The sequence below is a fragment of the Melozone crissalis genome, unplaced genomic scaffold (assembly GCF_028551555.1).
Source record: "Melozone crissalis strain CALT ecotype California unplaced genomic scaffold, PUWL_Pcris_2 ptg000016l_1, whole genome shotgun sequence".
NCBI classification, from domain to species: domain Eukaryota; kingdom Metazoa; phylum Chordata; class Aves; order Passeriformes; family Passerellidae; genus Melozone; species Melozone crissalis.
In genome coordinates this window covers 43,017,732-43,088,684 of record NW_026535794.1, presented here as the reverse complement: position 1 = coordinate 43,088,684, position 70,953 = coordinate 43,017,732, and the positions used below count along the sequence as shown (strand labels likewise).

The following is a 70,953-nucleotide window of genomic DNA, read 5'->3' as shown; positions in this document are numbered from 1 at the left end:
AGTAGCAGGGATGCTACTTATGGGATCTGGGGCTGTGCTGGTGGGCTTAGCACTACCCAGCTCAGGTACAAGGTAGCCACAGTCCTATGGATTTCAGGAGTCCTCCTCAGGAAACTGGTTTACAATGCACTTGCTTCTTAGGTCTGCTTTTTAAATCTGATTTTTGCATGGTGTATGTCATTAAAAAGCAGGGGAAGGAGGGGGGAAATAAATTTTTTTAAATATCATAATGTTTGTTTCAAGGCCTGCTAGATTTACCTTACTGGTTTGGCCACTGATCACCTGAGTCTGTCTGCCACAGCAGCCATCCCAGTCTGTTTCTGATGTCAAATTCCTCAGCTGTCAGGCGTGCATTTTAAAGGGTTATTTGTGGGGAGAGGCAATCCAGAGGGACCAGCCGGAGAGCTCGGCCTGTCAGTCAAGGTTTGCGGTGCCGCTGCACTGACAGGAATCATTTTGACAGAAAATTGCATATAAATGGAATCATTTCAAAATTAAGGAAGGGAGATGAAAGCAAAGGCTTCTGAAATGAGGTGCCACTGATGAGTGGTGATGCAGGGCTCAGCCTCCAGAGCCCTGCAGATCCCTTCCCTGGCACTCGCTCTCTCTTCGGACAGGCCATCCTTGTGCCAAGGCCAACAGTGGGTTATTGCTAATTACTTCATATTGCTAATTGTATCAGAAGTGTTAGGTTATTATCTGCCCCCAGGGAACTGGCCTCAAGGAAAGTGGTTTGGGATGTTCAACAGTGTCCAGGACAGGCAGGGGTCCTTGAGGTTGGTGGTGGCAGCAAGGAGAGGATACAGGGCTTGGTTTCTGCACCCCTTCCTCATGCCCAAGGATGGCATAGAATGGGGTGTGCTGATGCCCAAAAGCAGGCACACTGCTTTGGTGTGTAACATTCAAACCACTTTTTGTCTTAGCTATAGTTTTGAGTAGCAGTGGAAGGGGTAGGGAGATGTACCATATTAAAATAAGATGCACTCAGTGAAGGCCCTAGGGCACTGGGACTGGCACAAGAGCACACAAGAGCTCTGAGTTACACCCACTGTGTTGCAGCACCTTGTGAAATGTCACTGTGGACTGTGCACGGTCAGTGAGCGAGAATGGGGCTTGAGGACACAGGAGCCTCCTCTTGCATCTGCCACTACCCTCCTGTGCTGCCTTGGTCAAGTGACTTCACCCAGTTTCCCTCAGCTTCATCCTCTTGTCTTTTTAGACCACCATATCTTCATTATAGCTCACAAAAGCCTGTACTGTGCCTCTATCAGATTTCTTAAAAATACAAGTATCAGTAAAGAACAATGCTGATCAATCTGGTTTGTTTTATGGTTTCCTGGAGGAGGCAGTTGCACATGTCAGGGAGCTGGAAAGCCCCCACACCTGAGACAGAGGGTGTCCTCCTGTCCCAAGCTGGGCTGGTTGGGGCTGAAGCTGCAGAGGGGCTGCAGTAGTTGGCCATGGTGAGGCACTGATGGGTTTTGCTTGGCCACAGCCCAGAGCTGGAAGGGGAAAGTTTTATGAAAAAGAAATGCTTTGCAGCCTGGCAGCTGCGTGTGCATCTTGCCTGGCCATGGAGGGCTCCTGAAACACACTGCTTTCCAAAGCAGTGCCTCCAGAGCCTCTTCTCCCAGGGGCCTGAGGAAAAGGCTCCTGGGATTCACCCTGCACCCGGTGCTGGAGCTGCACTGGGCATGGCAGGGCTCAGCAAGCTGCAGTCTGCACTGCTGGGGTGCTGAGGGTCCTCTTCCCTGTGCCCCTCTCCTGGCTGCCTGCAGGCACCAGGTGCCCCAGAAAAACAGGTGCCTGAGCACCCTAAAAATGGTCTTAATGCATTAATGCCTTTTAATAAATAAATATAATAATGAATAAGAAGATAATAAATCTTCTCCCAGGTCTGTGTCCACTCCAGGCACTGATGTGGCATGGCTTTTTGCTGGACCATTCTTGAAAGGCAAAGAAAAAGACCTGCAAAGAGCATTTTCTTGGGCACTCATGTGCAGACCTGTGGTTTGCTTTCCTGGCTCTGGGGTTCCTGTGGCCCCTGGGGCTCTACAGGTCCCTCTACTTGGCTGGCACTGGGGTCACTGGGAACAAACGGGATGGGAGGAGCACGTGGATCTTCATCTCCTTCTGGCTCAAATTTGCCCTCGGTATTGAGAAAAAAAAGCCAGCAAAAAAGCAGCAAGAAGGGCTTTTATTGTGAAAAAGAGACTTTTCAAATGCCTGTTCCCCCCTTCCCAGCCTCTCCACTCCCCTCCTCGCAGGGAGGTGGGTCTGGGATGAGGCAGAGTTTGAAAACTCACAGCTGAAGTTTGAAGGGTGTCCTCCCGCCCAGGGGGAGTGGTGACAGGAGCCCAGCAATGCGGGGCTGGCAGCAGGGACTGCGGGCAGCCCGGAGGGGCACCCCTGGGTGACAGCCCCCGCCTGGGATTGATGGCCTGGGGAGAGGAAGCAAGCTCATTAGTTGCTGGATAATTTTATTTTATTTTTTTAATTTTTTAAAAAAATTGTTGTGTCCTGTGTGGCTTCCTGGCGTGGTATGGAAGTGGCACAGGGGGCCAGCACCCGGCTCAGGAGGTGACCGTGTGCCTGTCACCCAGGGAAGCACATGAGGAGGAGCGCGTCGGCTGCTGCTGCTGCGAGACATGGTAGGATTTAGGGGTCTCCTTGCTGAGCTGATGGTGGGGAGCAGCGCTGGGTTTGCCCCTCGGGATGTGAGGTACAGCAGCGTACCCTGGATGTCTCTGGTGCCGGGCAGCTCGGAGGGTCAGAGCAGGGTGAGCCAAGCCAGGCGGGGAAGCGCTGCAGCACTGCTGTCCTTAAAAGCGTTGGGATGGACCGGGCAGATTGCAGGAATGCTCCAGGGATGGGCAGAGCAGATTGTCAGGATGCCCATGAGGGCAGTGCCTGGGGCTGCTGTAGCTGAAGCCCTGCTGTCAGCCAGGGAGGTGATTTCAGTCCCCCAGCCAAAACCCTCCTCTTTTAGGTGGCCAGGTGGCACCGCTTCAGGCAGCATGGGGAGCAGCACCGAGAGCAGACAGAGAGCACCACAAGCCACTCTGTGCTTTCTGCTTGGTCCTGACAAAGCACAGCACTTCCATCCAAAAGCCACAAAATCGGCCAATTTGGCATGGGAAAACTTCACCTCCCTCCCAAGAAATGCTGTGCTTCCCCAACATCAGAAGGTTTATCCACATCTATGGTATGTTCCAAACCTTAGGGCGGTGTTCCATGTCATCTAGTTTTAGTGCTCAGTTTGGAACCTCCCTTGGCAGACCCATCTGAGCAAGCACACATCAGCTGAGCTGGGATGGTCCCTCATGCCCCATTACCTCTGCCCCACCAGGGAGCTTGCACTGGGGGAGCCTCATGCAAACTCATGCCAGGGAGTTTGCACTGGGCAGGGACTCTATTCCTGCTTCACTACCTCAGCCCTTGCCAAGCTTGTGTTGGGCAGGGATTGCAAACCTGTGATGGATGAGCTAAGGAGATGCCTGGTGCTGGTGCTGCTGCCAGAAACTGGTCATTTGTGTCACTGAGGCACTTTTATGTCCTCGAGAGTGTGCTGATGAGTCAGAGCATCTCTGGGGACAATGCTGCTGTGCCAGCCTTCACCGGAGTGTGTTTGTGTACAGAGAACACTAGTGCCATGCTTTACACTTTCCATCCTACAGTTTGCATAGGCTGCTTTGGGTTTATCTAATTAATGAACTTCAGCAGCAGGAAAAAATTACAAGGCTGAGGCTCGTGTCACCCATTTTGGGTTTGGAGATAGCTCCTCCCTGTGAAAGGGAAAAGCAAGGCAACTCTCCATGCCAGCTTTTTGTCTGTGCTAACATTTTTCTGTACAAGCCTTCACTATGAAGCCTTTCAAAGCCTGTACAGCCTTTCACAAAGCAAGTACTTGGTGTGGTCTCCCATGTCAGAGTGGGGTATTCACTTTTTGCCAGGATTTCCATTTTGCCTTGGCAAAGGAAGGTCTGCTTCTGCAGTCCTTTCCCCTTTGTGAGCCCCTGCATTGACTGCTTTGATTTTACCTGTAATCTGGGTTTGCTCTGGGCACCTGTAGGTAGGGCAGTGGGGGTCATGAGGAATAAATCCTATGCCTCCAGCTGATCTTCTCGCTGCTTCATTTGCAGCAAAACCCCAAACAAAATGCTCGAGATGGTTTTTGACTCCTTTCAGAATCGCCAGGAGGGTGCCCCCTTGCAGAAAGCCGGAGGGATGGCAGCTGTGAGCTCTGTGTTGGTATGGAGAGCACGCCTGCTCTTGTTGGATCTCACACCCGACCTGCCGCAGAGAGAGGGCTGGGGGATGACTGCACTACAGAAACATCTTCTTTCTTCTGCCTTCAAAATCTGCCAGAGAGTAGTTTCCAGTTGCTGTCGTTTGCCTAGTATGAGGCACTCTAAATACAAGGGGCTGATTACACTGTGTTAATCCTCTGGCATAGATTCCAAATGCCTCAATTACCCCTTCTTTTCCAATGCTCAATAACTCCACTCCACCTGCAGCTACTTACCCTGAAGGAAAAGCCCCTTTTCTGTGAGCCTGGCTGCACCAGTGCTCATACCACGTTTGCTCTGCTTGCTCACCCCATGGGTTTTGCTAGGAGAAGAAGCAGGCTGGGGGTGGCTGCCAGCAGCCTTTGCCCAGGATGGGGTCTGCAGGACACAGGATCATTCAGAGCCAAGTGGCAAGCAGCTTTCTTCCCCTTTTTTTCTCTTTTAACTGTAATGGCTTAACAGGAGGAAAATAGGGTTGCCTTTCTGCAGCTGAGGCCGGGCCTGGTGTGAACAATTCTGTTTTGAAGAAAGCCCACAGGGCTGAAAGGCCCCGCTGTCCTCCTCCTTCTCCCTCCCCTTTGGAATCCCACGAATGCACTCTCCTGCTCTCCAGGAAGGGGAAAAACCTGACAGTCAGCTCAGGGAAACCCAACTGTCTGACTTGGGCAACCTCCACTGAAACTCCAACCAGGGAATCCAGTGCTACTCCTTGCCAACACCCCAAAGAGGGTTTTGTGAGCCCCCACTGGGCACCAAGCAGGCATTCCCTGGTACTGGTCCACCAGTTAGAAACGAAAACTGAAAATAAATGGATCAAAATCCCTCCTCCCCAAAATATAGGAAAAACATGACCCCCGATAAAATAAATAAAACCGAACCAAATGCCAAAATGTGTGAGAGCTTTAGCAGCATTACAGGCAGCCACAAGCAGGATTGGCAAACTCATCAAGAGGAGGACGAAATAAAATGTGATTTTATTGTAATATATTCCTCCCCATACTAAATACAGCCCAGAACACATTGCAAGAGGGACGTGGCTTTCCAGCACCTCTGCTCTTTGCCTCTGTTATGTGCAGAGGAGCTGCAGCAGCAGAGCCCCTCTGGGGATGCCAAACCAGAGCTGGTGAGCAGCCCAGAGGTGCAGCAAGAGAAGGTACTGGGGTGAGGGGAGTTGTGAGGAAGGGGGTCCATGGCTCCCAGATTCCAGTTCTTATGTCCCTGGGTTTGGACATGCCAAAGGAGTCAGCTCCTAAGTATGGTCTGTGGCTGGAACCTGCAGAGGAGCAGGACTGTCAGCTCCAGAATAGGAACAAAGCACATTCTGCCTGCCCAGAAGAAACTCAGGGTTGGAGGCAATTTGTGTGTGGGACTTGCAGGGAAGGAGTCCAGCCCACGGGCCAGGGGCTGCTGCCCTCCTCCAGAGCATCCCCGTGCAAGCCCTCAGAAACAAAGACAAGACTGTTCGAAATGAGCGGGGCATGAGGCACAGATGTTGCACAAAGGCAAGCCACATCTGTTTCACTGGGGAAGGGGCCCCCTGCTTGCTGCTTCAGCAGGCAGATGGGAAAGCTGCTCTGAAAACTTACAGAGCTGAGTGCAGCAGGCTGCCCGGGAAACTGGGACGAGGGGAGGGGGAAAGGGAAACCTGGCAGGAGCCTGCTCCACGGCAGTGGTGGAGGGAGGGAGCAACAGCCTCCCAAAACTGCTGCTTTCCCTCCTTGACGTCCCTGCCAGGAATTTCTAGGTTGTGCTTCTCTCATGTAAGTGTGAGGGTTAGAGGAATGAGCAGAGGGAGAGGAGGGAAGATGAGGAGGACCTGCCTTGTCCCCCAAGGATAGTAGGGCAGTCGTGCATTCAGGGCTGCCCAGGCCCTCACTGTCCCCTGTGAACATGGGATGTTGTTTCAGGTCCTCAGTGATCTGGATGATTTGGGTGCAGGTTGATGTCACTTTTAGTGGTGAAAAGGGAGATGTTTGCACATGCAAATGACAGCAGACCTGTGCATCTCAGTGATGTGTTCTGAAAGACTTCCATCAATCTCCTGGGAGATGTGTCTCCAAGAAGTAGAAGATCCAGCTAGGTGCAAGAGTCTGCAGTAAAATCCATGACTCTGAACTTCAATAGGAGAAAGATAAGGCATCTGAAAGCTTTTAGTTTGCTTACTTAACCAGAAGTGTGGCATCCTGGAGACTGTTTATTTCTGTGGTGCTTTGTGGTGACTTCTGGGATTAAACCAGAGTGGTCCTGAGCTGCACTGGACATAGCACCAGGATGACAAACTCCCCATCCATCCCCCACAGAGCTGAGTATTAACTCTCTGCAAGCTGAGATTTACACAGTGGGAGCGAGGAGAATTATGAATCTTTCCTTTTGCTTAGTGAAAATCACATGTTTTGGGGGTAAGTACAGTGTCATCACAGGTCAGGCAAGTCCCTGCTGGTACCCTGCTGAGCTTTAGTCCACACCAGGTGCAGGACAAGGTGTGTGTCCTCTCTGGGTCCCCCCAAGCAGCAGCCCTGACCTTGAGGGCATCAGCTGCGCCCCATGGTGTGGTGTCCTCCAGCCAGGTGCTGGCCATATTGCCTTCAAGGTGTGTCCTTTGTCTTCTGCTTCAGGTCTTCCTTCTTCAGGGATACTGAGCAGGACATTTGGGATGCTGGGAGTCTTGCCACTCTTGTGAGCTGCTCCTGGAGAGGGCAAGGAGTTTACAAGCCTGTGTTTCTGCTGTACTTCTTTGGTGCATAACTCAATTGGGAGCAGACAGTGCAATGGGAGCACTGTTAAACAGAGCAGTTTGCAGCTATGACTGAAGATTTTGTTCAAAATGGTTCTTTGGATGAAGGATGTGTGAGAAGGGGCTGTGCTTAGCCTATGGCTGTGCAGAGAAGAACCTCCAGGGCAAGGAGCCTCCCAAAAACTGGAAATAGTCACTCTGGGTGGGAGGTTTAGAGCAGAAAACAGGACATTTCATCCTGGGAAGCAAAAAGCTCGAGGAGCTGATGCAGGGCCTGGAGCCAAGGACACGCCAGGTTATTACTAGAGAGAGGCTGTGGAGCTTGAAGGTTTCCAGGTTTTTGTAATTTGCTGCTCCAAGGCCATAGTGATAACTGGGAAGAGCTGTGAAGGCAACATTATTTGAGAAGTTAAAGGTGGTGTGTTGGCACCATCCCTTTGAAGTCAGTGCTCAGACTGAACAGGGCCAACACTGTTTGATCCATTTAAGCTGCTGCCATAGCTGCCCTCTGCCAGTGCAAAGCACACTTGTCTTGCACTTAGGCTATAAATAATCCCAGAAACTTTGCAGGCTGTCCAAAATTTAGCAAAGTACAGCATGCTTTAAGGTTTCATCCCAGGCAATTTAACTCGGTCATTTTCTGGTTTGGTTTTGGACATGTTGGTGGGGAGGTTTGTGTGTCAGCTCTGAGGACTTTGCTGACTCTGCAGGGAGGGAAGGACCCAGCACCATGTGGTGATGTGTCACATTTCCATCTCCCCAGCTTCAGCTGACCCAATGTTTGCTGTGACTGTTTCACAGGCTTTTATGGGAGCAGTTCCCTTTCCCACCCTCTCAGTGCCTGGCTTGAGCTTCCCAAGCCACTTGTGTGGAAGTGGGGCTGGAGAAGCACCTAAGCACCTTGAGCAGACAGGCATGGCTCACCTGCCACATCCCTGTTCTGGAGCCAAGCAGGATGGTCTTCAGGGTGTCTGCAGAAATGCAGTGGGGTCATGGTTCTCCCCCCTGGAAGGGCATTTTTGAGGGAAAAAACCTTCATCTCTGGGGGAAAAAACCCCAGACACAAAGCTGGTGTGGGTCTGCTAGGAATTGCAGCCACTTTGATGGATCAAGAGGCCAGATGAAGGGCTGTCTTATTTTTCATGCCCCATGGCCATGTGGGTGCAGGCGAGTGTTGGTGGTGGAGCTGGTCCCCATGTGCTGGGGAGCACAGCAGACCTGCCCTCCTGGGGAGCCAGAGCTGCCTTTGGGACTGGCAATCATCATTTAATAGCAGTCTTTAAATTCCCACTCTGCCAGCCATCCATCTTCCCTGAGCAGGATAAAATAGGAAGGCATTTATGCACTTGAATGATGGGCCACGAACGCTGCCAAGCATTTCCTTCTGCTCAGAGTTGCCCAGAGTCACTCCGAGGATGAAGAGGTTTTGTCTCCTTCCCTGTCCTCTGCATGCTTATAGGTCTCCATCCCACATGCAGTGCACTTAACAAACAAACCAAAACCTCCTGCACAATGTGCAGAGGAAGAGGCTGATCCAGTCCCAGCTCTGATTGACGTGCCTGCTCTCCCATTGCGCCGGGAGCTGCAGCGAGCCCCATGTGCGGGTGCAAGGCTCTGGAGACATTCCCAGAGGTGGGGGGCAGTTCCCATTTGTTTTTCAGGCAGTCTTTGTTGAGGCTGGTCATGGCAGGCTGCACCTCCTGCTGCCCAGGCGGTTTTGCGGTTCATTGGGCGGGCAGCGAGCGCGGGGCTGGGAGGGTGAGCAGAGCCCTGTGTGCTGCACCCCCTGTGCAGGGTGCACCCCGCTCAGGGTGCGCCCAGAGAAATGCACGGGCCTGCCTTTAACCTGCTCATCAGCAAAGTCCTCTGAGCTTGGGAGTCTAGGGCAGGCGGGTGGCCAAGGGTGACGTGGCCATGGCTGAGCCACCCTGGCTCCTTTGGGCACCTCTTTGGGACAGTGGGATTTACTGCTGGAGGCATCTTGCAGCGCCAGTGCAGGGGCAGGAGGACTCTTTTGAATGCCAGAGGGAAGCAGGAATCAATCCAGTTTTCAACAGCCACGTATTTCCATGTCGTCTTTCTAGTCTCAGGGCTGTTTCTTACATTCTTGGATAATGAAGTTTGGGGTTTGTTTTTCTTTTCTTTCGAGCTCAACAAAGCCAATTTGATGCACTTTGAAAAGAAATTGAAAACAGGCTTCTCTGCTTCAAATTCTGCCAAGGTTCAAGCGTCCTGGGAATACAATGTCAAGGATAACCCTCCCCCACCTCACCCCCAACTAGACTTAGAAAGTTTTATCTCCTAGCATCAAAGCTGCACAGCTCTCCACTGTGCCTTTAGAGCCTGGGCTGTGCTGTGTGTCCCTCTGATGAGTGAGAATATATATTATTTACTTATTGGCATCCTGGAACAAGTAGTACCTCTCTTAAGCCTTTTTATGGATTTTGCCTGCTGGGAAAAGGACCTAATTTCTGGCAAAGACATGCTGTACTGTCAGTATGTCAGCCTGGCAAAGCAGAGCTGTACGTATGGTTTGCATTTCAGGTTGAATCGAAGCCACAGCTTAAACTGCAGCATTTTTTTACAGCATGGGCTCAGAGAAAGACTCTTTGGAAAAGTATTTACCCAGGGCTTGTAAATACAGTATTATTTCTGCAATGTTTTATCACCCAGGTTATTATGAAATTTGCAATATCAGCCACCAGAAATAACAGAGAGATTGTACTTGCCCCTTTTTTGTTTCTTTTTGTTGTTGATGTGGCAGGGAAACCCTGAACAGCGCTGGGGAAGGGAGCTTGTGCTGGACCTTGCCCAACTTCACAGCCCAGGCTTTCGAGTTCAGGGTGGGAAAGCAGTGGGGCTCTAACTTGTGATGCCCAAACCCAAGCACACTGACAAGGAAGACAAAGTGGGTTTGGACAATAATGATTCCTCAACCACTTGGACTGTAAACTGACTTGACATTAAAAACCCAGCAATCGTTGCCATCCATTTGGCATACTCTGTTCTCTGGCTGTGGGTTAAAAAGGGTTTTTCCTGCAGTGCTTTGAAGGTTCTCCATGTGGCTCCCACATGCATTCCTCCCCCAGGATACTGGAAGTTTTGGCAGACAGGCTTTTTAGATACCCAGAGATGGTATAAGCAACCAGAGGGTTATTATCAGCTGGATAACAAAAACAATCCCCCTGAAAATCCTCTGTGCTGAAGAAAAGGGTCACGGGGGTTTTGGTGAGAGTGGGATGGGGTGTGTCTTTCCAGAAGGGTGGGACAGGGGAGGTGCTGGGAAAACATGCCCAAGAAAGCACAGATTGGGAAGGGACTTGGCTCGATGCAGATGGGAATACTGAGATTTACAGTTAGCCCTATCCTTTGGGATTGATGCCATAGATATCACTGCTGTTAATTCAGCATACTTTGAGGCCGGAGGAACAGACTGTGAGGCACTTACAGTGATGATTAGAAAGGAGTGTGGATATCAGGATACTAGCATCAGCCCTTTATATGCCACAGAGTTATTTTACTATGCTTAAACTAGGATTTAGACATTGCACTTCCCCTACTCTTGCTCAGGAGGCCAGACGTGGATTGCAGGTGTTTGGGAAAGAATGTGTGTCTGCACTCTGCAGAATTTGCTTGAAATCCAGGGCATGAACGTTTTGAGTAGCTGAGCTTGGGTGTTGCCTGTGTCACTTGGCATTGGCTGTGATTCCACAGCAAATATTTATCCCATCCAAGTGGGAGAGAGCTGGGATCACAACCAGCCTTGACAGAAGCCCTGCTGCCCCTCAGGGTGCTTAGGGGTGCTCAGACTCATCCCCTCCCCAGAGAGGCACCTAGGACAATGATGTAGCCATGTAGTTTAATGCCTGGGACAGTTAATGCCAAGCCTTGAATAACCCTGATGGTGATCTAGGACAGGACATCCCTCTCTGGACAGTCTCACCCTGGACTAGGTCCTTTCCACTCTGGGAAGAGATAAAGCAGAGGCCCAAGCCTGGCAGGTCCCAAACCAGGCAGCCCCTGGTTCCCGTCAGGGGCTGCTGCAAACCCTGTCTGAAAAAGAGCATTCAGCCCAGCAGATATATTTTGCTGCACTACATTGTGTTTCTGGGAGAGAAGCAATTAAGTGGGAGCTATAAAGCTGAATCACTCCAAGTGCACCATCAATAGCTCTTATAAACTGCATTAAATCTGCTTAGTCCTTGAAAGGGAGGCATAGAAGGAACTGGGGCTGGGGCCAGTGAGACGGTGGCTCCTCTTACCCACCTCAGCTGATGCAGTGTCTTTGCAAGGGATGTGGCTCCTCACCAGGGGCTGCCTGAAGCACTCTCCCCAAGCTGAGGATATGAAACCTGATGGATTTTAGGTCAGTGCTGTGTCAGCTCATGAGCTCATGCACTGGGGTTGCCTGGGGCAGCTGCTCACGGGGCAGGAGCTGTGCTGGTGGTGGGTCCCTGTGGTCAGTGGGAGCCTGTGGTCCTAAAAGGCCCACAGCTGGAAATGCTGTTGCTTGCCCAGCTGCTTTCTGGAAGTAATTCTGGCTGCTGGCTCTCACCTCCCCAGCTTTTTAGCTCTTTTTTTCAAGCTTTTCCTCTTATAAACAGTCTCTTATCCCTTCTTTGGCAATATATTGTCCTGCTGTGTCTGCCATGGATATGCTTGTGCTTCCAAAATAAATAATTGGAAAAAAATGTATCCACTTGACCATTGCCTTTACTTCCAATGTGGGTTTGAGCTGCTTGGAAATGCCTGTTGGAAAGAAGAGATGCCTTGGAAAGAAGAGAAATGGTGCCAAGGTGTTTTCTGTGGCTCCTGCCTCCTGAAGTGTGTGAGGCTGCCCAAACCCAAGTGAATGAGGCATGGGTGCAGTGTGGTCCAGGGACTGGATTGGCTTGGAGAATGTCTGCCATCTGCCAGGGATGGGGCCTCCACAGCTTATCTGAGCAAGCTGTTCCAATGCCTCAACACTCTCATAGTTAAGAATTTTTTCCTAATATCTAATCTAAACCTCTCTTTCAGTTTAAAGTCCTTTTCCCTTGTCCTGTCACTCACTTGTAAAAAATTCCTCTCCAGCTCTCTTGTGGGCCCCTTTAGGCACAGGAAGGTGCTGTAAATTCTCCCCAGAGCCTTCTCTTCTCTAATCTGAATAATCCCACTTCTCTCAGCCTGTCTTCACAGAAGAAGTGTTCCAAACTCCTCCAGGAGTTTGCACCCTTTTGTTTAAAACGAAGCCAGTCACAGGTCCCGACTGACACTTGGAGCTGCCCTGCTTTTGCTGCATACAGCGATGGGCAGAGCTCCAGAGGCCTTATCTCAGCACACATTGAGATATCCAAGTTATGGGTTCAGTGGGCAACCAGAATAGGAACCAGTGACAGTGCCCAGAGTAAGGTCTGAAAAATAAAACCTCTTAGGAACTGGAAAATGTTCACATCTAGACAGGAATTTGCTGTAGTTTGGTCTTCTTTTTTTTTTTTTTTTTCTTTCTTTTAATTTCTTAATTCTTGATAGCGAAATATTTGACCATGAAAAATTCATTGCCCATAAGGTCATCCTGTACCTCAAAGCTTTAGATATGGCAACCTCTGGGTGAGGAGTGAGCCCTTGCTCTGATTTGCTTCTGAAGGGATTGCAGCTAATTTCTGGCACAAATCACAGCACCAGCCATAACCCTGCTGCCACAGTGGAATACCTCTTGCAGGGACCACACAAGCAGAGGGGCTGCTTCCCTAGAGCAAGCCCTGCTGAGGGCTCTGCCTGCAGTGACTCTCCAGCATCATTCTGTCCCCTTTGTGTCCCCGCAGGCCCAGCGACCCTGGCGAAGGACGGCGATGAAGCCCCCGGCCCCAGCAGCTGTCGGGGCGCTGCTGGCCCTGGCCCTGCTGGCTCTCACCCACCTGCCCCCGGCCCCGGAGCACTCCCTGCTCCCGCTGCCGGCCTCGGCACCCCCAGCGCCCCCGAGGGAGGCGGCCGCCCCCCTATCTGCAGGACAGGCCCACAGAAGAGGGCTCCCCGTGCCCCGCACTCGCCTGCAGCAGGAGCAGGCCCCCGGCAGGGGCAGGAGGCGGCGGGGGCTGGAGAGGGACGTTCCCCACATTCCCCCTTGGCTCTCTGCCGACGACCTCCAGAAGATGTGGCTGCTGTCCAGCGGGCAGGTGGTCTCCAAATCCCGCGTTCCTGCCCACGGGCAGATCATGCGAGTGAGGCTGCGTGCCGAGGGGGATGTCTTGCCAGCCAGCCCGGAAGGAGACTGCCAGGATGGGCGCTGTGGGCTCATCAAGCGCCCCGGGGACCTATACGAGGTGCTGGCCTTCCACCTGGACAGGGTGCTGGGGCTGAACCGCAGCCTGCCCGCCGTGGCCCGGCGCTTCAGCAGCCGCCTCCTGCCCTACAGCTACACCGACGGCGCCCTACGGCCCATCATCTGGTGGGCTCCTGACCTGCAGCACCTGCAGGATGCCAACAACGACCAGAACTCCTGTGCCCTGGGATGGCTGCAGTACCAGGAGATGCTGCAGCCCCACAGAGCGATGCCGGTGGCCAGAGACACTCCCTGCTCCAGCATCCCACGCCGCGAGTGGAGCCGCCTGGCCCTCTTTGACTTTCTTCTCCAGGTAGGGCTGTGGTGGTTGAGGCCACCTGTCCCATCAGCTGTGGCACCCAAGTTCCCCTGCACCTCTATTGTCTGACCATGGTTATTACAGCGACCTGAGTGGGTCGCTGGGGGTGAGAGAAAGACGAGAATCTTGTTTCTTGATCAGAAGGCTGGATTTATTGATATATGATATATAATACATTATAACTATACTAAATAGAATAAGGAGAGAAGTTGCAGAGCTGCTAAGCTAAGAATCGAAAGAAAGAATCTGTAACAAAGTTGTGTCCAGGGTCTCTGTCCCCAGCTTGCTCCTGTGATTGGCCCTTAATTACAAACATGGGAACATGAACCAATCACAGGTGCATCCTATTGCATTTCACAGCAGCTGATAACAATTGTTTACATTGTCTTCTGGGGCCTCTGCCTCCCAGAAGACGCAGAAATCTGAAAGAAAGGATTTCTGTGAAAAAATGTCTGCGACACATGGTCTCCTGCTCTGTGGGGTCACATCAGGTGTGGTTTCTTGGGGTGTATTTTCACTCTTGGGGAGCAGCAGAACTTTGTGCAGAAGCACTTTGGCCTGAGTATGGCCCATGTTTGGCACTTGCCAGGCAGGTTGTGGTGAGTCTGTCCTCACGTGGGTGAGGTTTCTGCTTTTTATTTTGTGCTGACAGAGGCTTGGAACATTCCTAGAGACATCCCTAGGGCATCCCTAGGGATGAGCTGCACGTCTGTCACCAGCCCCATCACATCCAAACTCAGGGATGTGCTGCTGGCATTGGAAATAAGGAGCCATGCCTTGGACAGCACTGCCTTCCTCCTCCTCGGCATTAATAGCACTTAATCTTCTGTCTGGAAAATCATACCCTGCCTCTACGAGGGATTACAACAGTATCCCAGAGAGTTATCAGGTCTTGGAGGGCAGCTGTGAGGAGGCAAAAGTGATTTCTGTGGAGAAAAAGAAAGCCTGTTTTGGCACCTGGGGGCTGTTTATCAGACAAGAGAAAACTGCCTGAAAGGACAAGTATTAATACAAATAAAAAAGGGAAGAAAGAAAAAAACCTCAAACTACTAAAATATGTTTTTCTTACTCTCTCTTTTTTTACAACTATGCTGGCAGAGGTGGAGCTGTTCTGGCTGGACTTGAAAATATTTCAGCTGAAACAACCAGAGAAATGAGAAGATTAACCAACTCCCTTCCCTTCCAAAATACCACTGAGTGCAGTGGAAAGGCTGAGACTGCAGGAGAAAGTATCTAGTTCTAAGGGGGGTTCCTCCTCAAGGGCTGAAGCAGTGCAATGATAAATTCAAGGGCAATCCACAGGTTCTCCTCAATAATTCTAAAGGAATCCTCCCATGCAGAACAAGTCACATAAAGGTAAAGAGGATATTATAGAAGTGGAGTAGCATCTTTCAGAAATGGCATTAGCAACTCCCACCCTTGCTGGGGAAGGAGAAGTTGGGTGAGTTTTGAGTCCTGTTGTACATTGGCATTGAAATCTTGGTAGTTTTCTTCAATTTCTCTTAAATTTTGGCTTCTTCTATGTTAATTTCTCTTGGTATTTGCCATAAGGGAACCGCCCATTTTGTGCAAAGTTTTAGTGGGGTCAAAATGCCAGGCCTGGTGGTAAAGGGGCAGCTGCTGATGGCTTTGTCCTGCACTTAAAGATGGCCAAAACCAAATCAACTCTGCAGCCACATCCCTGCCCTGGGACACCCACTTCCCAGCCAGGGGGAGAGAAATAAAATTTTCCCTAGGCGATGCCATCCCAGGCTGAATCATAACTGGAAAAACCTATCAGATGCAAGGGGATGCCCCAGGATGGGCATAAGAGGGGCTGAAGGTGAGCTTCTGGTAATGTTTGAGCTTGGATGGGAGAAGGTGTGGCTCCTGTGTACTAACAATAATACTCCTTGTGTACTAGCAATAATACCAAAATTCCCAAGAATTCGAGCTGTTTAGGCTTCGGAAAGAAGAAATTAATACCAGAAAATCAGGGGAGGGCCAGGGGAGGGAGAGCTTGTCAGCATGTCAGGACACTCTCAGCATCTCCACAGCCATCTGGTCCCTCTCCTGGGGCTCCACTTGGACACCAGATCTGGCTCCACCTCACACCCCTGCAGGTTCAGCACCAACCCACCCTGGTTTCACAGGTGCTCGTGGGTGGGTGAGGGGAGTGCTGAGCCTATTTAATGTGTCTCTAAGTTCTCTCAGGTTGTCTTCACCTTCTGTGCAGCCTGCAAAACAACATAGCAGGTGAGAGAAGCTGTGTGCTGAGCTCTTGAGCAGGCAGACCGAGGAGATGCGAGGAGGAAATGTGATATTTCTTCTGTTTCCATGTGTTTTGTGACAAGAGGCTCGAGCACTTTTTCACTGGAGTGTCTCCCAATGGAGGAATACTGACCTGAGTTCTTCATTAAATCTCAGAAAACAGAGAGGTTTAAGAGGCTCCAGTGTGGGACTAATCCTTCTCAAAGGGTTATGAATGGAATGGCCACGGAGATCAAATTTGTGTTTCCCTGCAGCATTTTCTCCAGTGCTTGGTCAGTGTTTGGGTTCAGACTGAGCTCTGTGGCAAAGCACAGCCTGTAATTGGTAACTTCTGCTAATTACCAGGGCAAAGGGAATAGGCAGCCTCTGTGGCTTCTGTCTTGTTGTCACCTGCAGAACCCTTCTGGATCACCTGAGACCTGCTCCAGCCCTCCCCGTGGCTCCAGGAGCCTCTCTGCACCCCGAGCCCTGCCTCCTGGGCTGGCACCAGCAATGCCAAGCAAATCAGCGAGTCGGGCATTTTCACGCTGCAACCAGAAAATAGATTTATTTTGTACTTTATACATATTTTCATATATTTCATATATATTCCATATATTTCATATATATACATGGGGTTTTTTTGTAAACAGGCCTTGAGATCAGGAGGAGGTGAGGCAGCTCCCCTACAGGGTCATGTCAACACACAGCTATGGGGAGGTGTGTTGACAGCCAAGGTCCTGTCTGCCCCACAAATCACCACAGAGGATGTACCAGCTGCTTCTGACAAAGCTGAGGAAGCTCCATAAATACTGAGGCCAGGTCTGGCAGAGATTTATGTCTTTTAAAAGCCCTTCATTCCTCCAAGGGTGTGGTTAAACACTGGAAGTTGTCAAGCAGCTCCACGGTTTCTGCAGGGAACCGGGATGGGAAGCAGGAGGTTTGACAGCCTGGGCAACATGGAGCCTTAGCAGCACCTGCAAATGATTAAACACAAATGTAGCTGAAACAAGTCACTGTGGCCCAACTTAAATGTCAGGCATGCTCTGCATATTCACAGACTGCTTTTTCCCTTGCCAATACTTTTCCATTCATCTTTCCATTGAGAGCTGCTCAGGTTACCGTAGGGATGGATGAAAGGTTGCATATGTGACAGGAACCAGATGAAACCTTCATACAGAGCACCAGTACTGCGAAAAATAAATTATTTCTGAGGTTTCAGACTCTAGGTTTCCTTGGGTGCCTTGTTGTTTTTTTTATTCATTCATCATCATGTATGTCTTCCCTTCATTTCAGCTGGAAGCACAACCCCTTCAGTCTGTGCAGATACAGAATGTGGAGGTACCAGGTGTCTGAGCTCCATCAGAAAAGCCTGTCACCATCACCTTTGTCATCCCCTTCTTCATGCCAAAGGGGTTTTGCATGTGTGCTTCCACTCCTCTCACTCACCACTGTGTGCAGCTTTTCCATTGCACGTCTCCTGGGGATCCCTAGAAATGTTTCATTTTCCTCTCTACAAGAACAGCTCACAACAGGACCTCTCCATCCCAGGCACATGTCCCTGTTAAGGTCCCCCAATTTCTCCTGCAGGTCCATGACCGCCTGGACCGCTACTGCTGTGGCTTTCAGCCTGATCCCTCTGAGCCCTGCGTGGAGGAGATGCTCCATGAGAAGTGCCGGAATCCAGCAGAGCTGGTCCTGGTCCACATCCTGGTATGTCTCCCTGCTGTCCAAGGGCTGCTCTGGGGCTAACACCTCTGGGGAGGTGCCTGGGAGGCAGTTGCAGGGCTGAGGTGGTAGCAAAGGGAATGTAGGTCCCATGGTGATGCTGGGTCCCTGCTGGGAGGTATGCAGAGATATGGAGGGACACAGACATTGGCATCTGCATTCTCCCAAATACTCTCAGGCTTTCTTACTGCATTAAAAAGCAGCCTAAACCCCCACACTGGTGACTCTGCACTGGGTGAACTCCTTGCCATCCTGCTGGCAGGTCCGGAGGAGCGCGCCATCCCGCCTGGTGTTCATTGACAACGCGGGCAGGCCGCAGCACCCTGAGGAGAAGCTCAACTTCAGGCTCCTGCAAGGCATAGGCAGGTAGGAATGTGCATGAGCTGAGCAAGGGCTGAGCTGGCACACAGGGGATGTCCAGCAGCCGTGTGTGTGCTCGCCTTCTTGCTGCTTCTGGCCTTCCTAACGGGGCATCCCTGTGAATGGGGATGGATGTTCTGGATGTCCCCAGAACAGGGTGGGTGGCTGGGCTCTCAAAAACATCCCACGTGCCCCTGCCCTGAAACTAACTCTTTATTCTGCTCTGGGTGACTGATGGCAGGCTCCAAAGCCTATTTCCCCTCTATAATTGGCAGCTGCACAAAAATAATGAATAATCAGGTATTTCAGCATTTCTTGCGCCATTGCCCATGAGGCATTTTGGCATGCTGGAGGCCTCTTGATTTGGAATTTGTTTGGGTCTGTGTCTGATGGAGCTATCCTGCATGCTCACCAGTTTTAAGCAGAAAGCTCCTCATCCTGTGTGAGCATTTCCTCTTGAAGCATCATTACTCCAGTGCCCTTCCTCTTGAAGCATCATTACTCCAGTGCCCCGCTGCTCAGCCTTCCCTGGATAACCCCTTCCTTCCCTGTCTCTGCTCCTCCCTGCAGCTTCCCAGCGGCAGCAGTGGCCAGGCTGCGGTCGGGCAGGTTGCAGAGCCTGCTGCTGCAGTCCCTGCGCCTGGACCGGGAGCTCTGGGAGAGCCAGGGGGGCGCCGAGGGGCTCAGACCCCTGCTCCAGACCATTGACAGGCGGGCACAGATCCTGCTGCGCCACATCCAGGAGCACAACCTGACGGTGTTCGAGGACTCGCTGCGCTGAGCCGCCCCCCGGCTGGCTCACGGTGTCCCTGCACATCCCAGCAGCCATGGATGTCCCTCCTGCCCTCGGCATGGACGTTATGAGGCTCCACGCTGGTGCTTGGCTCTCCACAAGGTGTTTCCCCTCACCTGGAGAAGCAGATGGAACCACAGGGAGTAGGAAAGATGGGGAGGAGATGTCTCCTAAGACAAGCCATGACTGCTTGAGAAAGGCAACAATCATCAAGTTATGGTCTCAGCATGGACTTTCGAAGGGAGAGCACATCCATGAGGTTTTTTGGGTGCCTTTACTCACACACAGAGAAACACACAAACAGCAGCTATGGAAACTGGAGTCTTGGACGGTTGAACAGCTGACAGGGACCCTGGAAAGAGTTAAAGAAGCTTCCTTCCTAATGGAGGAAGTCACTGGCAGCCTTTCCATGGCTTTTTGATGATGCCTTCGCTATTTCCAAAACATCCTGGACAGAGAGGCAGGGGGAAAGCAGAGGGGAGCTTTCTAAGTGGATTAAAAAAGGCAAGACACTAGAGCACAGCTCTGCCTTTCCCCCTGCAGAAGAGGTGATGTGTGCCTGGAAGTGAGTGTGAGCCACTGCCTGGAGCTGGGATTAGGCAGGACCTTGAAGCTCAGCAGCACTGGGCAGCAGCTGCCCTCACACAGCCCATGGTACCATCCCCAGTGAGAGCCACGTGCTGTGTGCCATGAGCCATGGTCCATGCCCGTGCCCTGGTGGGCCTGGGCTGCTGCCAATGCTCTCAGTGTTGGATTTGAAGATTTAAATCTCTCCTTTACTCTTTGCCTTCCCTGTCAGGGGATTAAAGGCAAAACTACCCCACTTCTGAAATGCACTCCTGGCTGCTCTCCTGGGCACGACTGCATGTAACTCTTCCCCAGGCTTGCAGAAATATGTTTTAACAAAAATGCCAAGCTATTTTAGCAGAAGGCAGTCAAGTGCAAAATGGTTTCTGAGCACGCTGGCACCTCCGGCAGAGCCCACCCTGTTCCTGTCACCCCTCAGGCTCTTTCCCAGCAGCCCATTCTGATGAAGCACAGCAGCATCCCAGCTAGGTAGGTCCTCAAGTGTCAGGGCTGAGAGATAATTCAAAACCAAAATGAACAGGAGGAAAAGAGATGCAGGGATGGGCTCCACTATTCCCCGCAGTGTGTTTCCCAGCTGAGGCATGCAGTCAGTGTTTGCCTGCAGCAGTCAGTTCCTGGCCTGTGGGTTTATGGTTTGCCACCAGAAGGCTTTTTAAAGGCCTCCATTTCTCCAGTGTAACAGGCAGAGCATCCATTGCTTCAGACACTCCCAATTTACTTCTGCCTTTGGAAAGTCTCAGTGAGACTGGCATTGGCACCCAGTTGCCCCATGGTACAGCTGCCCCATTGAAATAGCTTTGGAGAACATGGCCACCCATGCAGTGGGAGAGGAAAAGCTGGCTGTGGATACCTTCCCTGCTCCATCCTTCTCAGCACTATGTCAGTTTTAGAGTTTGCTTTAACACTCGTGCTGATAAGCACAGGCAATTGCCTTTTTTCCCCTTTTCCCCCTTGCTGAAGAGAGGGTGAAGCGAGACGTGGGTGACATGAATCAACAAGCAAGCACAAGTGCTCTCAGGAAGCATCAGCACTCAGCATCACAGGCACAGCAGCATCCAAAGTGCCATCAGCTTGTTCCTGGAGTCCTGCCCTCCAATTAGCCAGGGAGGGCCTTTCCCCCAGCACTCTCTCCACCCCGTGAATTATCACCCTATTTGCTGTGCCATGAGATGGATGACAGTCATGGAAACCCTGCTAAAGCCTGAATCATGAGGATTTATTACTGGGAGGTGAGCTTAGCTTGTGAACTTGAAAGAGAGCAAAATAACTCATCCTGGGTCCTATGAAAAGCCATACTCAGGCATGGCTGTGTAGGAATAAAGGATTCTAAATGTAACAAAATTAAATCAAAAAAATATGCTGGGAAAAAACGTGAGGTAACAAGAGCATTAGCGTAGAGTTTTAAGCAGAAGGCATAAGTTATGATGTACAGCATCAGTCAGAGTCTTGCTTTATCTCATTGAAGTGAGAAATTTCATCAAAGGAGAGGTTTTCATCCCATGTAAACCAAGTTCTCAGCGAGAATCAAGAGACAGGTGAGGCTCTGTGCAGTGGCCAAAGCTGTGGACATTGCTGAGCTGGACCAGCAGCTTTTGCCTTGCCTCTGGTTGCATCTGCTCTACCTTAACATTGCACAAGGTAGTGGGGTTTATTTGCATTTCTTTAGTTGTAATGTGAGTTTGCTGGCTAAACACATGTGGGAACATCTGTAAGCAGTTATACATGTGAATAAAAATCTCTTGTGATTTAACAAAGAGCCATGTATGGATAAATGAGAGAAGCAAAAGCCAAGATCTTGCTGAGACTGATCATTAATTTTCTTTAATTAGTTCATTTTTTCCATGGGCTTGCCTATGTAACCAGCACAGGCTCTGAACTGCAGTCATGGCTGTTCAGAGGGATCCTGTGCCCTGCTTGTGCCAGCCTTTACCCTGTCGTGTTGGGTTTGGTTTGCTCCAGCTATCAGTGTGTTGTATCTCCTATGACAAACTTACTGTTATGGTTGTAACTACTTTATAGTTGGAAATATTCGTGTGGGGCCATGCTTGACAAACTAGATTTCATCCGAGCAGGGATGCTGTTTTACCAAGTTTTACTGCACGCCATCACAGATCGTGTTGGGGTGCGGTCACAAAAAACGGTGATCCAAGCTGGCTGCAGATTGGCTTTGTCTTTAAGAAGGCAGCAGCAGCTAAGCAAGGGAAAAACCAGTGGAGAGACAAGAGCTCCTTGACAGGGGGTATCCCTGCAGCACCCTCCTGCTCACCCTTGGCACCTTGGAATGTGCTTGGAACAGCATTTGGGAGCATGGGCACACACCTCCACGGAGCTCCAGTGGGAGGGAACTGCTTCATCCCGCAGTGATCCGAGCAACACGAGCCTGTTCCACAGCTCTCTGCTGTGCACAGCCTTTCAGCTGGCAGGAAACAGGGCTGGGGCTGGGAAGGCAGGGCCAGATTGGCTCCAGCCTGCCGAGAACACACACTCACACGTGCAAACACCCACTGTGTCACTGCTCCTGTGCAGCCTGAGCTTCACCCCCAAAGCTGGTGATCCCTGGCACCCTCAGCAGCCTGCTCCAGTGCTTTGCTGGCCTCACCCTCCATAAACGAAATACCATTTGCTGATTTGCTGCACTTAAGGGCCACTTCTTGAGTGGGACACTAGTAGTCTTTTCTGCAGCCCCATGTGGACCTCACAGAGCAGCCCCAGCACTCACTGAACCCAGCCAGTGGCCAGGGGTGACACCAGTGGGGTGGCACTTGGAAGTGAGGTGTCGAGCCACCCTTGTGCTTCCTTCTCCTTAAGGGTGGGTTGTCACAGGTGGCACTCAGAGACCCCACAGGGATGTTCTGCAAAACCCACCCAAGCATCCCCATGCTGCACAGGGGAAGCATGGGCTGACTGCTGCCTGAGAGGCACGAGCTAGCAAGTAAATCCAAATTCATGGTTAAATCTCTGTATATAAAAATAATCTGGCTTTTAGAAAGCAATTTATTTATTCTTTCAGTACTTACTTAAATATTTATGCGAAAAAGGAGGAAAAAAGTCTGCTCTGACATAGGATTATTGTTGTAGCCACAGTCTTTGAGATTAATGGAAGTAAATTAGCCTGATGTTTTATTTACATCCAGAAAAGCAATAGATAAACTCTCCTTGTGATGGATTTTCTTCATTAGCTGGGCGAACGCCTAAGGTACAGCTCTTGACATTGTTTCTTCCACACAGTTAGACAAACAGTTTATCAAAAGAGTATAAAATTGTCAGGAAAAGGAGCAGATTAATGGCCAGTAAAGTGAAGATCATTGAATTTATGATATAAGTAGCAGTATCACTGGAGCTCAAGAAATGGCTTATTAGATAGGCACCATGTACACACACAGGGAGGTGCTGAGCCCCCCCGGATCTGCCACATTGTCGGCAGCTGCTTCCCAAATCCCAGCGGGGTGGTGTCCACACTGAAGCTTCACCTCCCTCCTCCTTCTCTCCCTGTAGGTTTGGGTTTATTCTGTAGCTCTCTCACACAATATCCTCTCAATTAAAACCCCCTAAGATTTCAGAAATGATAGCTTTTTCTTCATATCTGTGCTGATGCAACCATTTCCGCAACTTATTTTGGAAATTTTGGCTGCTTTTTACACCATGGATAATCGTGCCAATATCAGCAACAATGATGTACAGGTCTTATGATTATTTGTAAAAAATCCCCCAGCATTAGCAGCTTATGGATCCCATATGGCTCCTGCAGCAATTACCGCTGCAAGGATAATTACCTGCCAGATAAGGCAAATGGAAGAAAGGAGACAGGGAATGTGGGAGAAACTAAACATTCCCAGGGATGGCAGAGGGGCTGTGCTTGTGGGTTCCTGAGGTCTCTCTGCTCTGCTAGACACGGGCTCAGGTTTCCAAGCATCAGAAGAGGGGTTTTGGGTACACTGATGACTAAAAACCATGAATTTAGCTGGTGCCATGAATCTTGGTGTCCGAGTGCTGTCTCCAGCAGGTGGCATTGGCTCGACAGGCTGTCTTTTCCCAGGGCTTGCCAAGAGAGTCTTACAAGTTTCATCTCTGGACTGGCAGATTTCAGGCTGCTAAAGCATCATTAAGTCCCTAATTCCTTTGCAGCCTAATCTGCCCAGCTGTACTTTATATCTCTTCACCAGCACCACCTTTTCTCCCCCCATTTCTCTCTTTCCTACAAAAATCTAGATGTAGGGAAGCAGAGAGTTGTGTTGCCAGCAAGACAGAGCAAGTGGCTGCTTGAAGAACAAAATGCCACAGCACCCTGGGCTCTTCCCACCCTAGTGTGCACCCAAATGTGGGCCCAGGTGCACAGGAGCCACAGGATTTTTGGATTGAAGATCCCCAATGGTGGTAAAGTCAAGGAGATTTTCCCTACAGTTATGTTGGATAGCTGCTGTTTTGGTAGCATTGTCTCTGTTCCAGAGAACTCGTAAAGTTCAGGGCATTTTGAATGGGCCCTGCAGCTGCCCCTGGGATGGATTTTAAAGGGATACATCTCCTAGAGCTGTGTGCATCCAACTGGCAGACGACACAAATCCAGCCATGCTCTGGGGCTTTGGAATCCACTGGTTTGTAAGCAAGGCAAGCCAAAGATGGGAACAGCCTTTCCCAACAGGAGTAGTTTTCTACCCCCAGACTATCACCATGGCATCCTTGGGAATTTCCCTGGGTTTTTGCTTCACTCCTGATTGAAGGACCTGCCTCACATTTCCTCCTCTTCTGAGCTGAGCCAGTTTTTATTCCCTTGGGTCACACCCAGCATCCCTAGAGATGCTGACTCCATGGTGCTGCTGGCCAGGCTCTCTGCTTGAGCACGTGTGGTACTCCCTCTTCCAGTCCAGCTTTTTGAGTGAATTTTGCTCCCTTGGATTTAATGTCTGGCTGTATCTAAGCAGGAATGCCATTTTTATTGAGGATGAGGTGAGTGGATGGAGTGGTGCAGGGTACACTGTAAATGTTGCTGTATTTTTGCATGTATTTGTTTTTAATTTCCCATTCTGGGCATCTGGGAAAGCTTGGAGTAAGCAAAGCGTGTTACATCCCAGGGCTCTTTATGTACATAAACAATTGGAGGTTTATTGCCTTGACCTTCCCTCAAACAAGTTCTTGGCTCCTCTGAGTTAAGTCTTGGGCAAAAAAAGGGATCTAATAAGCTGAGCTGCAGATTTGGGCTTCTAGGATGCACATTTAGGTGCCAACAAGATACCAGGAGGCTGAGATTTGCCACAACTGGGACAAATCTTTTTAATGGCTTTTGTTCAGTTCACCAGGGTCTGCCAGCTCTCCTCCTTGCCAACAGTAAATAGTCTGGAAGCAGGGAATTGGTGATTATATTAAATTTAAGGCAATTCAGCATGGTTTTACTTGATTTGGTGTGGGGGAGAGGTGGCACAACATCTATGCACAGAATGGACAGGTTAGGTCAGACACTTTATTGTCTGAGCATGAAACATGGCATCACATGGGAAGAGCCATAATTAGGTGTTCAGGAAGAGCTCATCCTGCCCATTTTAGTAAAGGTGTGAGCTAAGAGGGCAGAGATCAAAGGCTTCCACCGAAGGCCAGAGCAATTTGCTGAGGAGCTTAACTGGAGGGCTAAGTGCCTGTGCAGGGGCATCAAATCAGCTGCAGCTCTTCCTTGCCTTTAGTTTTACTCCTCTTCCAGAAACAGGAAACAACCAACGCAGGGGAGGCATCTCTACGTCAGCTTGGCCTTTTCAAGCCTTTTCAGGCCTGATCACAGTTCAAGAAGTGGGGGGAAAAAAAGTTCCAAAAAGGCACAGCCGTGCTTCTGTGGGGACAGCCCCTGGGTGGGCAATGTGGCTTCACATCCTGGGGCTCCACTCCAGCCTGGCCCCAGGCTGTGCACAGGGAAAACCTGCTCAGTCCTTCCCTGCCTCTCCCTCCTGGTGATGCTTTTGCATCACTCACCCTTCTAAAAGATCTCATCTTCCTGAGGCATTTTGATTGCTCTAGGTAGACACTGCCTTCTTTGCCTGCAGCATTATCCCTTCCCTGCCCCTGCCTGCTGGAGCTGCCTCTTGCACGCCCCACAAAGCAGCCAGGCACTGCCCTCTCTTTTAATTGCTTTTGCCCACCTCCTTACAGTAGCTTTAGGGGATGTGGGGCAGGGGCAGGGCTTGGAAATAAGGAACATTTGGATGCAGAGAGGCAGGGGAAGGAGGGTAAGCAGGTACCTTGCTGCCTTGGTGGGAGCAGATGTGTCAGTGCAGGCACCTGCATGGATATGGACAATAATTTCTCTGTCTTTGCAGAGCCATGGCCTTGAAGTTTGCCTCTTTTATTCTGTAGGGACCACTGACTGCAGAAAACAGATGCCATCTGTCCACCGTGCCTTGTAAATCAGATTTTAATCATCTCAGGAAGAGCTCTGTCTCCAGCTGAGTGCTGCAAACCAGGTCTGCAGGAGTTACTCTGCAAAATTTACATTTCTGAGATAGGTTAGTGATTAGGGCTCCAGCTTCATACCAGGGAGGCTGAAATCCAATTTCTTCCCCTCTCACAGATTTCCTGGCTGTGGGTGGAAAATAGCATAGGCCATGGCTGAATTGATCAGGAAAGTGCAGGTTGGTTTCTCACCTCCCAGCTGACCTCCCTCCCCAGCACGCTGACTCTGCAGCATATCTGCATCCAGAGTGGGCACAGAGGCTCCCACAATGAAGGACACCCCTGAGTCAGGACCAAGAGAGGCACCTCCAAGATCCAGTTTTGCTCCATGAAAACTGAAGGTACAGACTGCAGAGGTGCTGGTGTTGGAGCTGCTGTCTCCTCCAGCAGTGCCTGATTCCCAGCTTGTCTTGTGGATAACATGTTTGTTCCAAGGACTGCTGCACTAAGTTGCAGTAGGCAGTGGGGGAGAGAGCCAGGGAGGGAAATGGCACAAGATCTGACTCTGTCTGGTCTTGTACAGCCCTTACACAGGTCTGTAAGGCAAACTGTGTGTTCCTACAACAATAAAAGTGCACTGCTGAGGATGGCCACAAGCACAGGTGAACTGTCCTTGTCCCTTTTTACAAATCATTATATATTGCAAAATCATTGCAGGTATTACAGGCAGGCTGCAAAGCAACCTCTTTGTGAGTAAAGAATCAATAATTTGTTTTCTTTTTCCTTATATGAAAACAATACCATAAAATCGTGTTGGTTTATTATAAAGGCAATAATCTCTGAGCACAAATGGCAAGGCTGATCACAGCCTGTCCTTGGGGAGATACAGCTCTTTTGTGCACAGCTACTGGGGACTTATTTTACAAAAAAGAGCTTAGCAAACCTCTAAAAACATGGTTATTTATTGGTTGGCATTGCCAAGTTCTGACCCTGAGGAACTCGCAGGGGCAGAGCAAACAGAGCCCATTGTTACCTGCTGGAAGCTTTGAAAGAAATCTCTGCCTCTTCTCCTCCATCCTCAAAAAGGAGATTTGCCAGGCAGGATGGCTCCTCACAGCTGTCCCAGGTCACTCACCTCTGCCATTTTACACAGAAGAAGTGCATCCCCCCAGGCTGTGTATCACCACATCACAAGAGGGTGGTTACAGCAGTCAGAGCCTGGGACGAGTCAAGTCCTGTCAGCTCAGCAAACCCCAAATCTAATGGTTATAATGATGCCACCGTTAATTTTTGAATGTCATGCCATTAGAGTTTAAGCTCTTGCAAGGTTGCAGGAGAAGAAGGGTGCCTCCTGTCAGCATTTTCTGACATGGGGCAGAAGCAAACCTGCATCCTTGCTTCACACGAATTGGGGCAGCCATCATTCATTTTGCACAAAATCTCTTTTCCCCCCACCTCTGCAGTGCAGTGGAGATTGCAGCTGGGCCACCATTGATGAACTGGATGGGGTGAGGGCACAAAGGCAGCATGGCTTGTGTGGAAACCATTTAATGGGGAATCAGTAAAGGAAATGCCCCCTTGTCCCCCACCTTCCTGCCCCTCACACACCCTCAGGGACTTGTTCTGTATGAAATCTCCATGGAGGAACTTTGGCTGGAGCTCTCCAAAGGTTTGGGCATGAGGCTGGTGTGAGGTGTCTGATGAGCAAATTCTGGAACTAAGGGCATCAAAGCTTATTTGTAAAAATGGGCTAATAAGGGGTAGTGTGGTACCCAGCTAATGGGAGAGCCCAGGCTCCACTGCATAAGCCCCCCCACAGTGCTGGGATTAATTTTAATCAGCACTTAGAGAGGAAGAGAAAATATTCCCCATCTTTTTTCATTAAAGATTAAATAATTCATTCAGCCAACACCCTAATGAGGCACCAACAGACATGCAATGAATAAATATTTTAAAAACAGTTAACTTAAACATTAAAAGCCACCCCCATCTCTGTTGTGTAGGTAGTGTTTGGGGAACTAGGCTGGAGTGGGGAGGAGGTGGAACAGCCCCTTTCCAGAAGAGCAAAGGAGACTGCAGATTAAACCAATTCTTGAGCTGCTTTCTAATGAGCCTGCTGCAGCTTTTCCAGGTGAATCAAATAAATGAAAATCCTTGGGCAAAACAAATATTTCCATTCAAGTCCTGTTGTCTTCCTATTCCCTAATCTTCCCTCCAAATCCTTATTCCTGACCCAGATGCTCAGCCCAGTCTCAGTTATGAGGATGCTGGGACTGAGGGATCACACCTATTTCCAGGTGAGACTGTGTTGTCTGGAGGATGTTGGAACCATCACCTTACTGGTGTTCATCACCTCCCTGGAGCCCAGGGAACCCTCACCAAGGCTGGCTTTGTGCTACATTCCCCCAAGAGATCCTGAACTTCTGGTTCTTCTCACAAGCACCATGATATTTCTCCTTTCTTTCTTCCTCTGCAGAGGAAGAGAATTTAAATATTAAATCCCGCTGAGAAATTAAAAAATCATAGGTCCCTTGAGACACAAATACAGCTAAACCCAACTGCACGAGCAGGGAAACAGATTTTCTACATGTTGGGGGAAGTTAGGCAGGTAGGAAAATATTTCTCAGCTGAACACTCTCCCTCTGGTTTGGATTAATAGCTGGGGTCCAACTTCACTACTCCCATAACAAATAAATCTTAAAAAGTAACTAGCCCGAGAGAAGAAGTAACTGCTGGACGTCTTTCCAATGCTGTATTTTGTTCCTCTGTAAAGCATTCCTCTTTTAAAAGCTCTCTGGCTCTTCACAGCTTATTTTCCTTGGATTTTATAGAGATGTTGGCACCAAACACATGCACACAACTAAACTTCCAGGTGGCAACATACACAGAATACATGTGGCAAAAAGTCCAAGGCAAGACGTTCCCAGCAGAACAATGTTTGATTTACTGCTTGTGAATTATCCATGAGGAGATCCAGACTTTTTTTTTTTACCTATTCAGCTACCAGTCAAAATTATTTGACACTCTGCAAGATCCCTCCACCAGTGTCCATAGCCCCTCTGCAACGTCTCTGTCACAGGCTTCTCCTGCCCAAGGGGATGGAGGTTTGCATGGGGTTTTCCCCATGGTTTTGGAATCTTCTCCAGCTGCAGAGAGCACCCTGCACTGAGATTAGGTTGCCATTGTGCTGGAGCACTGGGGGAAGTTATTAAACAAGAGCTCAATGTATCATTTGTACTTCTCTTAAACTAATAAACGATAGATGTTCCCTTCACAGGTAAGGGAACAGCTAATAAAACACTCACAAGCTCTGTCTTTCGACCCCAATAAAATCCCAGCCAGATGCCAAAGAAATCCTTAAACCCAATCATTGAACTTGACGTTGAAATGTCAGCCCCAAACGTGAGAGGAATATGTCCATTTCCTCAATGTGCCTGGGAAGAGCCAGGGTTTGAAGGGCTTCATCCTTCACTTTTGCTATCAGGTAGAACAAAACATTTCACCTAAAACCTGGTAGTCATAAATCAGGTCTTTGAATGCCTGCAGAGAAGTCCTCAAGCAGTTCTCAGCTCCAGGTGTGGAATGAGTTTGGACAGACTTTTATCTCCATTTTTAGCAAAACAGAGCAAAACAGGTTATACTCCACAATTTTTTTTTGCAGTCTCCTCAAAGAAAACCCTTAATCGGGTGTCTTTTTTTATTCATTGCACTGTCTCTGAGGATGGGAGGAAAGTAGGATACTAAAGGGGAACATAAGTGGCAGCACTGAGACAACCGTCTTGCATGGCAGAGGTCCTCTCTCTGGGTAGAGAGCTTGAAACAACTCTGATAAATGATGGAGAGCAAGGCCAGGAGACCTGGTTCTCCATGGTCCTTTGACTTGGCCAAGAAACAGTGGAAGAGGACAGGGAAGCTGCTACCAAATACAGAGAAGCTTTAATCCCACTTTTGCAGAGTCCAAGAGCAAACTTCTGAGGTGGGAGGTGACACACCAGTCCCATCTAGACCTGGCAAAGCCTGGCCTTGCACCATTGGTGCAAGCCCACTTGGTCCTTTCTCTGGCTTGCTGCTCCTCTGCTGGCACCAGGGGAGTGGCTGATGGGAGCTGGCAGGAGCCTGGGCACGTGTTTGAAAGCCAGAGAGAAATGAGAAAGATGTGGCATTAATTAGGATGGCTCAGGACCAGCTGGAACTGTCGGAGTGAGTTAACTGAGGAGAAAATGGCCCACAGCTCAGGGACAGGGTGACCTGGTGGGCTTGGCAGGGGACACCAGATGAAAACCACCACCATGTGCCAACCCCCTGCTCTTTCCCAGCCTCGGCCCTGGAGCATCACCCTGGTGTCACCACGGATGCAGCTGGGATATTGGGAAAACAGAGTGAGCCCACTGTCAGCAGCATTTTCTTTTGAAGCCTGCCCTCACATGTGGGATCCCACTCTGGCAGAGTTTGAGCTGCCCTGTTAGCTAAACTGGGAAATTATTTACCCCAAGCCACACCTCCAATTGAACAATGGCAACTTGGTCTTGGTGATGCCTGGTCTCAAGCAACTAAATCAAGGTCAGTGAAGTAGTTTGGAGCCTCATTGCTTGGTGTGCTGTAGGGCCATGGCTTACAGCAGGCAGCATGTTGAAATTAACACTCTACATTGAGGTCTGAAATATTTGGAGCTCTTGGCAGCTGGAGAGCTGGGCTGGGGTAGCAGCAGGTGCCCAGCAGGTGGGTGTAGAGGTACCAGTGTGGTTATTTAAATGCTTTAAATGGAAACAGACAAAACATTTTAAAATAAATTGCACTGGGATTATGCTTATTGTTGCCACTGCTTCAAGCTGCAGGTTTGCAATCAGTTTGCATTTATGGATAGTTTACATTTTTAAAGCGTTTCAAAACACTCCAGCCTAAAAACATGCATTTCCAGTCTGTTTGGATTCCGTGCAGAGGAACAGGTTTCCCTGTGAGTCAGGCAGCTTCAGAGTTAAACAATAAATGGATCCCTTTTACAGTGACAGTCAGCCTTCCCCTGCTGCTGTATCTCTGTGCAAAGGCAGGCAGGCTCCCAGGGCAGTGCAGGTGGCTGCAGCCCCCACTGGGGCAGAGAGCCCCAGCAAAGGAGGCTGTGCCTGCAGTGCTGCACATGGAGCTCCACGTTGGTCCCTTTCCTGGGAAGCCGTGACATTCAAGGGCCTGATTTTTGTTTATTCTGCTGCAACCTGTGTGGTTGTTTACATGAAAGCAAAGGGTATGAAAAAAGCTATCAGAGCAGAACAGGGATAAAAAAGGGAAAAGCTCCATGCACTGACGGCACCTGGCTGTGTTCAGGCATGTCTGCTTGCTCCTGAAGCTGTTGATCACCTAATGGTGTCGGGACCCAGGACATTCCTCTGGCTATTCCCTGGAGGACTCGAGACCCTGGCAGGGGGCTCAGAGACCTTGGCACGGAGTCAAAAACACCTGTGCCTTTGATTTTAACCCATGGAAACAATTACGAACTTTGTGAGAAGATTTACAAGCCACAAGAGTTTGAGTAGAATGGTAGTTAATTTGTCACAGGGTGAAAAAGTAGAATTTTGGGGTTTTAGAACGAGGGTTCAAGAGGCAAGATGGAGGAATCTGAGTGTGTCCTGTCCTTCCTCTTGCTTCTTCTTAGCCTCCATCTTCTGCTGTGATGGTGGCACTTTTGGATTGGTTTAGAGTAGAGACGAACTGCCTAACATAGGTGATAGGTATTGGAAAATAATTGTAAATAAAGCACACGAAGTTTGTAGTATAAAAGGTTAATACTACCCCAAGGGCAGTCACTGTGCCCCAACCCAACCTGCTGGACAGATCTCAGCAGGTCAGAGAAAGAATGTAATAGATAAGAAGAAATAAACAACCTTGAAAAGCAGAACCAACAAATCTTGACTTCTTTGGTTGCAGAGCTAGGAAAAAAAAGACTTTCTAATACCTTGGGGGTCATCTCAACCACAGAAACCTGAGATAATGGTGATCTGACCTTCCTACAAATCATGGGGATTTGCTGTAAGATACTCTTTAATTCCACCAAGCAGAGAGGGTTTCCAGGCAAATGGCTTGTCTGGCCTGGAGCAGCACAAAGATGCACTACTGCTCCACATAGGTCATTTTGTGGGTCTTGGCTTCCCCTGAAATGTTACTGCCTTGAAACAGAGCTGAGAAAGCAGAGCCAAAACTCTTGCCTGGAACTGTGCAGCCTATTTGTGTGTGATGCTTACCTAGGTGGCTCTCACCTGAGCTACTGGTGAGGATGCATCAAACTGGAAAAGGTGTACTCTGCTGGTCAGAGTTTTCCCAAACACGGGCTGTAAGAAATACGGGTTGTTTTGTTTTTTTTCCTGAGGAGAACACTCAGATTAGGTCCTTGCTCAGAAAGGTGATGACACCTAAAAGGGAAATGTGCAATATAGAGAATGAAGCTAATTGCTCTTTGGTAGTTTTCTTCCTGCCTACCAGCTTTGCAGCACAGTTTTTGGGAGGAAATGGCTGCCCTGAGACTTCCACTGCAAATTCTGCACTGTAGAAAGGCACTATCAGGTCAGCCCCACCAATTTCTCAGCCCTTCCTCTAGCCTGGGAAAAGGAAAATGGCATAAATTAACCACTGTCTAATCATAACTCCCTCTCTAGACCCTAATCAATTGTTGAAAATTGTGTCAAAACCAGTTTTGAGAAGAAAGATAGCTCTGGAATTTCCATATTTCATCAAAAATTCTCCCTAATAGAATTTTGTTGTTTTGTTTTGCTTGGTTTGGTTTTGTCTGTTTGGTTTTGGGGTGGGGTTTTGGTTTTTTTTTTTTTTTTGGTTTTTTTTTTTTGTTTGTTTGGTTTTTTTTGTGGAGGAAGGAGAAGTTGTCAGAGAAACAAAATGTTTCTCACAAAAGCAGCTGGGATATGCAACTGTGGTGTTTGGCCCTTTGGAGCTGCAGCAGCCATGTCTCTTTGTCGGCCTTCTCCAAGGACAAGCATATTCCAGGCATCAGCAATAATCAGAGGATGTTCTACAGAGTCACCCCCTGCCCAAAATTTAGCAAGTGAGAGGTGGGAAAAGAGCAAGAACCCAAAGCATCTGAAGCTCTCACTCCCAGACAGCTGAATCCCATTCTTCCCCCTAAGCAAACAGCATTTCTAATCGCTCCTCTGAAGCACTATCACCATCCTGAGGAAGGAATTTGGAGGAAGAAGAAAGGAAAGAGATTTTTCACAGCTGTCTGGCTCTGAAACTGACAAGTATTAATGTGTGGAGGAAAGCACCTTTCTCTGTCAGAGGGAAAGAGATGAAAAAGAATGCTTATGAAAGATGGAGGGCAGCACTCATCTTCCATTGTCCTGCAGAAGCACTGCTGCCAGGGGCTGGAGACACACAGGTGTTTGCTCATGGAGCTCTCCCCCTGCTCCCCTCTGCATAAAGCCCAGCTCAAATTTTTCATCTTCTAATGGCAAAACAGAAGACAGAATCTAGAGAAGAGCAAATAAAAAAGACAAAGTAATGGAGAATTATATAAATCCTTGAAACAGAGGAGCAGGATTGGGGTGAGGACTTGTACAAACAGCAAATCTTGGAGTCCCGTGCTAAAACAAAAGGCTTTGATCTACAGTCCTCTGCTGGTGTCTCACCTAAAAAATAGAGGAGATCTTCCAGTAATTCACTCCAGATTGCTCCCCCACATGCCACCTCCCTCACCTCCATGTTTCTTGGAGTGAGAATCCCATGAAAACCAGACACATTTCACAAACACCTCAGCCAGATGGCCACCAGTGCCTGTACCCCTCTAGGCAGCTTGAGCAGCAGCCTGAGGCAGTGTCTCCTCACCCAGGTCTGTCACACCTCGCCAAACACACAAGCAGACCTGCCCCTGGGGCTGGCAGGTGGGGAAAGGCAGTACCCAGCTCTGGCTGGGGTGAAATCACCCCAAAGCAGGAGATCCATGGGAGCCCAGGGAGCAGCTGCTGCCCCAGTACCTATTTGTGGACAGCCACAGGGCCCTGGCAGGTTTTTGTCAGGCAGACTGAAGAAGCAGGAGGAATTGACTCATCACAAAAGCATCACACTGCTAGCAACATCCACGGGATAACACTGCTGGAAACCCACAGTGGGAAAACAGCAATGCTGCTGGGCTTGGAATGCCTGCAGACTGTCCCACCTCCATCCACACGCTGGCTGGCTATTGCTAGAAGCCAGGATAACACTAAAGCAAGGAGAGACAAAGGAGCAGGGAGTCCCTAGGGCAGGGAACAGAGATGTTACCCTGAGTGGATCTGTCGCGGATGCTGCATTATGCATCCAGGGACACCAGAAGGGAAATCAGGCAATTGGAGCGAGCTGTTTGAATGCACACCCAGCAAAGGGAAACTCAATGAAATTTTAAAGGCAGCACGTTTGAAAATGGCAGGACTAAGCAGCATTTAGAGGTGGAGACCGTTGCCAAGTTATTTCGAGCAAACAGGAGGCTATTCCATGCATCTGTCTGAACGTGCCAACAATTAATTTAGTAATCAGCGTGTTCTGAAGGGACGACTTGAGAGGGTGACAAGCAGGGCTAGGCCCTCAATCAGTGTAAATTCAGCATGGCTCTCTGTGCTGCAGCCAGCCCCATGCCAGCAGAGGGGTTGGCTGAAAGCCCCTCGGGAGGGACACGCTGGGGGACGTGACTGCTCTTACATAAGGACGGTGATGTGCCTCACACACGTGCAGATGGTGATGCTTCTCATACCACCCACAGCACAGATGGACTGTCAGTCATCACATGAAAGCCATTCCAAGAGTGTGCCTACCCCAAGTCCAGCAGGGGAAAATTAAGTGCTCTTTTATCACTAAACCAATCCTACCTTACACCAGCATAGACAGCAGAAGCAAAAATATGACAGAAATAAGTCTGCTATTTATACAGCTCAGCAGAGGAGATACAGCAATAAAGATGCTGAAGTCACTGTTTTGTTCAATGCAAATTAAATGATGGTGTGCTTATAGAGCTCCTTTCACCCAGGGGTCCCAGAGAGCAACAACCTCCTTGCTGTGGAGTTGGACCAACCCCTGCACTGAGGAAGCTAAATCTTGTGTCAGGGCCCTTGCCAGTCCTGCAGCAAATGTGCCTCTGCCTCAGAGCCATCTACACCAACAGCCTACAGGGTGTTGAAATTAATCATATCCTGAGTGTCTTCACTTAATTTGGGTCCTGTGAGGTGTTGGTGTCTTGGGACAAGAGACATCCACAGATCCCAGAGCGCTGGACATGCAAAGCCCTAAGAGATGGAGGCAAAAAAGTGGCTTGAAATGGAAGAAAGAATAAAAATTTTAAAAATCAACAGACAGCTTTAACAAATAATCCTGTCATACATTTACCTTGAGTAATGTATTTAGCTCTTAGAGACTGAGGTGATAAAACCAAAAAAGGAACATTGCAAAGTCCCAAGTTACTGCTCTTAAGAGTTATCATTTCCTTAAGAAAAGGATCTGTCAGAAAGGAATCAGGGGAGGGGAGAAGAAGGAGACAGAAACATCTCAGTTCAAACTCTGCAGACTCAAGTATTTTGATGAACTATCTCCAGTCACCTTCTGGAGCTGTAAAACCCACCCTGGGTGACCAGCCTGGGCTGCAACCAGCCCATGGAGGCATTACCAGCAACCTGCAGCTCCTGCTGCAACACCTCACGGGTCCAAGCCCTCCATTCAGCTCCTCTCCATGCTCACACATGCCAGTAAGAGCCTCCCACATTCACTGGCTGGTGCTTGCACTTGGGCTATTGAGAAGGAGATATGAAACTGCAGCCAGAGGAAACCCTCCTGGGTGATCCATCTCTGCAAGCACGGACAAGGCCAGCAGCAGCGAGTTCAAGACCAGCACCCTGCACTGCCCCCAAAGGGTACTGGATTTCATCCCAGCTACAATTTAATTTTAATCTACTATTTAATCCCAGCTCTTCTTCCAGGACAGCATGGACAGAAAGCACCAGAGAGCATAATGTATTCCCTTTGGGAGCAGAACCAAATGATGCAGCAGTAGAAGTTCCAAGTCTCTTGCACAAAGCAACTTGTCAAAAGGAGCCACACAAACTCACTCAATCCACGAAAGGTGCCACAAAAAAAACAGACTAATCCTGCCTTCCTGCACATGAGAGAGATGCAGCCTCAGCCCCTGTGCACAGAGAGCCTGCATTCACTACAGGACAGAACTTTAAATGATGCCAGGCAAACATTCCTTCTGATCCATCAAGAAGTGGCATTGACAGAGAGGAGCAAGGGAAACAAGGAGCCCATGGGACAGGGGAGGCCTTGGCCTAAGAAATGGAATGGGCCTGCAAAGCGCTGATGGCAAAGTTATTAAAAGAAAGAAAATTTACTCTGGAAAGCTGCCAGCACTCCAGAGCAGTTCTTGAGGTAGTATAAATCAGCATAACATTACAGTGCCCAATTTATGACAGCTACAGGCTGCACCAAGGGCTCTCACTGCTGTGTGCTCTGGCAGAGGAGAAATTCAGGTACAGCAGTGGTGCCAGCACAGACACTTACACACTGGGCAGGTGTTGGAGGCAAATGGCCACATCACCAGCACAACTTCAGCTATTTGAGAATTTGAAAAGAAAAAAGCCCTTTTTTTTTTTTTTCCCCACCTCATAACGTACTCTCAGCACTGATGAGGACGACAGAACCTGAGTGCACATTTTTGGACAGCACATTTGATTATCTTCTGGAAAAAATGAGTCTCTCTCTGAACACGAGAGATTGCTTCATGCCAGAGTAAAGAGCACAGAAACCCACATATATGATACTTCATTGCTCTGTAGCCAATTTTGTTGATTAGTCATTAGGATACGAGAAGAAAATAGTTAATGTGCTGTAACCAATCTGCAAATGTTATAAAATCCGCAATCATATGGAACTAATTTTAAGTGAAATGGGATGATCTACAAATTACAGGCATAGGATTACTACAAAAGGCACAGAGAAAGGCAGGCAGGAAGGCAACAAGCAGATCAATATCCTGCTGAGGATGAACAATGGTTAGGAGAACACACACTCAAAGAAAATTATTTTGAGAGCTGATACAAAATGAATGCTGCCTAAATTTCAGATGTCTGCAGACTCATTCACTACCAAATAGGATACCAACAATACCATCTTTGCAAGAGCCAGCAGGATGGCCACTGGCCACAGGGCTTCAGTTTGAATGGATGTGGGGATGCAGGACTGCTGCAAAACCCTTTTGTGAGCAGGAGCTCATCTGCCAGCAAGCTCCTGGGGAGCCACAGGTCCTGGAGGCCTCCCTGAACAGCTTGCTTTCACTGCCAGCTTTTAGGAAATTTTTCTCACCTCAGCTCTGACATATATGGTATGGAATGTGCAGCCACATGGAGACTTTGGGGCACAGCTCGAGTACTCACTTCAGCAAGAAGCCCACTTTCTCCCAAGGAAACAACAATGGGAATATTCCTGTGCCCCTTTAAAGTATCAAGGCAAAAACCATTAGTTGGCAAGGTTACAATTGCAAAGCAAATGCAGACTTTGGGACTCATGTTCTGTTTCTTCCCCTCCATTAAATCATAAACATGATGAAAACAAAGCAAGACATAATGAAAATGAATTTACAGAAGCAGCACTTGCCCAAAGGTCCAATGTTGTGCTGTGTTTTGCTCATTTTTCAATCCTTCTGTTTCTTGTCCAAATTCATACATCCATTTGTACTCCCCCTCTCCTTAGAACCCATATTTATAATCCTGCCTTGAGATGCTCATCTATCAATCCAGAAAGCAAGACATTTATCCTATTCTACAAATGTTCATCCAGACCTTGGGAGGAAGGTGTGGACTGGGAGGGAAAGGAGAAGAAAGCACTTTTCCTTTTGCTTCAACACTGGTTATAAACTATAGAGGATGCTAATATTTGTCAGGGAAACATCTCACACTCCTGCCCCTTTCCTTTTCCCCTCCTCAAGAACTGCACTTGTGACTCAGAGCCATTTTTCAAAGACAGTGCCATTCAGGGTCTCCAGCTAAAGCAGATGTGAGCAGGATCAGGTCCAAAGTAGTCAGTGTGTTACCCTGGCAATGAAGCCAGATTCTGATCTCAGGGAAAATGAATTTAAGTCTAAACTAAACTACTCCCCCCCTGGAGTAACAGAGGTGCGAGTGTCATCAGCCTGATCCCTGCCACGTTCTGTGGCCAGCCCAATTCCCTGGCACACCTACCTGTTTCCTGCCTGACTCTGCTTACTTCCACCAACATCCAGGAACACCTGTGCACTAAAAGATTCCCTTTGCCACCACCTGCCTATTCCCCAGCAAAGCATGTACCTATTAGTAGTTATTATCAACCAATTATTCTGATTAAACACACACACACAAAAAAAGGATTTTCTTGAGCAGATTGCTGTAAATGCAATCTCTTCCCTATCAGCTCTCCCAAATCACCCCACTCCTTTCTCACACACCTGTAGGTAACTCACAAAATGAAAGCTCCTAAAACACAGTAAATTATTTCATCTACTCCATCCCTTCTACCCCTTACCTGTTACTACAACCTTTTGCAATAGGGGTGCATTAAAATCTGATTTTAAGCACGAAGCTGTAGTCTGTAGTCATTGTCTTCAGTCAAATATAAACAGAGGAAGCTACAGATACACATTTTATCACAATGGACAAATCTATCACAGTAATGCTTTTGACAAATAATAAAAGGCAAAAAAGCATTGAGGAGATTTACAGCAGTTTAATGAAGGCTCTCGTACAAAATCTTGAACTCAAAGTTACAGTCAAGAGTTACAGAAAAATAAAACTCACAGTGAAAAAGCAGATGAGAATTGCCCACTTAGCCATGGAATTAGCTGCGCTTTAACGCTGTGCTTAAATAGTCACCACACAATAGGAACAAATTTAAATCACGACCAAGGTACACACAATTCACTTCCATTCTGTTTTCAATTACATGTATTCAGCATGTAATTTAACCTCCGGAAGTTACTCTGAAGAACACAGAGGTTTATCTTTGTTTTTTTTTTTTCCCAAACACTCACTGGAAATAAATACCATTGTAAGAATACATGTGGAGTGCAATAAAATGGACACTTAGGCACTGGTACAGTCTAGTCCTCTTCAGCCCTATACAAACTACAAGATGAGAAGTTTTAAACCACAGATGGAGTGGAGAGCAGGTTAGAGCTGTACAGGTAGTGCAGTGGGTTATGTACTACACAAGAGCACATCTGCAAAAGGTCCCAGAAGGTTTTTGTTGAAGATGCAGCGTATCCACACCAGGTATATTGTGAAGGGCTTAATGTTTTCTGAGAAGGTGTGATTTTGATGGGACAATATATAAGGCATGTAAGTGTTTTCCCCTTGCTCTTGTATCCACACTTCGTATTTTACTTCTCTGACCTTGAGATACCTCAGATTCCAGGGGATCTGCCAGGACACAGCAAGTTTAGCTTCACTCGTGCCCTGCACAGAGGCCTGGCACTTGGCATCCCTCACTTTGCCGGGGTAGAGACTACCAGTCCACTTCTGCTTCCTGGGTCCGGGCTTGGACTTCACAGTCTGCCTAATGACGTGTATGAGGGACGGGATGTTGACCTTGGTGTCCTGGTAGGCACGGAACAGCCACTCAGGGTTGCGGCAGCAGAGGTGCCGCGGCACCTCCGTGCTCTTAATGATGCGCTCCTGCTCAGCCTTGTCCAGGTGAGCGATCCCGCCCTGATCCCAGGGCCTGTCCGGGTAGGTCACCGTGTCCTCCCTGGCGGTGTTCTGCCAGGCAATGTAGTGCAGGTCCATGCCAGGAAGGGTTGCCAGGGTTTTGTAGGGGGTGTAGTGCTCGGGGTTGATGGCATATGGGAAGAGCTCCACCACGGTGGCTCCTCTTGGCAGGAACAGCGACATGACTAATTGGGCGCCGTGCATGCTGACCAGCATGGACGCATTGCTGATCAACCGCACGATGTCAGAAAACGAATGCTCCTCCAGAGAGACGGAAATGGTTTTCATCTGAAACTCCTGAGCAAGAGCCAGGATTAGTTCTGCCTCATTTAGGATAAGTCTGTTGATTGTCCGACTGAACACTACGATGTACTCCTCACTGGAGCTTTCCTCCAAGCTGATGTTCAGTTTCTGCATCATGAATTTGGTGAACTGCCTGATCTCGTTACCAGAAACCAAGATGTTAGCCTTCGGCCCTTGTGGCTGGACAAATCCGTACTGGTACCAGGTGGTGATTTTGGATAGTCCCACATAGGACTTGGTAAAGCAGAGGAGCCTGCCCAGAGTTTTAAGCTCCTCCCTGAGGAGCGGCTGCTTGTTACTCAGTAACTTGTAGAGGTCAAAGTGAACACCTTCACTCCACCCTTCCATGAAGAAGAGTCGTGCCTCCAGATCTAAGTCGGAGAACTGCTGCATGGTGTAATAGATGGGGAGGAGGTCGTCATGAAAGACGTGCATCAGGTTGTCCGGGTTGAACCTGTTGGCAATCAGCGCCACGTCAGGCACGAAGACCGGCTTTGGCATAAACTTCAGCGCAGCAGCTGGCAGCTCCACAAAGTTGAAGTACTGGGTGTTGTGATCTTCCACAGAGGAGAGGTCGAGCAGAGCCGGCTGGAACCTGCGGGAGCCCAGGTTGGGCAGCATGACTGAGGAGTTGCTGTGGAAGTAGACGAACTCCTCAGCCTCGGTGGAGTAGCAGAGGGACTCGAAGCGGCAGATGCGGTCGGTGTGCATCCTGCCAGTGCACACCATCCTGGTACCGTTCTCCACCAGGGCCTGCAGAGCTGCATGGTAGTCAACCTGAGCCTCAGAGAGCTCCTGAGACTGGCGCATGAGGAGCAGCTCCTCCTCCACCATGGCGGCATGATCGCACAGTTTGATGTACTTCCACAGCACGGCAGCGAGGATGCACACGAGCAGGGCATTGAACACAGCTGCTATGTTCATTCTGTACTCAGATCCTAGCAGGATGGCAGGTGGGGAATGCAATGGAGAGGGAACACATCATTAACACTCTTGGACATGGTGAGGGCAAAGACCTGGGGAAAATAAAACAAGAGAGGAACCTATTAACATCAGGTTTACAGCTCCACCATAAATCATATTCTATGGACTATTCAAGAGAGTTTAAGCTTCTTTCAGTAATTTTTCCCCTTCCAGGGAAAGAGGGAAAAGAAAAAAGTGACAAAGCTCTCCCCAAAACTGTAAAAAAATATAAAGCAAACAGAACTGTGAGCTGCTCTACAGGAAGGCTCCTCTCTCATTTTCATTTCTATGCTTTTGAAGAAGAAAATGTACAAGACTTTAAGGATGAGCTCTATGAAGATCTACTAGAAAGAAAAGTACATTCTCTGTGACTGTGGATCACTCTTCCTTTTGCAGACCACTCCCACAGTGAGAGGAAATAGAGCAGCGCAGTCACCTGCAGAGGACTCAGCCCCAGCTCCTCCTCCCGCTCTGTGTGGCTGAGAGCACTCAGGGTGCCCTCACCTGCACTGTAGCAATAGCTCCAGGAGTACCGCCAGCACAGATTTCGCTACACTCCAGTGTGCAATGTGAACTAGTGAACATCACATTCAATTTCATTTTATCCAGGGCTGGGGGAAGGACTTGCAGGTCTATGGACTGCCCTGAGGGAGAATCCCAAGTCACTGGGGTGTTGCTCTGGCTGCAGTCCAGGATCAAAGGCTAGGAACTGCCATTGTCTTCCAAAAGAAATATTGGCATGGAAGAGAGGAGAGCTCTGCTCTTTATGAGAGGAACTGATGTGTCATTAAAGCAATCAGACCTTCATTTAGTGAGAGTCTGGCCTGCACAGCACAGTCAGCCCTTATACAAATGATAAGCTAATGCATTTGAAGGGTTTCACTGTTGGCATTTTCCCACTCCAACCTGAGAACCTTTTCTGTGGTGCTCCAAAGCCTCTCTGATTCTTTTTCTGTTCGAGCTTGCCACTGTTTTCCTTCTATGCAGAAACACTACTGGCTTGTATCAGACTATTGATTATAACTTCAACTGTGAACTTCAATTGAGGTATTGATTCACCTACAGAATTTATGGGCTTCAATTTTCATTATGCATCAAGATTCACTGCTAGTCAGGCTGTAAATAATTGCATCCATGACTCATGGGGAACTTCAGGAAGGGAAATTTCTGATTAGTATTTACCTCACTAGATTGTTTCTAGCTGCCATTTTTAAAGCTAGCAATTTTCAATTTCTTTTGGTGCAAGTTTACTGTGACAGATAAAAAGAAATGTCTCAAGCACATGTTCTGACATCCCAAGCATCCTTTAGCATTTTAACCAAGAGACAGTTCCTACCTGGCAATGTAGAGGAAGTTAGCCAGGCATACTTGGGACCAAAGCAAACACCTCCTCTACTGCCAAAGGAGTCCCTTTGAAAAGAGCTACTGCAACTTAAAAGATTGATCCTGCAACTTGGAATTGAATGGAGAATCATGGAACTCAATGAAGGGATTCCTACACCTCATGAGATCCCAACAGCCTGGGGGATCCATCTTAGGAAGAACTGAAGGAACTGAGAGTCTGAATAATGCCAAAGAAACGAGTGCTAGCTGTAAGCCACACAAACTCAAGAGGTGATCTCTGGGGATCTGAGCAACAAATTCACTTCCATTTCTAGCTACTCAAATGGAAGAGAAATGAAGTCCACCTCCTTTGGCAAGTGGTCTGAAAACGCACTTCATTTAGAAACTCCCTAAAAGCAAGCAGCAAATTAAAGATGTGTTTTGATTTCAGCCATGGAAGAAAAGGAAAGGGACCTAGAGTGATCATCTGATTATCAGGGCAGGATCAATTCTCCATAAACCAAGCTCCAAAGATGCTTCTCCATCTCATTCTTAGTACTCATCTCTTCAGCCAGCCTCTGTTGAGAGAGGCATGAAGGACTGTGATAAACTCTTTTCTAACACTTAGCCTTTGTTTCCACCACAGCAATTTTATCTGGGTCTCGTCCCAGGTGCCACAGATAGCCTGCACAGAAAAATGATGCCTGTCACATCACATCTCAATCTGTCCACCCCATCAGGGGTGACTGCTGCTCCTCATGGCTGTGCAACTCTCAATCATGGCTATTCCATGGACAGCCTGGAATAGAAACCCACTGGGGACAGCAGTACATCACTCAGGTTCTGCTAATGCAATCAAATCAGTTTTCAGGAAGAGAAAATTTTGATGCGAACAGATCCTGAATTATTTTATTGGTACTAACTTTCAAAGCTTTATTTTATTTCTTCACTGTCTTTGAAAAATGTCTAATGGTATCCTAAATCTAATGGCTACCCAATTCTGTACAAAACCTCTCCAGTACAAACCTCTCATCTTGTGAGCACAGCTTTAAGTGACTTCAATGGCATCAGCAAGGAAAGGATTAAGCCCCAGCAGCCATGTGCAAAGCCTGATAATCAGTTCATGGAGGAAACCTTTAACAAGCAGGTACTCTCCTGCAAGCACACCCTTAAAGGAAGGCCAGCCTGCAGGCATTATGAAATTTAACTTCTGTGGGTCAGAAGAACAAAGCACACACAAGTTCAATGGAGTTGATGCAGGTTGCAACAACTTGGCAGAGGAGGGAAAACCACATGGCTTCTTTATTACTCCATTATGGCAAGGTGAGTGTATATGTGTTGATGTTTCAGAGCCATGAGAAGCCCACAGTCCATAAAAACACCACTGATGCCACCTGCATTTTATGGGCATTTTGGTGGTGGGGAGCTCTGCTGACCTTTACAAATCCTTGAGCCAAACAGGTCTCCTTCAAAAAGGCCTGTTCAAATGTTTCACCCCTCACTGATTTGTTCTCTCCCCTCCAGCCCCAAGGGAAGGGCATAAGAGGCACTTCAGAGATGTGGCCTGATGGACGCAGCCAATGTTCAGAGGTTAGCAATTTTCATTTCAGACTCTGCCACAGCCATACCTGCTAAATGGCTAGGAATGAACAACTCAGCTTTTTAGCAAAAATCACCTGCAAGGCCCTCTTCTACCTCTTCCCTCTTGCAGCTCTTTCACTCCCCTGCACTTAGCTGAAGAGAATGTATGTGCTTTAGCTAACCAGGTGTCAGGAATATATGTTAAATGTTAGCAGTGCTAAAGTAATCCATCTTCATTTCTGGTCCTCGTTGCCAGTTCCTAAATCCTGGTTCATGCTGCCTGGGAGAAAGCTGCTTTTGATGGAAGTGAACAACGGGATGTGGACACGAAGGGGTGTTGCAGGCAGAAATGAAAGGAGAATTTCACAGGTACTCAGAGAACTGTCTTAATTCTTTGCCTGTTTTCCCACATTTTATCATGCACTTTTTTTTCAATCTGACACCTTCAGTGAAAACAGACCCTCAGGAACTATAATTTTGGTTCCTCAGGGAACGATGGAGCATAAATAGGAACAAACACTGCTTGCTTTTACATACCCAAGAGAGGCTGCACCTAGGGAGTAAAGGCAAGCAACCACTCTGCATGTCCCCTGGTTCCTCAGTCCCCCAAGCTGAGATCAGTCATAAAGTGCTGTCAGCAGCAATAGACCTGGGATAAGAAACTTTCCCAGGAGGCAGTGGGTAACACTGAAAAAGGTGAAAGCATTTAGTTTTCCACCTGAAGAGAGCTGCTTCACAATAAAAGAAACTTTCATTACTACATCTCCCTCACTAAATGGGTCTAGAGCTGCCACTCCCACAGTGTCATCAGAGAACATCTTAAGAACTGAAAGGCACTTGCAGAAGTGGCAGGCCAGGCATACTCCTACTTTTCTTAAGAGCAGAGTGCTCTGTGCTGCTTCTTTGTACATAAAGGGCAGCCCCTAGGCCAGTCACCCCCCGAGCTGCCCACAGACTCCCTCCTCCCCGTCCCTACCACATTCATCCACCCTCTTGCTTCCCAGTGACACTAGGATACCAGGGCTCTGCTCCACGTGAGGAATATGCCCCAGTTACCAAAGAAATCGATTGGACTGACATTTTTTCACTCTCTGCTTTGAAATGCTAAAGCACCATCCTTCAGCACCAGGAGACACAGCAAGTGATAGAGCAGAGCCAAGGCAGAAGAGACGTGCATGCAAAAGCTGCACAGAGCTTCTCACTGCCAAGCTGCCACAGGGCAATGGTGTCCCACAGGAGGAGATGGGATGTGCCACTGAGGACTCCGAGAGGAGTGGGCTGCAGGGGGGCAGCAGGAGTGAGACAGGGAGGTAGAAGAGGCAGATTTCCCTGGCAGTGATGCTGACAGGGCAGGAGGCAGCAGTCTTAGAGCCAGACAAGGGGAGTTCAACAAAAGCACCCGTGTGGGGGCAGCTCCAGACTGTGCAGTGGAATTAAGAGCATATCCTGAGGCTTGCAGCTCAGCCACAATGGATGCTGCTCCAGCAGCTAAGAGCCTGTGGGAGGCACTCTATTTTTGGTCAGATCATCTTTACTCTTTTTCCAAGAGTTCACAGGCATGAAGAGCTTACCCCATTTTCTTCCTCCACCCCCATTCACTTAGCAAAAGCATCACAGTTTCATTCTCACAGCTCAGCTACTTCTCCTCTAACTAGCACTGGCTGCTGGTGAGCAGGTGAAGTCTTCAGGAATATTCATCTGGTTTGTTCAGCAGGCACTTCTGGCAGAGCCCTCCAGTGTCTTGCAGATCCATAACAGTCTCATGCAAGTTTGGACACAGCAGCACCTTCTGCCTGTTAGCTACAGGTTCTCTGATGTATTAAACATCCTCAGGAAGTGGTAAGGACACAGGAAGCATAGATGGAGACACTGTTCTCCATCTCCTGTTAACATGCCTAGGAGATCAGAGTGGGCGGGATGAGAGAGGAATTTCCACTAATAGGCAGTTGGCATGAAGAACTGTTTGGATTCATTTAGGAGATGAGCTCTGTTGTTCTTTTTTTAATTGTGAAGCTACAGTAGGATGAATCACTAAAGCTATTAATATGATGGACAGTGTTCCAAATCTGCTCTCCATTTTAAAAACTGCAATCTAGGTAAGAAATAGGGAGAAAAGCTACAAAGTCCACATAAAAAAATCCCAACTACAAAAAAGACAAGCATACACTACTAAGACCCCAAAGAGAAAAAACCAAGAGCTTGATTGGGAGAACAAGGGTGAATAGGGTGACCAGCACACCTAAGGAGGGGTCACCAATTCCTGCAGGTAGTAACAAAATGAGAATTTAGGCCTTGATGAACTTTTGTTACCAACTTTTGTTACCAACTGCCCAACATTTTCCAGGCCAAAGTTCAGCTTCCCATATCTACAGCAGGCTAAAAAGCCTCATCAAATGGAAATCCAAAAAGCATGAAGGAGAGACATTTCCAGAGAGCATCACCCCTCTGTGCACAGAGGAAATGCCTCCTCATGGAGGCCAACTTGGCCTTGGCCCAGCTCCTGTGCACAGCCTGCCAGTGGTGGCAGGGTGTCCAAACAGAACCATCTCCATGGTTCCCAGAAATGCAGCACAACTGGAAGTGGAGACAGGGGCTGCTCTTGCCACAGGACAGCAAAGGAGTCAGGGCAGAGTTGCAGGAAATGGGCTTCTTGTCAGGGGGGAAGACCATGGGAGGGGCAGGAGCAGATATTCCCTCCCCAAGGACATTTTCCCCATCAGCACTCCCGACCCCTGGATCCATCCCTTGCTAGACTGGCTTTCCAGGACCAGTACAGGAAAAGAAAAGGATGCAAACACGGCATTTTGCACTCCCCCTGCAAAATGTCTTCTGTCCTTTCTCCCACCCCTGATGCAAGAGGCTTAGCTAAGGATTCAGTGTATGCAACACATGCAGTTTTAAATACCTACTTCATTCATCCTCAGAGCAGAAGTTGCTAGAAGGCAACTTTCCCAATTGGAAAGAGGGGGAGTTGGGATTTGGCAGCCAAGAATTTGCCTTTATTCTCATCTCTGTCACAGATTCCCACAGAACTACAAGCAAGTCAATCCCCACAGCCCAAAAAGCTGTTATCATCTTATTCACTCTATTTATTTAATGAGATACATATATCTTTCACAGTACATAGCACATTAGAGAAAGGATGGTACACTGAATGATTGATATACTGGAACATTTTCTTTGTAAAAAGCAGCCAACTGTAGAAGTGCTGACTTTTTAAACAGGAAAAGAGCAGATTCTTGTAGAGGGAGTAAGCCCAGCAGTTAAAGATAAAAATATCATTATTGAAGCCTGATACAAAGAGGGGACATGAAAAACAAGAATATCTTGACTATGTAGTCTCAAGAAGAATTTTAAAAATAGAGCTTTATTTAGGGGGAAAAAAATCAAAATATAACAATATCTTTTAAAAACCCTTGTCTTATAAAAACCTTATCTATAGATAGTTGTGATCAAAATTAGGTCTATCTTCAGTTTTTATGGTTCAAAATAAGTGAAGAATAGAAAGCAAAACTGTAAATCTTTCATACAAGACTACAACCAAGGAGACTGAGGTTCTGTGCAATGGTCCCTACTGCAAAAGTACCTTCCATATGAACAGCCTGGTGGCTACAGGACACCTCCCATCTGCACTTATGGATAGAAAACCTAAGTTTTCTTCCCTTTAAATTCCAAGTCTGTGAGAGCTGGGACAGGAAGAGATCCAACCTGACTTTCACAATGATTAGCAGCCATTGATTTAATATTTGTTGATACTCCTGTATGGATCTACAAAATAACAGGTTAAAAAAAATTCCAACACTAAGCAGTCAATGCATAGAAGCAAGCCACAAAGCTGAGCTAAAAGTATTAATCTAAAAAAATACTTCTTGGGCTTTTAAGATCTGCACTTCCAAGTTCTCCATCCATAATGGACTATGAAATTCTTTCCCCATACAAATACCCAGATCTCAAGAAAATTCCCTTAAAAAAGATGCACTTTTGATAATCAAGCTGGAGGCGAGAGATGTAAGGAAAATGAGCTAAAAAGGTGAAGAAAAAGGAAAAAAAAAAGGTATTTCTCTCAGTCCCTCAAGTCTTGTTCACCTTCTGAGAGCCCCAAGCCTAAAGATGAAAACCCAAGTTCCTCAGAATAACCATGGCCAGACAGAGGTGAAAGCTTAACAGGCAGAGTTCACTCCAGTTGATTTCTGTTGACCTGAGCATCCCATTGAAACCTATCTGGTTACACTGTCATTAACAGCCATGTCACTTGAGTAAAAAAATCCCTCTTCTGGCCCGGTCTCTTGCTTTTAGTCTGTAAACAAGATACCTCTGTCAGAACAAAAAGTGTCAAGAGAGCAGCAGGTTTATCTTACTTCAGTGGTCTGCTAAAGCAAAGACCGAGCGGGGGTGGCTGAAGGGAAAATTTACGAATGCTGCAAAACTGAATGAGAAAGAATATGATGTGAAATCCCAAAGTACTGAACAAGACGATCTTCAGGCACTCCAGCTGTGCCTCTGGGCTTTAGCTGCCATTTGTTACTCTGTATTTTATGTGTCCTTTCCTTTTATGTATCCTTTCCTACTCTGCCTGTGTTGTCCAGCAGGCAGAGTACCCGTGTTATTCGGGTACTGGGACTGTGCTTAGCAGCACCCACAGCCTGAGCTCTCCCTGCTCTCCATCAGCACGGTGCCCAGGACCGCTCCTGGAGGCTGCAAATCCTAAGCGGGAGCCAAAATTGTTCGGGGCACAGCACAGCCAATAAGAACAGTGGCAATCCCTCCTTGGTTACCATAAGCTCCACATTAGTATGTTTTAGGGGAAGGTAAAAAAAAAAACGTAATCCCACAGCAGCACGTGTCAGGCAAGAAATACATTTCTGCAAACCTATAGGATTTAGAACATATCAGAGATGTTTTCCCCATGAGACTTTTGTTTAAAATGATAAAGCAAACCCATAGTCAAACAAAGAGGGACTACAGAGACGTGGGATTACAAATGAACTACTGACTGCCTCCCCACATGTGCACACACACAGAGGAGGGATTCAGTGTGAACTTGCATGGAAGGGGGGAGCGAGGAGATGCCATGGAAAACATGCCAACCTCCCCCCCTCCTCAGTACACTGCAACAGGACTGCCAACAAAACTGGATTCAGAGCCGTATGTGATCAGCACAGCAAACACAGCACAGTTACAATGACACCCAGCAAAGAAATACAGGAATTCAGAGCATCTGCAGCCTTTTAAGTCTTGGAAGTACTGTCACTGGTAGATCAGCGTTTCAGCACATGCACGCATACCTGGTGATGCTAAATAACAGGAAATGCTAGCCGGTGCCTCTCTTTCACAGGAGAAAGAAAAAAGAAGACACCTTAAAGCTATGCTTTGCAGGGGAACGAGCACTCTCCAGTCCTCTTCTTTCCTCACCAGCACAAAGAAAAAGCAAAAATCCCACCTAGGAGCTGTCGGCACTGTAACCCGCGCACCATCGGCAGCCCGAGGTACCTTTCTCCGGCAGGTCTGAGCATGCTCGGTGTGCCGGCGGTGTCCTGTCGCTCCAGCTGGCTCACCTCAATTTGTTAGCCTCCCAGAGGTCAGCCTTGCATGCAGGATGATTTGCTGCAGTATTCCTGCAAATCCCCGACGGGCGGCCACACTGACACAAACACCAGCGTGCTGCTCCACGGAGCTGAGCGGGTCTGGGGAGGGGGGACACACCACACGCATTTTAGAAATGCTGCTTTTGAGCATCATTAACGCCACTGCCACTCCGAACACTTCACACAAAAGAAGAAAACAATAGGAGAGAAAGGAAAAAAATGCCCCTTGCTTGAAGACGTGAAAGCCTTTTGTCGTGCTTTCTAGTAATTCCCTTGGCACCAGGAAAGCAATTTCCCAGCTGTGACGGTCAGCAAATGGCTTAGAATTGAACAGGGCTGTGATTGCCCTCCTTCAGAGAGCCAGGGAACAGTATTTTCATACTAAAGTTATTTTTTATGGTAGAAACAAGTGATTCTTAAGCACAAAGGCACAGAAATTATCCAGGAGCTTGTAAGAGAATCTCCTAGCGCACACAAGCTCACGGAGGTGAGTGCCTTACGCAAACCACATTGAACCTGTGGGGGCTGAGCAGCTTCATGGAGATGGCAAACCAGATAGAACTGACTGGGAACACTTCCAGTTCTTATCCCACAATGGGATCCACATGCAGATCATAGGCTCCTGGCATGCAGTCACACCATTAAACACAGGAGTGAGACCCCAGCCCTGCAGGGACACTCCTGCAGGCAGATCACAAGCAAACACAGGAGGCTCTGCAAACCTGTTGATTGTATACTTGCAGGACACATCTTGTTAAATATCTGTCTGTGAGGATTTTCCCTTAGGACCTAACAGGTAAAATAAGAAGGATGAAGAAGAAGAAAAGTTCTCTAACACCTCCTCCCACATGCTCAAGGTGCACTTCAAACTACAGCGAGAGCCTCTGCCTGTCCTGAGAGGATCTCAGAGACACTGCTCAGTCACATCTGCCTGGGGGAAATAAATAATAGAAAAGAGCAAAGAGAAGCGAGCCCATCCAGTGCCCTCAGCCTGTCCTATTGGGACTAAGGAAATCCAAAGTCACCCTTCTCTTTTTAAGACCATCTCATTGTCCCACTGCGCCTCTGAATACAAAGATGTGCAGAACAAGTCTGATATTTTTCCTCTGAATTTTGTAACTCTAAGAGTGGAGTTAGATTTGGAGCTGACTTCACTTGAGAAAATACATCTTGACTTTGTGCTTTCTGCACTTCAGAAAGCTCCACAGCCCGACCCACCTCCCACTGATGCTAACGGGAGCCTTTCCACTGACCCCACAGATCCTGGCTAGTGACTTTATCTGTAGGAACCCCGATAACCCAGATACACCATGTTGGTCTCTCTCTCTCTTAGAAAAGCTTTTATTTTACTGGAGAAGAAAGGACAACATATACAGACTGGTCTTTTATGAATAAACTTATTCTCTACCCCTGGAATAAGTTATATGAAAAGATTTCTTAGGTACAATTTATCACAATGCATAGGGTTAGAGAGTTTAACCCCAGCTCTGAAGAGGGTCCTGTTTGTCAATCTGCCACACCACAAAGTACAAAACTCCATCATTAAGGGGTGGGGGAGGAACCATAATCAAATAATTCCAGCAACTGTGAAATAATAACTGTCCATTACTATTGCACCATAAGGCACTAAGAGTGGCAGTCCCAAGCTCTTCACAGTCAGCACCTACTACAAGCTGGTAAGGTTTGAATAGGAGATCTTGGCTCAGAACTAAGAATTTGATGAATATTTAATACCCCTCATAAAGTTGCAACCTTCAAAAACAGCACCACATTTTAGAACTCCTAAAAAGCAGTACAGCACAAACAAAACTCATCAAGCTAGCAAGAAAGTCTGAATAGATCCCTCTTGGTTTAGGGCTGACAAAGAGCAGGTAAATCATTATTTACTGAATCTTTTCAGTGCACACATATGTTGCAAGGGTGCCTGCATCACTCTGAGTCACAGCATTTATTATTTATAGTCCCAGAAGGACTCTCTATAAGAAATTATTCCTCTTGCAGTGCTTTTGAACCAAAAGTGCATTTCAGTTTGAGAGCACACACACAAAAAAATTATGCCTGAACTAACAAAAAAAGTCTTTGTACTGACAAATACAAAAAGGACACAAAGGAAGCATTTGGTTTCTGGACACCAAGATTGGGACTTCACACAGAGAGGATATTTTGATTCTGTAGAAGCTAAAATTAAAACTCATGCCAAAAGGACCAGGACTTCAGCCAAATATTGAAAATTCCTAAGAGAGAATATACTTTGACATGGTAAAAGGTATTTTTCAGAAGAATATCTCAGAGGCCAAACCACCCTTTGCTCAAGTGCTTCAAGAATGACATGATCCCAGGCTTAAGAGATGTAGGATGCAAGTTTTACATAAATATTAGGTTTAAAAAGGTTGAAGTATGATCAAACATATTTTACATGCACGCACACACACACACACAGAGGTTACATGTCTTGACATCAACCAGACAAATTCATAGATATTTATTCTCCTCTGCAGATGTAAGCATGTTTTATACATATAAAACATATACTTGCCTGCTATCTGAACTTGTCATATGCTAAACTACTCAGTCTAATAAACCCCTCCATCCCCATTAGGAACCACCCTGGCAGCATTGCAGGGACACACTGGCCTGCTCCTGCAGCTGTATGCAGTGTGTGGGGGGAAGAAAGGTGTGGGAGAGTCACCTGCCAGTTCCCAAGGCAGGAGATGGCTTTGGTGGCTGCTCTGACTCAAGTTAGGTGCCACTTGTGCTCTTCCAAGTTCCCATTTGGCCATCAGTAATGGCAGGCCAGCAGGGTGACAGAGATAAATCAATTCCCTCTCCTACAGCTTTGCCAACTGTGCACCTGCAAATGTAATTAGTGCCAGTGTCTGCAAGGGAATCTGAGATAATTCATGCTCATAAGAGCAGTTTGGTAAGTCAGTGATGTTCAGCAAGACTGACATGAGAAACCAAGGGTAAAACATTGCCTGTGAGATCCCTGGGTACAACCTCACCCTGGTGCTTCCCACAGTTGCTATTTGTTATCTGGTTTTGCCCAGGCAGCAGGAAGATCATCCGCCCTCTCTCAGATGACACTTCAATATTCAGCCACAACCTCACCTGAAGACACACATGTCCCATTTTACAGACAAAAACACTGAGCCTGTCAATGGGATCTGGGTGGGATGCACCATACCAGCATCCATTAATATGGGAGCAGCTTCCTGTCAAAAATCTACCAACAATCAAAACCTCTTGTGTGTTCCAAGGTTGTATTCATGGGCTCCAGGGCTCAAGACAGAAGCTGGGGCCTGTAAGACCACAGGTGACAGAGTAAACATGGTAAAGGACAGAGAGGAATATGTTACCAGCTCTGTCACTGCTGCTCTCAAGGGGCTGCTGGTGGAGTAGCCACAAGCCTGACACACTCTGCTCCTCACACACCTTTCTCCCATCTTCTTTTCCCACTGCACTTGCTGTGCAGAAGGTCCAGAGGCTTCCTGCACATCTGGGAAACCCTACCTGGACCCACAACTTAGCTTAAAGTTGGAGGCCATGTCGGAATGACTTGTCCTGGGAATTCTGGAGGAAAAGGAAGAGAGCCTCTTCTCCTGTCTATTGAGACAAACAGGATAGTCATAACCAGCAAGTCTCACAGATGTCTTAGAAAATTAAGATGTTAATATCACAGCAATTGAAAGAAAAAACACCCCTGAATGTGAACATAATAGGGGTGCCAAGTTATGGAAGACACATAATAGAAATACAAAACAACAACAGGCACTTAGATAGATCTATAGGGGTGAACAGATAACAACTGTGTGGAAGTATTCAAAGGACAGGGCTTAAGATGTCCAAGAATTTAACTGCTTTCACTGGATTATGCACCTGCTTTGCAAGTGGGCTGCAGCTGTTCCAGAACTGATGAGGACATCTTAGTTCACAATCAGGACTACAGGAGGGCTTCAAGGATCAAGGCCCAGGACTTGGATGGTCTTTAGGGGTGCCTTCCAACTCAGAATATTCTATGATAGGACTGTTGCCTGAAGCTGCCTTTGTTTTAACCTTCCACTTTTTCTATGTTCAGAGACTTTGTGCTTTCTTAAAAACCTTGAGAATCCAAACCTACAAACCAAAGACCTAGTAGTTCATGGAAAGAACTCCACAAGGAAGCAGTAACAGCATCTACAGTGTGGATCAAAACAGCAGTTTCGATCCAAGCTGGAGCATGTGTTTCAATTAGCCAGTCTCTGACAAATGCCTGGAAGTAGCTAGAACAGCAGCATGACAGGAAAATGGTTCAGAGCCAAGCTAAAGGAGAATCTAAATCAAATCAGGGGAAATAAAAAGGTTTACTGCCATTTTGAGTCCCACAATTGCAAACTGATTGTTTTGCCTCCAACGCCCCCTTCAGCCACTCCTGTACAACACATCCTCCTCGCATTTTAAAGGATGCAGCCAGCATACAACCCAACCCTACTCCTAGGTCAGCAGTGTAATGTTAACAACAGGAAGGAGCACAATATCACAGGATACCCTCCCTGTAGTGTAACCTGTTGGACTCATGCTAAGGGAGCACAAAACATCCATGTTTTGAGTGGGGGGCATATCCCAGGGGTGCTGACAGTCACACGAAATTTCAGAACAGAGCATTAGGTCTCACAAATTAGAAAATAACCTAGACAGGAGATAAAGAAATCACACCTCTGTTTCCTGACACCATAAGCCATACAAATGAAAAATATCTGCTGGCCAATTAAAAAATATCCTAACAACTGGGTTTTGATAAAAATCTCAGTCTTATTTTCCCCATGGAAAAGAATTCTTACCTTGTCCCTCTTCTGATTACAGTATCATCAGAAGGCCCAGAAGAGAAGCAGTAACACATGGCTGCAGGCCAGGCATTTACTGCTGCTCTGAGGGCTACTGCTGCTACTGACAGGAGGGAGAAGAAAGCAAATGAATCATCTTTCTCAGCTTCAACATGAACCGCTGCACACAACAGGGGAAGTGTGATGAATACACTGAATTAATTGTAAAAGCCCATTTCAACTCCTCCAGGTGTCATATGCATCCATTTACAGTTCAATACCTAAGAAGAGCTTCTTCATGCCCTCAGCAGCTGGAAAATTCATGGAAAGACTATTGAATTTAGGCATATTTATCAAGGGCACAGCAGCAAGACAAAGAAGTCCAAGCTTGACCTGATGGGAAATTTTTGTATTAGACTTGTTGTATTTATCTGAATAGTAATAAAAACCAAGGTGGTTAATGTTTTCCCCCATTTTTTTTCCACCAATAAATCAAAGCATTATTTCTCTACAACGAAAAGTGAGTCTCCTTGTGACCCACTTGTGTGGAGTTTTTAACACCCCCATAAATAAACAATATGACATTCAATGCACACAAGCAGGTGAAAGTTTCAGAGAAAAAACAGGAAGTATCTGTTGAAAGAGGAGCACCTGCAAAACCACTGACACAGTTGCTGTTCACCTGTGGCCCTTCCATGATGGGAGATTCCTTACCCAACCCTGCCACAGCAGCTCATTTCTGTTCCCTTCCTTCCTACCAGCAATATCTGCTGCCTCTGTTGCATCAAATGCTGAGTCAAGTCTTTGGCAATGAGAATCTCTTCAAGTAACTGAAGTGTAACCTGACTGTTACTGAGAGAGAAGCAACATCAGCCCAATAAAGCAACTGCTGTTCAAGGCAGCTCCAGTTACAAACATCTGCCCTCATTCATTTTGTACAGCTCTGGATCCATGTGCTGGTATTTGCAAAGCCAAGAATAGAGTGGTCTTTCAGCTACTTTACAGAGTATTTCAAGACATCAAGGGCTCTCCAGACAGCTTCCTACATCAGGATGTGCTTTTCCATCCCTAGGCTCCTGCTGGCACTGATGCAGCCGTCCCCAGAGAAGCCAGCAAGCACAGGGAGGGCTGGAGCAGGGCTGAGCCCTCTCAGTAGAGAAGCATCCCCAAGATGAGCCACAGTAAGGACACAAGTGCTGCCACACCCTGCAGCCTCAAAGAGGAAGGTCTGGTGACCTTGAAGCCTAGACTAAAATACACATACATATTGGCCATGGGCAGTGAATCCTATCCCAAGTGAGGAGAGGATAGAGATAGAGGACATTTACAACCTTCCTGCCTTGGCTCATCCTGCTGCACCCCTTCTGTGGCAGAATGATGTGCTTATAATCTAACCTGGAGGCTGACAGGAACAATCTGCTGAGGAAGCCAACCCTTCCTTCCAGGCAAAGGGATTAAAGCTACAGCACAAAAAGCTTCTCTTGCAACTATGAAGATCCAAATCTGCACCTGTGTTACTGCAGCAAGTATGTAAAATGAGAAAGCACCGAAGTCAGGGACTGAGGACTGACTAGGAAACAACCATTGCGCTGAGTGACTTATAGTTACACAAAATAATCACCATTTCTTTACCATCGAGGTGATGAACCAAACTAAACCCCAAAATACGCTGAAATAAAACCCCTCTTGTCTCATTTAATATACTTAAGGCTTAAAAATAAGCATGCACAGAGGAGTCCTGTGTTCCAGTGGGACAATACATGCATATAAATTAAGCAAGCACTAGAGAACTTTGTGTATAATAGCGTGCCTTGTGACCTCTGTGCTAAGTGTATATATATATATTTGTATATAATACATATGTATGACTATTGCAAAATTCATATAAAAGATTACAATTAAGACAAAGACCATGTATTTCTTCTATGTTTATACCCACATTAAAAGATGATTAATCAATGATTTTATAAATCCAAAGAAGTTAATTTCAATGAGCTGCTGGCTTCCTAGCTTTAGCTTTATACTTTGACACAACCATAACAGAGTCAGAAGCCAAGATGCTGCAAAGCCTTATATAAATGTCTGAGGAGCTGTCCCAGGCAACCTTACAGGAGAAGGGAAGGTGAGAGCAACTCCAGTCTTCATTTTCTATTAACTCTCAGGTCTCTACATGAACATGAATAACAACCTAAGTAGTAAAGAACAAACAGCCAGAAGCAAGGGGCAGAGGTAAGAACAAATCATTAAAAAGTGATAAGCACCAAGGGTCCTAGCTTAGCTAAAGGCAGTAAAAATGCAGACACACAGAGAAAACCACATCATGCCTCGTCACAATGAATCTGGTCGTATAGTTTTAGTGCTGAGTAAGTGAACTGCCTCAGTGCAACACCACAGTGTCTGCTGGAAAGGGCAGTATTTCATCTGTGTGCTTAGAGGTCTGATAGCCTATTTTCCCAGGTGTGTCTCTCCCTCCTTTTAAAGGAGAAAATCACACAGCAAATTAATCTTTGTGAACCTTTTTATTTTTCACTGCTCCTCCTCTTCCCTCCCGCCACTCCTCCTAGCTGTTGTGAAAGGTAAGCAGGAATATACTGAAATTAAAATTGAAATAAATGACAACAGCAGGAACAGCCTGAGTCTGGTCTGGCTCACAAAACTAAGTTTATGATACGGTCGAGTCAGGGCAAAAAAAGAGGTCATGAAAGTGCTGTCACACACCTTTCTGGAGAGAGCTTTTTGTCCACATAACTACACATGAAAGCCTTATCTGCTCAGGGAAACTAATTTTCCAGTGTGAAGGGATTTCAATTCACAATCCACCACCATCCCACTCAATTTACATTACATGTGGCCAGCTGGGAGAGGGGAAAACAACAGCAAACTAAGACATGAGGCAATTCACAAATCACTCATTTCCAATGCATCAAAGGCGTAGCAGTGAGCGTCTGTGTCATGGACTGTGGTCACTCTGTGACTACATGTGCCTGCCTGCTTGCCAGAAGCTCATGCAAAACCCCACCACATCCAGGGAACCACTGACTGCACAGGGGGAGTGCAGTCCCTACACACAAACTCAGAAGGGTTTTTTTCCTGGGAGAGAGGAAGGCCCGGAGGCAGTTGATTTCAAATTCTTTCAAGGCATTTCCAAGGTATGTTACATTGACTGTGCTTAAGTATTTCATTGGTCACCTGTGATTCAAAAGTCACATCCAGCTTAAAACTGCAGATGAGTCTCTGAGCTTAAAGAAACCAAAACTCTCAGCTGAGTACCACTCCTAGAACAAAATATTCACATTAGTACACCAGTGAAGAGAACTGAACTGCCAAGAGTGTTATTCAGTGAAGAGTATACAAAATTGATCCCCAAAATAGAATGGGTGAATTTTTAGTACTAGAAGGCATTAAAAAACTCATAGCATCACTTTGAGAACGTAGCAGAAACATCCCAGTCTGGTTTAGAAGCTCTGAGAAGGGAGAGCAAAGATTACTTTTCAGTATTACCTATAAGACTTCACAAGAGGGATCTTTACAAACCTATATGGTTTAGTATCAGAGAACACAACTAGATGAATAAGAAAGATCTGTGTGCAAGCCCTCTTCAGACAAGAGGTACATAAATCATAACCAGGAAACCCATCACAATTTCTTGATGTCATGATCCTAATACACAGCTTTGAGCTGAAGAAAGAGTTAGTTCTCTGAAACAGAAGCAGCCTATGCCAAATTTACACAACAAGGACTTCCAGTCAAGGACTCAAATCCCATAATTCAGCTGCTCTTTGCTTCTTGAGCAGCAAAGAAGCCGGCAGATCAGACTTTAGAGACATCCTTCCCTGCTAATTACATGGTAACAGTTTAAAACAGAGATTGTATCACACCCACTGTCTCTCTCGAGCAAAAACACATGTATAATCAAATTGTTAAGGTAAAACAGTAAAAATATGGAAAGGCAATTAACACCATACACAAAGAAATCTTTGCAACTGAAAACACATGATCTGTTTTCACTGAGAACAACATTTTCTCAGCTGAACTTTGGCAAGTAAGCTGCGTGGTACAAAAACCATTTTTTCATAAATACGAGAAACCCCTTCTGCTACCAAACAAACTCTTATTCCTCTCATCTTTAATCCCAAGCCACCTCCACACTAGAATCAAGAAATCCTTATTTAATATCAAAATGAGCCCTTGTCCCCTTTTTATACACATGTGGCCTTCAGAACATCTAGTAGCTGAAGAAAGGGCTCCTGGATGCACCTGAGCAGAGAAGTCCAGCTGCCAGTGAGTACCTAGATCTCTGCTGCAGTTTCACAAGGCAGAGTCAAAGGCCAGAGGAGAGGAGAACAATTGCATTGTGTGTTTTCAAAGGAAAAGGTGAAACACTTTACAATGGAAAAGGGAAACATCAGTTGGTTAGGATGTGAGAACTGTGAAGCACAGCCTCTCACAGGTATGACAAAGCAAGCTTTGCAGCACGAGATGGTCAAAAGGCAATGAAAGCTGGAGGCAGAACGGCAAAAGTTTGTGAAACTTTTCAGTTGACACTGGAAAAAGCTTGGAGAGATGAAGGGGCAAATTGCTGAGCTCTTTGCTTACATGGCAGTTGTAAGGAAAACTTCCAGGTTAACTCCAAATAGCCAACTGTACTTAAACTCAGGCGTGTCTCTTCTCAAACCTAAACAAAACAACCCAAAAGAAGAAAGAAGACCTACAACTAAAATAAAGGGAAGGAAGAGAAGAAACAAGTAGGAGGGGAATAGACAAAAAAAAAAAAAGACACACTTGGACAAAGGATGTACAACAGAAGGTGCAGCCTTCAAAGACTGCTCTAGGGGGAAAAAAAAAAGACCAGTCAGGAAGATTATCTTTTTTATCTGTATTTACCAATAAAACACCAAGAAATTTCCAGTCATGAGCTTGAGACCTCATTGCACTGTATGAAGTAAACAAAATCACTTAAAACACAGGAGAAGAATGTGAGGATGTCAGTGCCAGCCACAACGCTGTTGGATCAGCTGGTGTTAATTCAATGAAACTGATGCTGTAAAATTGTGGCATCAGGAAAACTCAGCCTCCATCTTTCTTTTAGAGTCTCAAGGATGCAAGAGGGATGACATCTAATTCAGTACCAAAAAAACCAAATAAAAACATTTCCATCTGTACACAAAAATAATATATCACCTCCCAGTTAGAAAATTAGCTCAAATCCATGAGGAAAGACATAAATGACTTCACACTACCAGGAATATGTGGACAGCAACCAGAGCAGAGAATACACTGCATCCTCAGAAAGCACACATGACATCAAATAAAAGGAAGCAAGAAACATGGCAGGAAAACAAACTACAGGGGAGGAAAGAAAACAGAGCCAAAGAGAGTATTTGCACTAAAGGACAACCAGAAAAAGAACCAGATAGAGAAAAGATCTTAGAATATGCTAAGGGAAGGGACTCATCAGGATCAAGTCCAACTCCTGGTCCCATGTAGAACATCTCAAGAATCACCATATGTCCCAGAGCATTGTCCAAACACTTCCTGAACTCTGTCAGGCCTGGTGCTGTGACCACTTCCCTGGGGAGCCTCTTCCAGTGTTCAGCCACTGTTTGGGTGAAAAACTTTTTCCTGATATCCAAATTAAACATTCTCTGACTCAGCTTCATGCCATTTCCTTGGGTCTTGTCACTGGTCATCAGAGTTAAGAGATCAGTACCTGCCCATCCTTTCCCCTCATGAGGATAACGAAGACCACAACGAGGTCTCCCTTCAGCCTCCTCCAGTTTCCAGTGACCTCAGCCAATCCTCACCAGGCTTCCCCTCCAGACCCTTCACTATCCTTGCTGCCCTCATCTGGACACTCTCTAAGAGTTAAATGTATTCTTTACATTGTGGCTCCCAAAACTGCCCCAGCACTGGAGGTGAGGCCACCCCAGTGCAGAGCAGAGCAGAGCAGAGCAGGACAATCTCCTCCCTTGCCCAGCTAATGATGCTGTCCCTGATGCCCCCCAGGAAGTCATTGGCCTTCCTGGCTAAGTTGGGAATTATTGAAAATTTCTACCTATTTCCCTGTTTGCTAGGGAGGAAAAGTCCTGCACTCCCATGTAACATCCTCAGTCCCTTGGAAGCACGTCGTAAGCCGAGGTGCTGCGGTGCTGCATTGCCTGCTACAGACAAGGCTCTCTGCTCATGGTTAGCAGACATGGGCAGAGGGTGAAAAGTGAGAAGTGGAGGGAGGGATGCACTGTAAGGTACCAAACAATCAGCATCTCCTTTACATCAGTTCACACTGTTGTGTGACAGTAACATAGAACAGCTAAACCTGCACTGCCCTCAGACTGCTCTTCAAGGGGACAGGAAAAGGCTCATCTTCTTATCCCACTTCAAGCCACTAGAACAAGTCAGATCTCCTTTCACAGATTGAGCTTTGCTTACCCCACACAGTGTGATGCCAGATACATACACCCAATGGAAGCAATGCTTCTGCTTAGATTTAAGGATGTGCTTAACTCCTGGCTGGATCTGCACTTTCAAACACATCTCCTTGTGGGCCAAGGATTTGCATTCTTACACATCTTTAAGCTTTCCAGGACATGGCATTTATCATTCTGACTGTGATAAAGGATGGCAACACCCTGCTCGTTTATCTTGCTCTCAATACACTGCAGAAAACAAAAATATAGATTTTTTTTACTACAAGGTGGAGGACACTGATATCACTCTCCCTCTCTGATAATTTAACTATAGCATAACATCATCAGGTTTAAATCAGAAGAAGGAAGAAAAGGCTTGAAGAAGCAAAAAAAAGAAAACAAAAAGTGGGCGAAGCAAGATTTACCACAAAAGAAACAAAATCTGTTTACAGATCCCATCTGAAAAGAACATCTCTATTAAACATGATCTTAGAAGAATTGACAAGGATAAATCCACGTGCAGCTCCAGGTATTTCAGCCTAAATGTGGAAAATACACATTATTCTAAGATTATAAAGAGCTTAGTTTTTGTACACATTTTCTTGGTTCATTTTAGACATAGTGCAAGATTTTAAACAAACAGACTTGGGTGCTCACTGATTTTTAAAGACAGCAGCTCCCTACTTTTTAACATGTTTCTGAATTATATATGGGCTGAGTACTCCTCCAGACAAAGGAACTCTGAAAATTATGTTCTGCCTCTATCCAGGTGCTTCAAGTAATCTCCACCCTCCCACTTCTTCATCCCATGAAGTAAAGGTGAAGGCTGCACAATGTTGGTCACACTGCAGACCTGTTCAGATGCTGCCTCTACCTGAAACTACACAATCCATGTGTTGAGATTCTCATCTCAATTTTCAGAAGCTGAAATCTTTTCTGCAGTGGGTTAGGCAGGTCCTGAGAGGGTGCTGACTGGAACACATCCTCCACAAGCCAGCATTATGCCAGACTGCATCCAGCTCCTCTCACAAGTTTCTCCTGATGGGATTGCTCTCCCTCCTGCCTTTTTCTCTTTGATGCCTGGCTAAGTGATTTTGGCTGCACCTGTGGTCTGCAATACATTTAACAAACAGCCCAGTGTGCCCCTGACCTGGCTGCTCCAGAGCCACGTGCCTGTGGCAGTGCTGCCTGGAGCATTAAGCCCAGTGCATGTGCTTGAGCGCACACGGCCCATTTCGGACCCGCTTCATTACCCTTTCCTCAGCAAGCCTGCCTGGAGTTAATTTAATGCATTTAAGGACTGAAGACCAGCTTTGCCACCCTGCAGTGCTATCAAACATGTTACAGGCAGAGCATTTGGCCATATTCCATCATGGGGTTTCCTTCGAAGTCCACTTCTGAAAACAGCTGAGCTGATGCTTGAGCAGATCTCCATCCAAGAGAGATCACCACCACCATGGAGAGCTGCTGCATCTTTACACTGACCCTTGCATATTCAATCCCTCCCCTATCACAGGAGTGGGATCACTTCCAAATCTTCTTATCTGATATTTTAAAAGTATGGAACAAGACTGGAGTACACAACAGTGGTCCCCATATTTAGGTTCTACTGGCCTGGCCAGCTTAATATGATCTCCCTCTCGACTGCCACAGAAGGGCACTCGCAGTCCCCGGTCCGGGAAGTAGCATCAAGGACTCACAGGAGTGACCAGAGGCAAGTAAATGCTTTCCAGCCTCTTCCTCAGCAAGAGTCCCCTGAGCCTGGGGACTGTCATCTTGAGATCCAGATTCCCATGGAAGAAAGCTTTTTCCTTCTCAAGAGTGACTTCCAGCTTCGAGGCCCAGTATAACCAGGACAGCTTTGAGAGAGAAGGGGGTGAGTCTGTGTTCAGAGCCACACCTGGATGTGCCTTTGCAGGGCAATCCCACCTCTGTCTACAAACAGGCTTCCTCCCAACCCACTCAGAAATGTCTGTACTATGCTTTCTACCAGTCTATATAAACTAAAAACCTTTAAAGTTCAAACACAAATCACTTATTTTCTGATCTAGCCAATTGAAAAATGATGAATGACAACAGGTTGTGAAATTTATCTTGTCACCAGCCTATAATTGCTACTTGGAGCTTCAAATTATGGCAGAAAAAAATGAAGAACAAAACTGAAGTGCTTATGGCTTATTTGGATTCTGGTTTACAAAGTGTAGAGCATTTGTCAGTGTGTGAGGAAATACAATTGCACTGTGGATCTCTACATCAAAAACTATCTACTTTAATTAATTATTTGAGTATTATATCAGCAAGAAAAGAATTACTGTAGTTATTTCAGAGGTGCTTATTGATTTTATACATGTGATCTGTCTGCAAAGGTTAATATGAATTTGCCAAAAATCTAAGTTCATTTTACTACAGAATTATTAGGGTATTAGGATTTAGGATTAGCATACTATGACTATTAGGATTCTTAATGGTATCCTAACAAATACAAAGATATTTTGAGGTCTTTCTAAAAAGGGACTGGATAAGGGCTGAGGAGAAAAGGAAGAAGAAAAGGCTGCAATTTAAGTAGGTGTGAGATTGTCTACAGATGGAGAGTTAAGGATACAGAACAACTAAGGAGCCCAGTGTCAAAGAAAAAAATAAAATCAACAACAAACTATAGGCAGACTTCCAAAACCTTACAAGTAAAATTACAGTAGTTTAGGTGCACTTGGTTTAAAGTTCACTCATTCACATTTCTTCACTAAAAAAGTCACCCATAAATACCAGAAATAAAAGCTCACCAATCAAAAGCAATCAAAGCTACATTTTAAAAGCTAGCTCTGCCCCTCTGTTCTTCCCCCCAGGCTTCCAACTTCCCATCTCAGGACTGTCAGTAGCTGTCAGCAGATCATATGAGAAATTCATCTGAACATACAACATAACTTGACAGGCAATACATCAGAAAACCTAGATGTGACAACAGCAAATTCCACCAGATGGTCCTGGATCATATCTATCTATTAAAAAAATTCTGACAGGAAAAAAAAAAATTTCTAACCACACATAAGCAGAGCTTCTGAGGAATGGGAAAAAAAAAATCTGTTTCACCCTTTGTCCTAACCATGCCAGAAAAGGAGATACACAACAGCTCCAGCTTGTTCTCAACAGTTTGTCCTCGCATTAATATCTATATGTATATTTCATCCTCCTCTCCAAAGAAAAGACTTCTAAATAAAGATGCCTCTCCCTTAAAGGCAGTATGTACTACTAACAATGCTGCTTCTCAATTGAGAAAATTCTGTCAATGACTCTGGAGCCTGGTTTGCTCCAGCACCAGCCTGGTCTCCAGGAACACCAAAACCATGTGGTTAGCCCTGGGAGTAGCTGCAAAATGGAAGCACATTCAAGACTCCCTGTTTGCCACCTTTCCCATCTCCCTGTTGCTCTGGCAGGCAGCAGAGTCTGTTTGGGTTCAGGCTGCCTAAAAACCTCATCAGCCTCTGCAGCAACTCCTTTAGGAGAGACCTTGGATTGCCTTGTCCACTGCTGGTCATGCAGGTCAAACACTGACTGTCCAAACCTACCCTCAATCCAGGTAAAACTGCCTTTGATACATGTGGAGTGCAAATGACATTCCAGCAGGCACAGCCTGCTCCAGCCTCAGGCCCACAGGAAACAGAGCTGTGGCAGGCTCAGGCACAGGGCCAGGGTCAGGACACTGTGCCACCCTCTGAGAGACGAGCACAGTCCCACAGCAGAAAACTGCAGGTTCAGAAGCAGCTCCATGGCTATTTCACTGATGCTGTCACTGTTCTTCAGGTGAGCACCACCAGCCTGGCCACAGCAGCAGCTCAGCTGTGACAAAAGTGACAGGCCTATGAAACGTAAATCAAACTGGAGCAGGCTGTCACCGCTCGAGTGAGACCCTCAGGGACACCATTCCTTGCTCCTGTTCTGCCCCTGCCTTCTAAGCTGTGTGCAGATACAAGTTTTGCTCTGTGAGATGAAGTTATGTGTAACTGCAAAGAACTACCACGTGTCCTTGTCCTCCCAATTACCCACGCTTGGAACTAAAAGGTATTTAGTCAAATATATTTTTAATTGGTAAAGCAGACGGACATGAATCTGAATCACAGAGGGAAGGAAGACAGTGAAGGATGTGGTGTTACTTTATCATTGTTTAATAGGGCAGGATGGTGCTCCAAGTCTTTGGAAATCTGACAGTTGCTTTGAACACAAAGCTGTGACTGTGGCAGAAAACAGATCTACTCCCTGTCAGTGCACAAGCTGCACTGCACAGCTCAGGGCTGAGGCAATCTCTCTTCAGGCCAGTGTGGCACAATCAGTTTCCACCAAGAAATCAAACTGATCCTTTAACCAAGGAGTAGTTCTGTATGTCACACAAACCTTTTTTCCTTCCCCTAAGGACAGCTCCTTCCATTACAGACTCTCCTTTGCTGTTAATCAAAGTGCACCCGTTTCCTGAGTGAGAAACACCTGAGTGTGGGATTACTCCAGTGCGCTGTTTATTGTCTCCATCCAATCCATTTTACAATTATCACCTTCAGCACAGAGAGAAAGCTACTTTTACATCATAGCCCTGAGAACAAAAAGCTTATGAAAAAGCCAATTCTGCCCTCCTCCTCGAACTTCAATGAGGAATGTATGATTTTTCACTGTGCCTTTGTCATTTTGACATAAAAGAAAAAGTCAGTGACATTTTCAAGTTTTGTTGTTGTGCACCAGTGGGGTTTCAAATACTGCAGAAGAACATAATTACATTTATAGACACTTTTGACTAGAACTTAAATGTTGCAACAGCTCTAATAGTCTCTTAGAGATAAGAAAAATAGGCATTTAGCTCAAAATGTATGTTCTGATTAAACTGAAAATGGACATCATCTTTTTACTGGACTGCTTTTTGTCATCTAAAAGTTTTTTCTGTAAATACTAGACTATGATTTTTCAAACCATCAACTTCCTACAGAGAGAAAAAATACACATCTTACTATTTAACCATTCTCAGCTGAAATACTGTAAAAGAGAAGGCATAACATGTATTTAATAAAATTAATAGAAAGTCACTTCCTCCCATTCTGATATTTAATTATATCTCATTAGAAAAGCAAAAAATAGTGCAAATCAAAGTCCATGAATCAGCTGTTTACTTTATTTATTTATAGGCATTTATATAGTGCTCATCACCATAGCAACCAGGAACCTTTTCTTCTTCTTGTTCAAAGGAAAAGTTGTAATTTCAAAATGTGATCTTTTGATGTCACAGTGCAAATAGGTACTTAGGTCCTTTGCTGCAAACACTTAAGGCAGGTGCCTGAAGTACACCAACCAAGTCAAGGTGCAGTGAAAGAGACAGAAACAGAGAAAGGAAAAATAAAAGGAAAGGAACCATGAAACAAGTGAGAAAAAGGGAAAGAGGGAAAGAGTAAAGGGCTTTCTTATGAAAACCCATACTGTGTCCCACAGTAAGCCATCATCACCCCAGTACTTTTTACCTGTAATAACAAGTGTCTGGTTCATGGAGAACAGTCCAATTAATGGAGACCAATCAGCAAGTTCCAAATTTATGCTGAGGGCACTAGTGAATATTCTTAATCAAAGATTTCTAAAAGGACAGTACCTTAAAAATGAGGCTGCAGAGGGATGTCTCCCTTCTGAGAGCAGAGAAATCAGGAGCTTCACTTTGACTCCTACTCTATTCTGATCCCCCAGCAATTAGGCATTACCAAATTCCCACAGAATTAACAGACCTTTTTAAAAATGCCAACTGCTCACAAAACATCAAAGAAATGTGTAAATTAAAACACTGCTCCTGCATACACCATTATAGAATAAATTACTAGGTATGTCCTGCAATTGCAGTTTCCTCATGATACTGCTGGAAACTTCTTTTCAGACCCCCAAAAGAGACTGAAATTGGTTTTAAGCCAATCAAATTGGTTTTTCATCTGGTTCCTTCCCACCACTGTATAGATTATACACATACATGAACAACATAATATTTCAGATTCTTTTTAAAGCTAATGAATTTCTAATTGGGACAGAAAGGAAAAAAAAAAGATATCTTTGGCCTGTTGTCATTTTGTTACGTAAGAGACATTATCACGAAGATTTCCTCAAGACACTGGTATGTGAAATTGTTATCTTCTGCATTTAGCTTGATCCTAACTTCCTCATAAACCAATACTGTCCAAAGCAGTTAAATAAGGAGTGTTCAGTTGTTACTAAACTAAACACATAAATCTTTACTCAAGACTGGTGGTTATTTTGTAGTCTTTTTTATACTGTATTCTAAATAGGGCAGAAGCTGCATGTATGACAGCAGGAAAAGTGACAAGTTCCTTATCTGGAAAAGCACCAGCAGGCACTGTTATCAGAGCAGACCAGCTCTTTTAAAGTGGATTGATGAAGCTATTTTTAAAAACACCTAATAACATCACAGAGGAGACTGTGATCTCTGCAAAGGTGAGCCGCACAGCTCGATACTCCTGGGAGGCAGCTAATGAAACTGAAGCTTGTCATACACAGACTGCGTCCAGTAATTGGCTTTGAACACTCCCAGCTGAGCCTCCCCCGTGCCGAGCTCAATGCCCGCTCACAGCTTGTGCCAACGCAGCCAGCGCCGGGCACTGCCTGGCACCACCAGGGGTGAGCGGCCCGCTCTGCCCTGCCCTGCCCTGCCAGCAGGCGGAACCTGGGCAGTAATCCATGGCAATACAACAAACCTGCACACTTGGAAGGCAAAGAAAGAAACCTGCTCTCTTCCAGCCCCTCACACCTACCAGCTGGCTCCCAGGACAGGGAGAGACAGCTGTGTGGGAAAGGTGGCAGAGTGGTGCCACAGCAGGTGGTGTGCTGATGGAGAAGGGAACACGTTCTACCCCAGAAGGTGAAGGAAAGGGGTCAGACCTAACCCTTTAGAAGGAAGAGGGTCCCATGTCATGCCTTCATCCAGCACAGCAGAACTACCAACAAATGCTAACCTCCGGGACCCCAGGATATTCCTCTGGCTGCCCTCCCCCAGGGGAGGACTGGATCCCCTGCCCAGGGGGCTCAGAGACCTTGGCACAGAGCCCAAGACCCCTGTGCCTTTGATTTAGCCCTTGGAAAAAACAATTACCAGCCTTATATGAAGAATTACAAGCCACGAAATTTAAGTAGAATGATAGTGAATTTATCACAGGGTGAAAAAAAGTTTTTTGAGGTTTTTAGAATGGGGGTTCAGGGGACAAGATGGAGGAATTGGGGCATGTCCTGTCTTTCTCCTTCTTGGCCTCCATGTGCTGTGATGTTGGTACTTTTAGATTGGTTTAGAGTAGAAGCTCACTGTCTAACATTAGATGATAGGTATTGGAAAGTAATTGTAACTATTGTATGTGTAGTTTTTAGTATAAAAAGATAACACATCCCAGAGGTGGGCAGAGTGCCTTGGACTGTCTTGCTGAGCAGACCTCGGCAGGCCAGGAGAAAGAATTTTATAGATAAGATATAAAAAACAACCTTGAGACCGAGAAATTAAGAGCTCCGACTCCTCCTTTGAGCGCTGGGCTGGGAAAAGAGACTCTCTAACATATCTTGGGGTCACTCTGACCAGCTGAGACCCTGAGACTAACCCTCAGTCAGTGCTCTGTGCCAATGGTGCAAGGTCCCTTAGGGACAGCTGCTGGCTTCCCCAGCCAGCAAAAGAGAGGAGCATCACTCATCTTCCCCAAAACTCTGCTGACCCTTCCTAGCCCACTCTTCCCTGGCCTTTGTGGACCTACAGATCTACTCTACCTCTCAATGTAAACTTCAACACTGAATTCTGCAACCACCCTGGAACACAACCTAAGAAAATATTGTCCCACAGTGTGAGATCTTTGCCCCTTTGAAGAAATTTTATCTGCATAGCTGAGGATCTGTGGTCTGGTTCTGGCTCTGTGGTTTAATGCTCTCCTTTTTCATGATTCTTCCTGCCTCCCACTACTTCCTAGAAAAATCTACTCCCTCATAGCCTAGATACACCCTGACTGGAAAAGCCATTTTAAATAGAAAGCAGTTTCTTCTGCTGAGAAAAGTCATCTATGGCTCTGATCATTTGACAGTTTTACTCGTGGAAGATCTCTCTAGGTCCCTATGTTTTAAAACACCTCCTAAAGACCTTGTTATGTTAGAGCACAGGCCAGACACATTAAAAACTCTGGGGAGCAGCAACTGAATGTGGGTTAATGTCATAGGGAACCATTTAAACCCACAGCACTTATGGAACACTTTAAAGCAAGAACTTTTAAGAGAAAGGGAGTGAGAAAAAGGGGAATGAGAATATTCAATTTCCAGATGATTGAAGCAAATCTCAGTAAGTTCACAATGAGATGCGACTGAGGAGATTCTAAATTTAGCTAGAAAGAGATTTCCATATAGTCAATCCATTTTTCACATTGCTGAATAGAGAGTGGGCTCTAAGTAACTAGTTCCAAAACATTACCCAGGCATCTAGAGTGCATGTTCATGGCACACTTCACAAGTGTTGGAAGCTGAACTCCAGCTTTGATGACAGCTAATTAAAACACAAAAATGAGACTCCAAGTAAAACTGCCACCTTGCAATCATAAACCGTTCAAAATGCACTCTGGCAGAAAAGCAGACTGCAAGGCAGCTTTCCTGTATCTAATTCACACATTTGGTATCTACCACGGTTTTGAAAATGACATTGCAAAATAAACACCCTGTCTTACAGCTGATGTGTTTAGCATAAGTCAGATTTGTTTCAGGGAGAATGTCCTTGCAGACAATAAGAGCTCTTCTGGTTCCCAGCTAAGTCAAGGCTTGATCTAACAAGCCAATCAATCAGTTCAAGCGTTGTGAGATTGCTCTTAAAAGGAGCCGTTTCTGTTTTATTACCAAAGTCAGCAGTCACCGTTTAACAGTCAGCATTTGTCAATAGTTACCCAACTATTGCACTGGTGTGAAAACACGGATACATTCCCTTGCCTTGAGCAGTTGTTCAGATACAGTCCTTATTCTCATCACCAGAGGAGAGTGTGCCTCTCTAATTGATTTATTTTTCTAAACATGAAGCCTTTATCTTCATAACCCATTTAAACACCGGGTTAATTGAGGGGGGCTGGAAGGGAGCAAGGGGACCCAGCAGACACACAGAGCCCACCCTCGGAACATGCATGTGCAATGCATCCAGAGCTGACACAGCCAAGAGAAACTTTCCCACCATGCTTAGTCAGCACGCAATAATTAAAAAGGTGCAGGGTGTGATAAACCGGCATCCCTATCCATTGGGGCCAAACTCGCAAATTCATTGCTAAGCTTTCAAAGCGAAGACAGTTGCCGGCGGGCTAGGGCGGGTGGTGTCCCAAGGCACTCAGCCATCAAGGAAAACTGTCAGGAGGGCATAATTACATCTTCACCTTCCCCAGTAGGCTTTAAACCTGCAGCGCCTTTGACCTCTGGGGAGGTTATCAGAGTTGGGATGGAACAGCTGCCTGCTCCGCTCGCCCTCCCCGCGGGCTGCCCTGCCGGCCCGGAGCGCTCTCGCTGCCCGCCTGTGCGGCGGTGCCCGCGGCCGCGGCGCCAGCCCCGCTCCGGGAGGGCTCATCGCATCCGCCTCCCCGCCGCGGGGTCGCCGCCGACCACGAGGGACATGGCCCCGCTCCCCCCGCTTCCTCATAACCTCCTCTCCTCTCATTTCCCCCCTTCGGAAAGAAGGCGACAGCGGCCACCGCCACCCCCCACGAACCGCCCCCTGCGGGAGCCCGGGCCGGCCCCCGCCCGCACCGCCTCACCTGCCGCCCGCGGCAGCGACCGCCCCTCGGCCCGGCCCGGCCCGGCCCGGCCCCGCCGCCCCGGCCGCCTCCTCGCTCACGGTGTCCCCGCCCGGCGGCGGGCGGGAACGGGGCGGGCGGGCCTGGCAGGCCGCGCATGCCCGGTGCGGACCAAGGGCATTGTGGAGGCTGCAGTTCGCGGGCCGTGAGGGCGGCCGTCCTACTTGGGCGCTCAGTGCACACGCTGTCCCCGCTCCCGTCCCCGCTCCCGTCCCCGCGCTCAGCGCACACCCTGCCCCTGGCCCTGCTCGGGGTTGTTCCGCGCACACCCTGCACCCGGTGCCAGCTCCCACCCCTGCTCCCACCGCAGCCCGGCGGGTTCCCTTCCCGGCTCTCTTCCCGGCCCGCCCAGCCCTTGCCTCCTGGGCTGATCGTTTTCCTGGAACCCTCTGCTTTTCCCAGCCCTCTGCATTGCCCACCTGCAGCTCCTCATCTTCCTCCCAAATCTCCTTCAGCCTCCACAGAGTCATCGAATCATCAAGGCTGGGAGAGACCTTTCAGATCATTCAGTCCAAGTGTCCACCTTGCACTACTGCTGTCACGCCTAAACCACTTCACCCAGCACCAGGTCCAAGTGTCTCTTGAACTTCTCCAGAGACGGTGACTTCAACACACCCTTGGGCAACCTGTTCCAATGCCTGACCACCCTAAACAGGGAAAAAATTGTTTCAAATAGCTTATATGACTCTTCCTGGCCATTTCTTTAGTCCTCTCATGCTAGGCATGGCAGAAGAGACCTGCCCCCGCCTCACTGCAACCTCCCTTCA

The 70,953-nt window shown here is 47.2% G+C and overlaps 2 protein-coding genes across 4 annotated transcripts; one reads left to right on the top strand and one right to left on the bottom strand.

The window, feature by feature from the left end:
* Positions 1–12,854: 12,854 nt before the first annotated feature.
* Positions 12,855–18,837, top strand: GASK1A (golgi associated kinase 1A). The gene is made up of 4 exons (XM_054274060.1): positions 12,855–13,637; positions 17,463–17,585; positions 17,863–17,966; positions 18,531–18,837. The coding sequence occupies exons 1-4, from the start codon at positions 12,855–12,857 to the stop codon at positions 18,739–18,741; spliced, it is 1,221 nt and encodes a 406-aa protein (XP_054130035.1). The 3' UTR covers positions 18,742–18,837.
* A 19,576-nt stretch (positions 18,838–38,413) lies between these two features.
* Positions 38,414–70,210, bottom strand: POMGNT2 (protein O-linked mannose N-acetylglucosaminyltransferase 2 (beta 1,4-)). 3 transcript variants are annotated; one of them, XM_054274305.1, is made up of 2 exons: positions 70,148–70,210; positions 38,414–40,732 (listed from the first exon to the last, which is right to left on the bottom strand). In XM_054274305.1, exon 2 carries the CDS (start codon positions 40,638–40,640, stop codon positions 38,904–38,906), a length of 1,737 nt encoding a protein of 578 aa, XP_054130280.1. In that variant the 5' UTR covers positions 40,641–40,732; positions 70,148–70,210; the 3' UTR covers positions 38,414–38,903. The 3 variants fall into 3 exon arrangements, with proteins under 3 accessions (XP_054130280.1, XP_054130281.1, XP_054130279.1); XM_054274306.1 differs by lacking the exon at positions 70,148–70,210 and adding an exon at positions 49,139–49,229; XM_054274304.1 differs by lacking the exon at positions 70,148–70,210 and adding an exon at positions 48,869–49,095.
* Positions 70,211–70,953: the final 743 nt, after the last annotated feature.

What these genes read in the sequence shown, in the direction of transcription:
- GASK1A (XM_054274060.1), top strand. Translation starts at nt 12,855, where the DNA reads ATGAAGCCCCCGGCCCCAGCAGCTGTCGGGGCGCTGCTGGCCCTGGCC. An exon ending in TCTTTGACTTTCTTCTCCAG is followed by an intron (nt 13,638 to 17,462) that starts GTAGGGCTGTGG and finishes TTTCTCCTGCAG; the next exon opens with GTCCATGACCGCCTGGACCG. An exon ending in CTCCTGCAAGGCATAGGCAG is followed by an intron (nt 17,967 to 18,530) that starts GTAGGAATGTGC and finishes TCCTCCCTGCAG; the next exon opens with CTTCCCAGCGGCAGCAGTGG.
- POMGNT2 (XM_054274305.1), bottom strand. Translation starts at nt 40,640, where the DNA reads ATGAACATAGCAGCTGTGTTCAATGCCCTGCTCGTGTGCATCCTCGCT.